The following is a 71,910-nucleotide window of genomic DNA, read 5'->3' as shown; positions in this document are numbered from 1 at the left end:
AACTCCTATTATCCATGGCTACAAGTGATTGTGGCTGGGGATGATGGGAGTTGTAGTCCAGCAACACTGGGAGTATTGCAGGCTGGGAACCCCTAATGTAGCCCACTCTTGCCCAGATCCCTATTTCTGCTAGCTGACATTCAGATGAACTCTGTGCTTTTTCAAACATATTGTGCTCGTGTAAGAATACTGTGCTAGCCAGATGTGCCAAGTCAGGAGTTTGTGTTGCAGGCTAGGGTTGCACTATGCAAATCTGCACAGGTGCAACAAGATGGCATGCCTTGTGCTGTGAAACCTCTTTCAGGGAACATTCAAACATCCCCACAACTTCATGCAGTTTTGCAACTTTCTTTATAAGTGGATTTCGGCCTATCAGATAAGGTTGTAACTAGCTAGACCTATCAATTCAATTGATTGATTATGATAACAGTGAGCCGCCCAGGGATGGAGCCATCATTGGGTGAATAGGTTCAAAGAACTCGGGCTGCCACCAATCAGGGACCACGAGTGCAGCCCCAGACACGCCCTCAGCGTCTGATGTCAGATGCAGGAGGCGTTATTGCGATCCCAAATGGGGCTGTGCACTTATTTGGGTCCCAAACGACCCTACGCACTTTCAAGGCAAGGAGACCTGCTCCTGGTTGGGCCGATCGATCTCCCTCCCATTTAGGAGAACTGCGCAGCCCCGTTTAGGAGAGAGATCGGCCGGCGCTACATTGGCAGCATGGCCGGAATGGCTCTCCCTGCCTTTAAGGCAGGGAGAGTCGCTCCGGCCCACGCTGCCCAATAGCAATAGCAATAGCACTTACATTTATATACCGCTCTATAGACGGAGCTCTCTAAGCGGTTTACAATGATTTAGCATATTGCCCCCAACATTCTGGGTACTCAATGCAGCACCGTTTGGGAGGGGGACCACATCCTCCGCATCTGATGTCAGATGTGGGGGCGTGGCTAGCCTGGCCCCTGCACCTGACATCAGACATAGGGGGCGGGGCCAGGGGCCACAGCAGTTGCACACAGGCCACCGCCAGCCTCCCTATGCTACTGGCACAACCTAAATAAAAGAAAAGGAGCATGCAACTGTGTTCTTCTCATGCAAGCACAGTGTTCTTCTGGATACTGACCGCTGAGGACAACTGGAGGCCACAGACCTTGGACAAGGGCAGGTTGTCATGTGTTCTGAAGTGAAGCCAGCCCTTTGTATGATGTGACTGGCCAGCTGAGAAGCAGCATGCTTGCCACGTTGCAATGCATCATCTTTGGAGGTAACATGGGGTGAGCTAAATTGGACCCTTATGAGAAGCTGCTCTGACCTCTTGCTTTCCACACCATACTCCAGTCATGGTATGCAAGCATGTTTAGCCTACTTTCCATAAATAAAAGTAACTTATTTACTTAAGGGAAGTAAACTTATGAGATCACCCAGCTGTGTGTGCATGTATGCATGTGTGAGTGTGTTTCCCTATCAACTTTACAGTGCCTGGACTGATTTAATCCAAATTTGATAAAATGGTAGGAACACATAGGGACACCTCAATGGCATAGCTTTTGAACTCATCCATCCCAATTCAAGATGGCGGATGCATAAATGTTTGAGGTGTAAGTGAGTTAACTTGTGAACCACCTAACCATTTTAAACCAAATTTGGAACACCTGTAGGGACACATATGGACACCTCAACAGCATAGGTTGTGATGATGTCATCCACCCCAGTGGATGGTACCTCACATGGTAGACATGTAAATGTTTGAGGCACAAGTGGGATCCAATTTTGAACAAATTTAGTACAGTTCTAGCGACACATAGGGACACCTCAATCGTGTAGTTTGTGATGATGTGACCCACCCCAATTCAAGATGGCAGATGCATGAATGTTTGAGGTGGAAGTGGGCTAACTTGTGAAGATGGTAATGCAGATTAGTTCTTATCATAACTTCTTTTTGCTCCTCCATTCTTGTACTTCTTTTGTGCCTAGTTGCTGTGGAAAAATTGCCCAGGATAGCACATCTTCACCTCTTCAGTAAAAGGAAATTAGTCAAAATAAATATATACGATAAAGACTTACATGCTTATGGATGGCAATCACTTACGGATTTTTCTTTTCTTCCTGTTGATCTAGCTGTGCAAGGTGACCTAAAACCAACACGAGACATTTATCCAGTGTCATTGAAGACTCAGAGATGTCAGGGAGCAGATTTTATGTATTTATTTCACATATTTGTATACCCCCCACTACCAAAGTCTCTAGGCAGTTTACAACAATAAATTGCCTTAGGGGCTGACCACCAGGCCCTTTGGTCCAGTCTTTAAGGAAAGGAAGAACCAATAGGATTGTACTGCACTTTAAGAGCTTAAGGAACTTCCATGATGAGGTTATTAAGAGTGTTATTGTATACTGTCTGAATAAACCTACATGGATGGAGTAAAAAGCTCAAACACATTTCATACCAATCAGGTGACATGCTGTTGCAGCCCGGGTTGCTGATGCCCTGCTGAGCTTTCCTGGGCGATCCTGGACCTAAAAGAGAAACACACACATCATGGTTAGGAGTTAGAGGTTAATCTACTTTGAACTTATGGAATTTTGCAATGCACTGCTTATGACAGAATTGGGCCACCTTGGCTCTCTCACTGTTGTTGAACTTCAACCCCCATCATTTTGAGCCACAATACATGGTGGCTGGTGATTATGGAAGTTGTGGTTTAACCATAGTTGGAGAGCCAAGATTGCCTAACCCTCACTACCCTGGTATATGGGATAAAAAGCTGTCTTGTGAAATAAACCAGAATCTCATACATGAACAAATTCATTCTGTTCAGAGCAGCACCAAGTGTAAATGAATTGGCTGGGATGAACTATCATTAACTGCCATCACCAAAATCTATTGTTTATAATTAGGCATTCTTGGTAGACTGTGGAAAAAACCTGCTGAAGCCCAAGATGCTTAGTCTACTACTTCAGTTCTGTGGATTCTAAGTGGTTCTGCTGACATATTTGCAATGGATAATCAAATAGCCATCCCATTTCTCATGTGAAGGTAGGAAATTGCAGATTATTCAAAGGCAAAAATATATGTAAAGTGTGCTATCAAGTCAGTGTTGACTCCTGGCGACCACAGAGCCCTTGGTAGAATACAAGAGGGGTTTACCATTGTCTCCTTTCGTGCAGTATGATATGATGCCTTTCAGCATCTTCCTATATAATTGCTGCCCAATATAGGAGTTTCCCATAGTATTAGAAACATACCAGGGGGAATTTGAACCGGCAACCTCTGGCTTGCTAGTCAAGTCATTTCCCCACTGTGCCATTAGCTGGCTTGTATCCTACTAATAATCAACATGAGAGTCCCTTCAAAAATAACTATTTTCTGCAATATAGAATAACAGGTAAGTTATAAATGGAAACATGCAAGTGAAGAAAAATCAATCACCTTTGCTAATTCTGAACATTTCTATGCATTCTCTAACGTAAGAATGTCTGGTCAAGGTGGCAGCTTTGATTGCTTGGTCTCTCAAAGCCTCATTTCTATGGTTACTCCCATGAGGGAGAATTGAGTCCAGAACTAGGAATGGTTTCAATTGCTGCCTAAAATGAAATGCAGTTGGAACAGGCAAATCCTGTCTGAGAAGGTGTCTCATAAGCTGGGTGCCACCACAGAAAAAGCTCTCTTTCTATTTCCAACTGTCTCACCTCTAAAGCAGAGTCACCTGGAGAAGGGTCTGTGCAGACAGTTCAGAATGGCTCTAGACCAAGTCTTTGGTGCTACACTCAGGGGACTTATTTGCCAACACTCAGGGGACTCAGTTATTGCCAACAAATAACTGGTTGAGAACATCTGATGACCGTAAGGGGCAAATTCAGTGTTCTTCATTCCTATACCAGAGTGATACAGAAGCATTTACTGTATGTACTAAGCCTGATGGTCACTCTGTGAAGCATCTGTTATCATTACTTTAGGAACATAGGAAGCTGCCAAATACCGAGTAAGACCATTGGTCCTTCTTGCTCAGTGTTGTCTACACTGGCATCTGCTTCTCCAAGGTTGCAGGCAGGAATCTCTCTCAGCCCTATCTTGGAGAAGCCAGGGAGGGAACTTGGAACCTTCTGCTCTTCCCAGAGTGGCTCCATCCCCTGAGGGTGTTCACATATCTAGTGTCCCATTCATATGCAACCAGAGTGGACCCTGCTTAGCTAAGGAGACAAGTCATGCTTGCTACCACAAGACCAGCTCTCCTCATTGCAAAGGAGATAAATGAATCCTAATATTTAGAAATATCTGGAGCAGAGCGGACAAGTAGAGCAATCCTCTTGGATACTAGGAGAATGGGAAGCATCACACTAATATAAAACAGGACAATGTGTTACTTGCCTTTGTTTATGACCTCATCTCCCCTTCACTATTTCAGATACCTACTGTGTTATTTAGAATCTCTCAAGTTACGCACCAGTAACCTGGATACTTCCTTGAGAAAGCTGGTTGTATGTTCAGCTGTATGTTCCTCCTTGAGCAAGAAATCCAAAATCAGATTGCGTATAGGCTTGTACTGAATAAATCGTGCACATCTCCAAAGTGTAGCCTTGGTTGTCTGAAAGAGATTGGGAAGGGAAGTCACTAGAAAGGACACCTGTCTGAGCCAAGCTCTTGAGAAAAGAAAATTCATTTTGATCTGTAGAACTAAGGAAATCTCAAACTGTTCTGCAGCCTTCTGACAGAACAGACTATTCCGTGCATTTGGGGAAGTGGAATAATAGGACTGTGGTGAAATGTGTGGCACTTTGCATGAATATTGTACCCTCTATGAAAAGTACCCTTCTTCTTGTAATATTGGTGGGAGAGATTAAAAGGCAAAGGTCTTTTTACAATGCAGGAGCATTGTCCCCATATGTTCCCTTCTCAAACACAAGTCCCCACATGCCCCCCTCTCTTAATCACCCCCCTTAATCACTCCACCTTACCTGGCAATAGGAGCTCTTTTTACAGCACAAACTGGCTGCTATTTTGGTGTTAAAACTGAAAACAGCAGTCAGTTCAGACTATAAACAAGAACTGAGCACATTGGTGCAAAAGAAAAGAAAAAGTACACTTTATGGGGGCTTTCAGTGAATAGTTTGGGCACCCCAAATCCATCCTTTTATGCCAAAATTATTTACTCCACATGTTAGTCGTTAGTTTAATACTGGGCCAAACACTTCAGCCCTCCAGCTATTGTTGGAATACAACTCCCATCATCCCTAACTATTGGCCAGAGTGGCTGGGAATTATGAGAGTTGTCACCCAACAACAGCCAGCTGGCCAAAGCTGTGCATGGCTTGCATCAGCTCATCGTGAATTACCCCTCCTGCCAAACTCTCTTCTTACCTTTACTACATCAGGATCAGGATCATGCAAATGAATTAGAAGTGGTGCCAGATGCTTTTCAACAAACCGAGAGAAGGTGGCTTTTCTCCAATAAAAGAATCGGCTTAGCTGACCAAAGATTTCGAGGGCACTCTGTCGTGTGCAGGAATTCTCCTGATTTTTTTTTTAAAAAAACAACAACATAAAGGTTGACAACAAGAAGCCATTTATTTTTTTCCCCTCTCCCAAACATCTTGTCTCCTGCTCTGAAGTTAATGGGTTGCTTGCTATGAATTTGTGATCAGAGCAAACTGGCTCCTCCTTTGAGTATAATGGGTTCATTCCTGTGAATCTGTAGTCTTGCTTTCCAGAAAAGCAATACATCTCCTCTGACTTAGGAGTTTGCCCTCTTTACTTTGGAGCATGTCAACAGGTTTTGTTTTGTTTTCTAACTGTGTGATTTACTGGTTACTTATCGTCCTTACTTCCAGGTTATTAATATATATCTACCAGCAACATTGCTAGCTATGGTTCTCATGGTTAAATAACATCCCTTCCACCTACAGTATATTAACTAACTGAGCCTAACTAGGAAGGAATTTGCACGCTTTTACCAAATTATGCCTCTTTTTGTAATGCTGAGTCTTTTGACTCAAAATTGGGAAGACAAAATTCGGTGGCCCACAACTGAGGCAGGCAATTTCATGGCAAGTACAATTCTTTGGAAGTTTCAGGGAGGTGTTATTGCTGGCTGCTATGGTGGATCTTTTCCTTCTTTCTTCAACTAAAACAATTTCTTTGCTCCACCTAGAGCTCCACCTAGTAGCCAGCAGGTGGTGGCTGCCATTACCTCCTCCCCCAACCAAAAAGGGAGCATCATTCAAGACATCTTTGGAGGAAATGGCAGCTACAGAAAATTGGGAGAGAATAAAAGCATGTGTTTATATAATATTATGAATATTATCTCATACAGATTTATAGCCAGTGGCTGACATCCTGACTTATGATGCACAGATGCAATGGAAGAAGCACTAATAGAGCGCCAGTGCTTCTAAAGAGGTCCAGACTAATACTGCAACAGTGCTAGTCTGTGTGTGGGAGAATTGCAATCAGCTCCCTTTCCCCTGAAAGCCCTTTATGTCACCCAAATGTATTTATTTATTATTTATTTATTATTTATTTATCAAATTTGTACACCGCCCCAAACTGTCATCTCTGGGTGGTTAACAATAGCATAAAACAAGTTAAAAACATATACAAAACACTTAAAACAATTTAGCAATTTAAAAATAAACCAGAGATTAAAACCTGAAAAAATTAAGAAGCTGAGAAAGCTTGGGTGAAAAGATGGGTTTTCAGGTGTTTTTTTAAAATTGCCAGAGATGGGGAGGATCGTATCTCATCAGGGAACGCTTTCCACAATCTTGGGGCAGCAACCAAGAAGGCCCGCCTCTGTGCAGCCACCAAATGAGTTGGCAGTAACTAGAGACGGACCTCCTCAGATGACCTCAATGGGCGGTGGGGCTCGTAGTGAAGAAGACGCTCTCTTAAATACCCAGGGCCTAATGTATGTCCCTGAGGGCTATGCAATTCTCAGTGACATATATATTTTTGAGTGGCACAAAGCACTTTTGTAGGGAATGTGAGGTTGTTGAAATTTGCCACCACAAATGTGCATGTTCACATGTTGAATGGATATAGCATCACACAACTGCGACTGTGCAATTTTAAGTAGTAGTAGAACGGCCCTGTTTTCATTAAGCTGTACTTTTTTTGAGACATTTGCTACTTACATCATCAAAAAAGGTTTGGATCACCAGAGCCAACTGGATGGAGGTGGTGGTTTGGATGGATGAGACGTACGATAGGATTGTTGATATCCCGGATATTGCCTCTCGCCTAATGTCGGAATAGCAGGGATCTGACAAAGAGCGCATGAAGACTCTCAAGATGTACTCCTTGTATTTTTTTACCTGTGGAGAAGAAAGGGAACCCATTTTGTTATGTTGCCCCTCAACATCAATAAGCCAGCATAGCGTAGTGGTTAGTGTTAGACTAGGACCAGGAAGACCCAAGTTTGTATCCCCATTCAACAATGAAACTCACTGGGTGACTCTGGGCCAGTGATGTATCTCTCAGTCTAACCTTCCTCATAGGGTTGTTGTGAGGATAAAGATAACTATGTATACCACTCTAAGCTCCGTGGAGGAAGAGCAGGATATAAAAGTTCTTTTAAAAATTAAAAATAAAATGCTCTGATCAGGACAAACAGAGCAGTCATAAAACTTTCCCCCAAAGGGTGAGGGCAGCCTCCCCCTCCCAACCCCTGCATCTTGATAGCATATTGATACTGGTTCATGTCTTCCATAGTGCTATGAGAGCAAAAGAAGGGCTCTGCCATCACAGACCAGCAAGAGCCTAGTTGCATGGAAGGCTTATTCAATCTCCCTCCCTCCCTCCCTCCCTCCCTCTCCCCGCCTCCAAAAGCACATATTATATCCCACTTTTTCTCCAAGGAGCCCAGAGTGGTGTACTACATACTTAAGTTTCGCTTTCACAACAACCCTGTGAAGTAGGTTAGGCTGAGAGAGAAGTGACTGGCCCAGCGTCACCCAGCTGGTATCATGGCTGAATGGGGATTTGAACTTGGGTCTCCCCGGTCCTAGCCCAGCACTCTAACCACTACACCATGCTGGCTCCTCTATTTCACTCTGAGGAATGTCCAGCCCTCACGGACACATTCCTGGCAGTGAAAAGGGCTTCTGTAGGGAGGGGGGAGAAGCAAAAAATAGTCTCCTTCTCCCCCTCTGCCAGTGCTGGGCTGTGGAGCAAAGCTTCAATGCAGCTAGGCTCCTGCTGCTCTATTAGGACAGACCCTTCTTCCCCCACCCCTTGAAGCACTGAATGTGGGTAACCATATTTAACAACATATCCCCCCCCCCCAAATAACAACATATCTAGATAATTCCTGGGTGAAACAATTTTTTCTAGGACCCAACGTCGGTAAGTAGTATTCTTTTTTCTGAAAATTTGGAACAGTTTCATTAAATATACTTGGGGGCTTTTAGTTCATGGTCTGATGTTTTCCAGTTTATCAACACCAGACCAGGCTTACCTGCTTGGGCACAGTATGGATTGCATTGCTGAGTCCTCTTATTCCATACATCTTTATGGTGGGATTTATATCATAAATAAACAGCCTCATCGCATTGTACACGTCCTCCATCATCAACTTCTCACTTTTTGATAAACGGGGGCTTCCCACAAACTAAAGAGAATAATGTGAAAGAATTACTTGCAATTCAAAGAGGCACTTGTCTTCAGAAAAGGAGCATGATTAATTCATATAGTATGAGGATGAAGGTGAATACGGACTACCAGCTTCCCATGTGGTAAACGTGGGGAAGTTTGCTCATTCTTGTACATGTGTCCTAAAGTGAACAATGTAATTCATTTTGGACTAATCCATGGGAGTTGTGCCTCCCTCCACCCCATTTACTGGCTTGTCCTGTTATTATGTAGTGAAGTGAAGTTTTAACTATCCCTCCGCACACGGCTTCTATGTTTTCTAACTATTTCCATGTTCTAAGTGTATTGACACAGTCCAAACCTATTTATGAGTGGAGCAAAAATTCAATGTTATTTTGGCAAGATTGTAAAATGTTCATTATTTCTAAATTGCAATGGGAGTTGTTGCCTTACATAACTCATAACTCCCTCCTTGCCTTACATAACTCAGGAACATCACTACCTAACAGTAGCTGGAATGTGCATTGCAGAGGATCCCGACTGCTAAGGAGGTGGGAAGCTCTTTCAGTGGTATGTGCTCTTTTAGGCGACTCCTTAAATTCCAACAACATTCAACAGCATTCCAACAACATCAGTCTCATCTTTAGTGTTAAAATCACCTGACATTGTGTTCTTTAGCCTTTACTCATGAGGACTTAGGCTGAGCACTGTCCTCACTCCATAAAAAATTACTGCTGATCTGAAAGTGCTCCCTCAATTTTCTATTACAAATTGTCAGGCAGAAAAAAGGGGGGGTCAGCAGGAGCATTCTTCTTGAAGGCTCATGGGCTTGCTGCTGATGGTGGTGTCAGTGCAAGTATCTGCCCTTTAATTTATTTCCATGACTATAATTACCATCATGCCTATGCAGGCAGCAGCAGCATTGGAGGCTTTCTTAACTAATAGCTGCTGTCATCTGCCATTCCCCCCCCCTCCAAAGTGTGTCAGGGAATTATCTAATGTCACAATGTTGCATCATTCCTGGTATACTGACACTCTGGCTCAAGTGTCCTGAGCATGCCATAGGTCCTAGAAGTTCATACAAGTCTTGGAATCTCACAGGGCCATCTTTCTGCACATCTGGAGTTCCACAAGTATATAGATATCACAGCCTTAATATTGAGTGGTCATATTTCACCTCCAGACGTGTTGGTTCTCAAGCACAAGAGTTCACTGCTGGAGAGAATTATGATAACTTTTGGAATTATATTCATTTACACTGAATAATGTCTTCTGCATAATTTCCATGGTTTCCAATTTCCTGAATCTTCCTTGAGAAGACTCAAAATCCTCTGATGTGTTCCTGCTCAATTTATATCCACACATTAGAGCCAATTCCTGAATATCTACAACAGTTTATTGGACAATGTCATCGGATGTTCATATCTTACAACTATATCATCTGCATACCATGTGATTTTTATTTCCTTATTACTTGCTTTCATCCAGTCAGTTCCTCTGATACATCTAATGCACACTGTTAAATGTTAGATATAGAACAATATCATTGTTCTGTATAGTTAACTGCATTGTTGCTATAGAACAATGTAATTAGTTGTGAGAATTGCCATTCATTATTATGCTTGCTTTATTGTGATATAGAAACACAATATCACTATCCAAATCAGAGATGTCATGAGCATCCAACCAGAGGAATTCAATAATATTGAATGCTTGTGACCAAAATCCAGATTAGCACAAGTCTGCGCACAATCTGCTTGAAGCAAGCTAGGAAGTCCTGTGCACAAAAATGTCTTAATTATTCATGTCACTAGTGCTCCAATTTCAAATTGATCTCTTACTTTCACTAAATATTACCACCCAGCATTGTCAAATGCTGTCTCAGCATCTAAGAAATATGCCAAATATTGTTGTGCTATTTCTCAGATACTAACAATATTTAACACTCTTCTTGTATTATTCAACCCTTAATCAGTTCAGACTGATCTGATTTCAGATATCTACAACTCAGCCTCCTGGATTTTATAGTCCTGAGTTTGGCCTATAGGAATCAGCTGTATTAGGATTTCTAACTTATTTGAATATTAACAATAGTTTGCTTCTGACAAGGTTTCAACCAATTCCAGGTCCCATATTCACCAGATTAGTTCCAATCATTCCCTGAGCTGTCCTATATTCATACTGTCCCCTGATATAAGCTTCCTATATTTCATATACAAATCCTAGATTTGCAATCGCCATTCAGTTATCATGAAAAAGAATTATTTTATTTTATTTATCTGATTTCTATACCGCCCTTCCAAAAATGGTTCAGAGCGGTTTACATTAAAACAAAACAATTAAAATCAATTAACAGTTAAAACAGAGACTATAAAACACCATAAAACAATAAGGAATTAACAATTAAAACAATCAACCATTTAAAAACCCTGGAAAACCAGGTTATAGCAGATTAAAAACATTTACAACAATTTAAAAACCCTGGAAGACTAGGCCAAACAGGCTCTTCTGAAGGCCAATAATGAATTCAGATTATGGATTTCTGCAGAGAGTGTGTTCCACAGCCCAGGAGCAGCTACAGAAAAGGCCCGCCTCTGAGTTGCTACCAGACATACCGGTGGTAACTGGAGATGAACCTACTCAGATGACCTTAATGTGCGGTGGGGATCCCAATTATCAGCTGATTTGGGAGCTTCTCTTTTATGCTATCATCTTGTAGAAGAAATAAATATAATTTCCACACAGAAAGTGTCTCTGCTGTATATTTCCATCCACACTTCACATATACCAAAACATGATCTGAAGTTATCAGAATTTCTACTCTCTTCTGTCTTCAGCAGAATTAAAGATGATGATGATGATGATGATGATGATGATGATGATGATGATGATTTTTTTCTTTACTTTATAACCTGCTTTTCCTCCAAGGAGCTAAGAATGGTGTACATGATTATGTTTATCCTTACAACAACCCTGTGAGGTAGGTTAGGCGGAAAGATACATGACTGGCCCAGAGTCACCCAGTGAGTTTCATGGTTGAATGGGGATTCAAACTCAGGTCTTCCCTATCCTAGTCCAACATTCTAACCAGGCCAAGATCTCTGCAGCTGAACTTTTCATAGTTAGCACAACCTACCTCTGCAAAAAATGCAACACAGTCTGTCCAGCAAGATTCGTTCTCAAAATAGAGATAAGGAAGGAAGTCTTGAACTACAGTCCTGGGGAATTCACCTGGGAAACAATTCCTCATGGCTCTGAAAGGGATACATTTGAAATTGCAAAATAAGTTTCGCTTCCATCTCCCTGATGGAGCCTCTTCTTCATAAGCATCTTTATATACAAGGGGGGGAAATGGATCCACGATCCTGGAGCTTACCTTCCAAGAGCAGCAAAGCCTTTGTGTTCTTCATGGGCATTTGCCATCAGCTCCCAACCATGGTCATCATTCATTGCTGCCAGCAGGTGGTATTCATTGTCTCCAAGTTTCAGGATGTTTTTGAGAGCTTGTACAGCTATGCTGCAAAGAAATCCATTACTGTTTGATAACAGGCCTGGTATCACAGCTTGGTGCATTAAGGTTCACTTTAAAGAACTCTAGAAGCAACAAAATCCTCTGAAAAAACTCCATCGCAAGAATTCTTTTCTTTTCCTTGGGTTTAGTTTATGTTTGGTCTCAGAAACAAACCTCAGTGATGGATGCTCCATGACTCTTTGCTACTGATGCTGGGTTAGAACTTACTAAATGTGAAAAGTGAAGGGATACAGATATTACAGTTAATTAGTTTATTCAAAATGATTTCAGCTCCCTAAAATGATGTGGGTTAATTTTATCTCTGCCATGTGAACCTAACCATATATGTTTTAATTAATATTCATGTATAATAAAGTAATCCAGCATAATATTTTAAAATAATTTGATATATGTGTAATCTTATAAATTGTAGCAATCATTTGAGACTATTTGAAATCTTGTGACTGCTTGTATTCTGTTTTTATTTTAACATGCTTAGTGCCAAAAGAACTGAATCTTTGAGAAGCCTCTTCTTTTACACCTCCTTTCCATGACAGGACATCCCGTGATTTATAAATTATTACTAACCTTGCAGTTCTTTAGTGGTAATTTATGTTCACCTTGCGGATACCCAGGGACTTCTTTAAACCAAATGACAAGTTTTCTATATTGTTGTTGTTATTGTGTTGTTATTATTATTGGCTGACATCCAGAGCAGCAGAGTGCTTGCAAGAGGATGTTAGCATAGTGAAGGGCTTTGCCCCCTCTGCAGATGTTGACCTACAACTCCCATAATCCCTGACTATTGGCCACTGTGGCTGGGGATTATGGGAGTTGTAGGACAAAAACAGCTGGTACAGCCCTGGTCTAGTGCAAAACTGTTCTGCTAGCTGTTGCGAACCCAGACCCAAATAATGACAGGACACATGTAGTTGGAGGAAACTAGGGCTACTTTATTAAATAATTACAAACCTGCAATGAGGAATTCAACTAAAGTGCAGGTATCCCCTATGTGGGTCAATTTCATAGGAGGTATGCCCACAAGAGGGTGAAGGACTTGGATTTTATTTAGCTTGGAACCGGTCCGAACCTCATCTCTACCACGAGGTTACCCCCGATGAGGGGATGCATGCCATCTCAACCCAGGTCGTGAGGCACTGAGCGGCGTTCGCTGGCATGCATCTAAGTGAGAGTGGATCCAGCCCAAGAGTTGCAAGATCACCAAGCCTTCCTCCATATTCCCACTCACCATAATGGCCCTCCAGGCCAACACCATTACAAATTAACCTACCCCGACCCGCACTCAACTGCAAAGTCACCAAATAACCTTAACAATAACCTTAACCTTGTTAAGGCCAACCTTAACAAGTTGACTGACACACTTCTGTGTGTCACTTCTGTGTCAGTGAGAAGTAAGCGAAAAAAGGCCCCAACCATAACCAATCAGCTGAGACACAAAAAATTCCTACTTGGCCCCAAAAGGCAACCAGAATATCCTCCACTGACTCAAGAGATGGGTGGGAGGGTACCTGCCCGCAGAGCAACTGAGAAAGGACAGACAGAGCTGGCTGCTAATGCAGGCACTCCTGAGCTCTGATTGGTCCGCCTGCAACATGTGATGGGGACAAAAATGGCGGCCCACATGCCTGCCTCTTGGGCCAAGCCCATAACTCCACTCTCCCCCCATTCACCCGGTATCACCACTGCTGCAGCAAAGGGGGCAGGGAGTGCCATTGCACTACCACAAACATGCACACAACTGTACAAGAGTTGTGCAATCATGACACTCTTTTTAAAAAAGGGAACTATTGTGCTACATCACAATAGAAAAATTCTGCAAACCCTTAATTTTTAGTGCACTAAGCTAGCTTTTGGCACAAGCACAGTGGCTCCCAACCTCCAGAAGTTGCTGAATGACAACTCCTAACAGACCCACCCACCATAAATTGTAGCTGGGGATGATGGGAGCTGCAGTTCAGCAACATCTGGAGGAGTCCAGGTTGGGAACCACTGCGCTAGTGCAAATTGGCTAATTCCACAAGCACATTGTTGCTCTGGATATCTAAATTATTGTCTAATATTTAAAAAAAAAAAACCCAAAACCCATACCCTAACAGATAAATAGCATTGGGTACCTGTTTTGAACTCAAGAGATAAGAAGCAATGATACATCATATTGTTTAAGCTCAGAAGAGTCCAGTACATCATATATATGGGAAATGCAGATCAGGAATGGTTTAATCAGAGGAAGAAACCTCGAGACTAGAAACTGTTTTGGTATTTAAAGTTGTGCCAGGAGTGTCGACTCCTGGCAACCATAGAGTCTTGGGTAGAATACAGGAGGGGTTTACCATTGCCATCTCCTGCACCATGTGAGATGATGCCTTTCAGAATCTTCCTCTATCGCTGCTGCCCGATATTGGTGTTTCCCATAGTTTGGGAAACATACCAGTGGGGATTTGAACCAGCAACCTCTTGCTCCCTAGGCAAGTTACTTCCCCACTGCACGATTAGGTGGCTAATGAAGCATATTTCCATAGTAGGCAGTTGCATTTGGATCACACATCCAAATAATACGTCTGGAGCCAGAAAATGAATGTCCTCCCTGACAACACTGAAATCAGAAAGGAGGACACTTGAAGGTGTCCCCCTAATTACCAGCGTGGGCTGGGATTTCTACTCTTTCTTGTCCATAGGCTTTTGAGTGCTGCCCCCAGGAACTGAGAGGCAGATGGAGTGTCTGCACTCTTCATCTCTGTGCTCCACCCACCTTTTTGTGCTGGTCCCAGCAACTGAGAGGAAACAGTAATAAAAAAGGGTTTCTTTCTTCCCTTCCAGTTGTTCCTCTTGCTTCACAGCAGCAACAAATTCCCATATCACTGGAATCATCTATGGGAAGAGAGTAGAGAACAAGTATCTGAATCACTTGACTATGCAACCACAAGGCGTAAGCACCAGTATATACGGTGGGTGGCTATGTAACCTACAACATCAGGAAGGTTTCCCTCTTTCTTAGGAATGTTGCTGAGAAGGGCACACAACACTTTTGGAAAGACCATCTGGTCAGCAATGAGTGACTTCCATATCATGCTGATCTCCCTGGAATGAAACACAAAAAAGCACAAGTGTGAGATTTTCTTGAACTCTGGGCCACTTTTGATATTGCCAGTTTGCTTCACAAAAATGTTTTCATAACCTCATAAGAGCATCTCCTCATAAGAGCTTTTAGGAGGACCCTCAAGACGTGCTTATTTCCCCAGACTTTTAACTGAAATTTAAATTTTAATGCAAAGTTTCTCTCTCACACTCACACTCTCTCACTTATATTGTGCTCCATATAAAATCTCTGGGTGGTTTACAAATTAGAATACAATTAAAATGTTAACTTACATAAAACAAAGTAAAATAACCGTCAATAAAACTGGTTCATCAATGAATGTTCATTCAAATATGGTTCATCAATGAATTTTCTTGTCAGCAAAGTCCAAATTGTCATCATTTTGCTACGTTCTCAGGCAGCTCTGCTGCACAATCCAAAGTGTTAGAGTAGCTGTAGCACTAAAGGCTGCAAGTGGAGGGATGCCATAAAAAAAATCCCCTACATAAATATAACTCCCCTTCAAGAAACTGGCATGTTGAGAGAAAGATTCTAGGGGTGTGCAATTTGGATTTTTGGTGTTTTGATTCGGATCTGAATTGAAACACCCCCTTTTTGTTTTTGGGTCCGAATCTGACCCATCCAAATCACCCCAGATTTGATTCGGATCTGAATTAATCCAAATCTAAATCAATTTTGATCAGAAAATGGGTCCCTGGGCCAAAAGAGTGAGGTGGGGTGATAGTGCCTACTGGGTGGAGGCTACCACTCAAATTTCAGAGGAATTGGACAAAGGGCTGATTTTTGGTGAATTGTTGACGTTTTAGTGTCTTTGGGGCAGATTTGGGGCATAAAGTGATATCTGGGGCAGAAGAGTGGGGTGGGGTGGTAGTGCCTAATAGGTGGAGGCTACCACCCAAACTGCAGAAGGATTGGGCAACGGGCTGATTTTTAAGTGATTTTAGAAGTTTTCGTTTCTTTAAGGTTTTTTCCATAAGAAACAATGGAGGTTTCAGCAGCCCCATAACTTCACCTGGGAGGGTGCTGGCATGGTCCAGGGAGAGTGGCAGTGTAGTGCACAGTGGGTGCCAGCCACCCCTATGGGTTTCTAACCCATGGGGTACAGGGTTCTGTTGTTTCTGAGGTGTTCTGTGTGTGAATTCTCTGGAAGCAAACAAGAGTGGATTCATGGTTTGTATTGAAAATCTCATTTGCTACCAGAGAATCTACACTCAAAACACATCAAAAACAACAGAACCCTGGCTTGGGTGCCCAGCTGTGAGCCCCCCCCCCAATGCACACGAGGCCCCTCAAAACCTCCTTTGGGGGGCCCACCCTGCCAAATCTCTGCTGGTTTTTTTTTTTTTTAAATTATTACCACGGCCAAGGGGTGGCTGCGGCGGGGCGGGGAGTGGAGCAGTCCTCCTCCTCCAGTTCCAACTCTTCACTGAACCGAACTATGCTCCTTTGTAATGCCAGGTCAGTTCAAAATAAGATCGAAATCATCCATGATTTGTTTGTGGATGAAGGAGCTCACCTGGCCTGTATAACTGAGATGGTTCTGTGTGGCTGGTGGTCCTGTGTTGGCCCAACTTCTTCCCCCAGATTACTCTGTTGTTAGGCAAGTTAGAAGGAGGGGGTGTGTGTGGCTGTGGTCCATAAGAATAACATATCCTTTATCAGGATCCCTGTGAGAGAATGGACTTATATTGAGTGTGTGTATCTTAAGGGTGGGGACTCAGGATAGACTGGAGATTCGGTTGATGTACTGTCCACCCCACTGTCTAACAGATTCCTTAACTGAGCTGACAGAGATGGTTGCGGAGTTGGAGTTGCCCAGGCTTTTGGTGGAGGGTGATTTCAACGTCCACTTTGGGACTACAGGTAGGTTGTCTGGTGCAGCTCAGGAGTTCATGGTGGCCATGGCAATTATGGGCCTATCCCAATTAGTCCTAGGACCTGCACATGTTGCTGGCCACACTCTGGATTTGGTCTTTTGCTCGGATTAGGGGTGTTCCATTGGTGGGGTCGCCTGTAGTTTCCCCATTGTCATGGATAGACCACTTCCTGGTTAAGGTTGATCTCACAGTCATGTCTGATCCTGCAGGGGTGGTGAACCTATTACAATGGTCTGCCTGAGAAGTCTGCTGGATCCAGTAGGATTTCAAAGGGCCTTGGAAGGTGGAAGTGGCTAGTCTTCTGGCTGCAACATTGAGCGCTGAACAAGAGTCTGTATTTCTTAAACAAATATTCTTGTACCCCTAGAAATATTTGCTTCTTTGGGGGCTGTCAGTCCACCCATCTCAGCTGGGACCTGATCACACAGGTAGGAATCAAGCAAAGTGATTCTGTATTTTCATGGCTTTCTCACTTAATTCTTTGTACTCAGATTGCACAGTAATCCAAAATCCAGGGATACACTGTCGAGAACGAAAAGTGAAGGGCTGCTCCAAGTTCTCCAAGGCATGGGGAGGTGGACATAGGAACAGAGGAAGCTGCCATGTACTGAGTCAGCCGTTGGTCTATCTAGCTCAGTATTGTCCTCACAGACTGGCAGCGGCTTCTCCAAGGCTGCAGGCAGGAATCTCTCTCAGCCCTATCTTGGAGATGCCAGGAAGGAAACTTGGAACCTAGATACTCTTCCCAGAATGGCTCCATCCCCTGAGGGGAATATCTTACAGTGCTCATACTTCTAGTCTTCCATTCATATGCAACCAGGGCAGACTTAGCTAAGGGGACAAGTCATGCTTGCTACCACAAGACCAGCTCTTCTGTCCAAGGGGACAGAAGCTGAAAACCACTTGGACCCTCTGTGGCTCACAAAGCCAAGGGCAGGCATAGTGGTGGCACTTCTTTAGCTGACAGGCCAGGGGGAAGTTTCCTCTCGGGAGGCACTGGCTACAGCTCATTAAGTGAGTGGCCATTGAAGTGCCATTGCTGTGCTGCCCTTGGCTTTGTGGGCAGTAGGAGTTTGGCTTATGTCTTAGAAGCGCATTTTCTCCAGCTATGAGGTGTCTAAAAAGACATCTTGGTGCTCGCCTTAAATCTCAGGAACATGCCTTGCCCAGACACAGCACGGAGCAGCAGAAGGAAGTAGCACTTGGGCACTTGGTTTGTGCCTCAGGAATGGCCACCGTCATGGCTGGGACCAATTGTCACTTAGTTGCTTCATTCCCAGAAGTGTCTTATACAGTGGCATTTCCAGCTGGCCATAAGGTAACTATGATTTAACATTATGTAGGAGTTGGTACCGTACCTTTCTTGTTTTCCTCTTCCATCCTTGGGCATTACTTTTCCTTTTTATTAGAAATATTACAGTGCAAGCCATTATCTTAATTTATACATATTCTGAATGCATTTGCAGAAAGGCACTATAAATGTTGTTAATAAATATGCAGAGGTAGCACAAATAAGTGATGAGTTGAAAGAGAAGGATCATTTCCAGATCATTTCCCGCACACAAATGCACATACAAAGACAATACTCTGCAGGTACACAGCATGCCCAAAATAAGCACCCCCCACCCCACTCCCCATGGCTGCAAGGCCCTACTTGCTTCCCTCCCTGGTATGCCTTAAAATCTGTTCTGTAGGCCTGTTCTGCTGACGCTTTAGAACATTTTTTTATTTTTGAATGTGTATCCGATTTGGCTACATAACTACTTCAATTGGGGCCAACTAAGTTCATGGGCTAATCTGAATAGCTGTCTTCAGCATTATCATCTAACCCAATCTGAATGGCTACATGACAGCTACACTGGAAGTAGAAGCCCGGGGGATGGGGGGGGGAGGGAGGGCGGTAGATCAGCAGCCAGTTGGGCTGTGAACAGCAGTGGAATGAAAAAGGTGACTGCCCCCCTCAAGCCTGTCTCAACTCCTCGCTTTTTTACACCAGTATTGGACCCCAGAGAACATTTGGCAATAGAATGTATGATATTTGTGACTGTCTAAGACAAGGAATTGTGCAGACATGTGCAACTGCAGTGGTTTCGAAAAGAATAGCCAACCTAAACGAACCTCCAAAAAACTTATGCCAACACTGAATTATGTCATCCTAGTAAATGTTAATAGCATTAATGTCCATCAGATCACAAGTCATTAGAAAAAAAGTTTTCTGCTTCTGAGAACGTGTGCCTTACCTTAGAACAAGCCATGGGAATGTCAGAAGTGTGGCAACCATTTTGTTTGGTCCCACAGCAGCCAGTGCACCAATGACACCCATCACTGTCTTCTTCACTGCCATCTTATCACTGCTGTCCAGGATGTCATACATGGAGCAGATGAGTATTTCTACCTAACGGGCCAAATCCCACAGCAAAGAGATGAATGTCATCCAGAAGCCAGTAAAATCTTTAGAAGGCAAGACATAAAAGCCATGTCTGTCTCTGCCCTATTTAGTAGAGTTTTCCATTTAGCCTTCCCTCTTTTCTCGCCCTGGCACTTTCCAGATTACACGCTACAACAGTTTCACTGCATATCTGCTAAGTCTGCTTTTGTACTGCCTGTGTTTCAACATCACAGTCCCTGCACTTGACAGCAAGGTGCTATTCACATTTTCGATACCTTCACTACACTTGCATTGCAGTGCTACAATGTTGCATGCACATGGCAAAATAAAACTGTATTTTCCCATTGTAGGAGGGTTTAGGAAGTTTGCACAAGCTAGAGAAGACTGCTCCCCCTGCTGGTGGCTTTGTGCAACAAACGACTTCCACCCTTTATTTATGTTCTCAATATGATCTTGCCAAGCTGAAGCATTTTACTGCTGGAAAGCGCCCGATCTGAAAAGGGGGGAAGGCTAAATTGAATACTCTAAGTGACCCCTTAAGGTTTGACTACTTTGAATAACTTAAAGGCTGACACAGGGGACTGAACATCCAAAAAGTGCATCTCAGTGATGTGTAACGCAGTACTTGACTCAAGCCACATCTTACCCTGCCATGAAGTTCAGCAGCTCTGTGTTCTAGCACCATGCCCAGTATATCTTGTACAGCCTCAGACCAGTTTACTTCCTGAAGCATCCCATTCAAAGTGGTGTGGAGAAATGGTGCCAGTTCTATGGAGGGCAGATGGTCTATAACAAGCTGTAGGAGGAAAGGCAAAATAATAAGAGTCAGTGTAGCCCAATTTATAGGATAGAAATCCACTTTTTGCATTTGGGGGGGCGGGGGGCAACTTTGAATTTGCAGTTAAACTTTGCAGAAATCCATGGCTTCTGGGATTCCCAAGCCTGCTGTTTGGGAAAGTTCCTGCCAAGGAAAATTTTCAGATAATTTTTCATTTGGTTTCTCCCCATTCATTGCCATTTGCTCCATTTCCCCCCCCCATTTGTTCTGGGGTACATTTGTTTTAGAATAAATGAATGTAAACTAATAGGAATGGGGCCCATTTGTATTTATTTTCATACATTCCTAAAATGAATGCACATGCCTATCACAATTTCTCTCTCCATCTAAGCCAAGTTCTACTAGAAACAGTAATTATTTCTCACCATGGCAGTTCTGGAAATGACGACAGCAGGGACACATTGCTCCTCGTCATCCAGGATTTGAATTAATTCAGTGGTGGTGATCTCTGTGCAGCAAACAAAATTAAGATTTAACTCCTTCTAAGAAACATTTCCTCATTCCATGTAGCTTCTCAAACAACATGGGCTCCCAGACTCTTTCAAACATTAAGTTTACTGTGTATGCATGACAACCAGTGGTGATGGTGTCAGCCAGGAAAGAGGAAAGTAAATAAAGAAGAAACAGGGCGGAAATAGGCAAAGAAGGACGAACAACTGTCTAGGTCTAGAAGACCAAATGCATTTTTCATCATGGATGAAAAGGCTGAGGATTCATGGGGCAATTTTAAAAGTAGCTATCTTTATTTGAAAAGCAGTTGTGCAAACATTTGGAGTAGTATACATAGAAGACACCACTAAAAAATAATAGTGTTGATCCAAAAGGATCACTCAATTTTTGCCAACATATTTAATTTTGCCCATGTATTTAAAGGTGGAAAAATTGGGGGAAGCATTAATTTTTTCAGGGAGGATGGGATGGAATTTTTCAGGGGGGGGGGGCTTGCCAATGGTGGCATAGGAGTCCTTTTTTACTTTCCTTCTTTTTTATATAACTTAATGCCATTCCTGTACAGACAAGGCTGGCAGTAGCAACACTAGAAGCACTGCAGATTTCCTGTGCACCACCCTGTGAAGATTGCCCTTTTTTTCTTTTTGTAGAATCAATATCACAATGTCTTAACACTGAACCATTAACAGTGCATTCTGGGTAAAAATAGTTTAAGAAGATATAAATTAGCTCCATGCCACTGCTGGTAAGCACCCTCCCAAAACTTTGTGAGGTTTTTGAACAGCTGTGTTTAAAATCAATGGGATTCATTCTATTCCTGAATGCTACCTTAAAAATTGGGGCCCAACAGATGTGATAGGAAAAAATATTCACATCAATAAAGCTGCACTTTGGAATGCACACCACCTTTTTGGAACTGCATAGAGGCAGCCACTCAGAGCAGACCCTTCTTTGTATAGCATTGGGCACTTAGGACTATAGGAAGCTGCCATATACTGAGTCAAACCATTGGTCTATCTAGCTCAGTATTGTCTACACAGACTAGCTGCAGTTTCTATAAGGTTGCAGTCAGGAATCTCTCTCAGCCCTATCTTAGAGAAGCCAGGGAGGGAATTTGAAACCTTCAGCTCTTCCCAGAGCAGCTCTATCCCCTGAGAGGAATATCTTACAGTGCTCATACTTCTAGTCTCTCATTCATATGCAACCAGGGTAAGCCCCATCCTGTCTCAGCAATGACTCAGAAAGCATGGAGTGAGCATGGGGAGATATACTCAGGGAGCACTGGGAGGTCTACTCCTTTCAAGCACTTTCCCCTTAGAGCTCTATAGGGAAAGGATTACACCCCCCAGCATTACCCACCCAAATCTCCCTGCCAGGCACGGCTCGTGAACTCTTCTCGGGGGGTGGGGGTGGCGGGCGACTTCTTTAAGGTCAACGGAGCTGGTGCTCTGTGCCGCCCAGCAGGAGAGCCCCCTCTAGTGGCCAGGTGAGTGGCGGAGGCAATTCTTCGCCACGGGGGCTGCTGGGTGGCACAGAGCACTGGCTCTGTTTACCTTAAAGAAGCCCCCTCGCCACCCGGAGAAGAGTTCATGAGCCACGGCTGCTCCCTTCACTCCCTGTATTTATGTTTTGTTATGTTATTTATTTAACACATTTTTATACCGCCCAAAATGCAAGTTCTCTGGGTAGTTTACAACAAAACAATAAAAACAAGCAATAAAAAGATTAAAGCATTTCAACAATTAAAATTTAAAAAGTTAAAACTATTAAAACAAAATTTAAAAAATATCTAATTAAAGACCTGGGTGAACAAATGTGCCTTGACTGCCTTTTAAAAAGTTGTAACAGATGGGGAGGCTCTTATTTCAGCAGAAAATGTGTTCCAGCCTCCGGGCAGAAATGGAGAAGGCCCTTGCCCATGTAGCCACCAGACGAGCCGGTGGCAACTGCAGACGAACATTTCCAGATGATCTCAATGGGTGGTGTGGTTCATAGCGAAGAAGATGTTCTCTTAAATACCCAGGGCCCAAGCTGTTTAGGGCTTTGTAGGTTATAACCAAGACCTTGTACTTTGCCCAGAAGCGTATTGCCAGCCAGTGTAGATCTTTTAAGATAGGAGTGATATGGTCTCTCCAAGATGACCCAGAGACCAACCTGGCTGCCGCATTCTGGACTAAATGGAGTTTCCGGACTGTATGCCTTTCCAGCTGTTGCTGGGGTATTATGCGGCTCTGCTTCCCATAATGGACTCCCCTTCTCTGCACGGGGAGCATGCAGTGTTGGAAATGGGTGTGCTGCAAGCAGGTGACTCTGTGAAGTTCTGAAGGGGTGGTGTTGGTGTGCATTATTTGGCTTCTGCCATGCTGAAGCAGAGCCCCACAGACCAGCAGTGAAAGCAAATGAAACAAGGCTCAGCTGGAGGGTGAGGCAGCCCAATGAAAAGTCTACAAGGAGTGTTTCACAATAACATGTATTCATTCCAAGGTCTCTCTGTTGCACGTGATTCTCAGTCTTCCTCTGTGTGATTTAAGGGTGGTTCAGGTTCCTCATTTCTCACCTTAGGTCATGGAGGCATGAAAACTTGCGTAGGAGGAGGGGATGTGGAGTTGGAGGCTCACATGCCATCTTACCTATCTTCTGTTGCAACTGCAGATTGAGCAGACAAGTGACTGCAACCTTGCCCCAATGGCGAAGGGCAGCTTGCTTCTCCACACAGCGGGGAAGCAACCGACCAGTCCATCTTCCCACATGTTCAACTGATTCCTGCTTCTGTTTCACAAAATAAGAAAATACTGCATGAAATGGCTGCAACTTTGAGCACCAGACAACAGTCTGTATTTCTTAAACAAAATTCTTGTACCCCTAGAAATATTGGCTTCTTTGGGGGCAGTCAGTCCACCCACCTCAGCCGGGACTTGACTTCTATAGATCTGGAGCACATGGGCTATTGCTCGGGTTGCCCTCTCCCGTTCATAGATTTGGGGAGATGTAAGCCAGTTCTTCAAGGCCTAGAGAAACAAGAGAGGGCTATTTTTATCAATCATTTTAATTGACTCTTTAAAATATACATGCATAAAAATCAACATAATGGACATTAACCAAAAAAAATTAACATTTCATCTTCTAAACATTTAAAAGATGACGTATGCATTTTTCCAAAAGTTTGCTGAAAAAGCTATAGGCTGTTCAAAAAACTTTAGTTGTTGTTGTTCTGACCCATTTATGGGGATGTTGTGGAAACTACTTACATCTTTCAAACCACATAGAACTTTTTTTTTTTTTAAAGCAAGGAGGCGCAGAGGAGGGATGGTGTCTGAAATTCCCTGGATGGGTGTCTGTAGACAAATGAGTGTGAATAGATGGAAGCTCAGTCTAACAAGACAGAGTTTATGATAGTGGTGGACTCAGTGGACCATTTGGTCAGGGAAATGTATGATGGTGCCATGTCTCCCTTATGGAAGAGGTTTGTCATTTGGAGACACTCCTGGGAGTAGCTTTCCTGCTGGATTTTGCTGCTGGTGTCACTTAAAACAACAACAACAATGCAGCATATACATTCTAGAAATAAATGAATAAAATCTCCTGTACTTTCAACCAGAAGCTCCTGGCATGTCCAGCCAGAAACTTCTTGTGGTCTCCCTAGGCTCCCTCTTCCACTTCTGATTATACCTCCAGTATGACATTCAGCATTTCTGGATCCATGTGCCACTCCATCAGGGTCCTGATGACCTCACAAACAGCCTGAAAGGTCCTGTGGTAACGAATCTGAACCAAAGAGAGGCCAATGTTGTGTAAATGGCAGTAGAGACAGGAACATGGCAGTATGTACAAGTACAATGTAGTAAGTTGTGTACCTCCAGTATTTCACAGAAAATAAAGGGGAACAGTTGTACATTTCTAACACCCCTATTATGTTATATACACTGTACGTTTCGCTATGGAGTCAAATATTTTTCCAGCAAACATTTCCAGCAAGAAAAGGGGGCTTTTAGAAGTCTGAAACATGAAAGATGGCAACTAGCAACTGACACTAAGACATTTGGGGAAAGCATTTTAAAGACATCCACAAAAGATAAAATGGAGCTAAATCAGGGAAAAAGAATTACTGGGCACAATTACTAAGCAACGGTGACTGTCCTTTGTAAATGGTACCATTGAAGTATGCATTCATGATTATTGTTACTATGATATGATCCAGTCCTTAAGCATTGTACTGGGAATGAGATACCTTCCTTGGGACCTGGGGGAAGTTTCTTACATATGTCATTCATATACCCCAGTATTCAGCATTTTAATGAATTAAGTTATGTGAATGCTCTGTGTTGCCCAACATATCGTCATGATTTGCTTCCCCAAACTAGGTAAAAGGAGTGTCCAAAAGGAAAACCAGTTTCTGCAGTTCGGTTCAAATGCGGATCAAATTTGGTAGGGAGAGGACCTTATCATCGGCTTTTAGGTGCATCTCGCCTCCGCCCCTCCTCCCTCACCCCTCCACCCTTTAGAATACTTTTGAGAAGCTTCACATTTGCTTTGAAAGGGGAATCCTCACTGGATTCCCCTTTACAAGCCCACTGAACCACCAAACCTTTCCACCACAAACTGGGCTTTGTTCGGTCCAATCACAGACTGGCTGGCCTTCTTGAAGGCCGGTTCAGTTTGCAATCGAACTGGTGGAACTGGTTGGGTTCATGGCAAACCACTTCAGCCCAAACCGGTTCATACACACCCTTACCAGGTAACCGGGGGGGGCATAATTTGATAGCCACTGCTAACCTGTGCAATGAAAGTGTCTTCAGAACTTTCTCTTTTGTTCAAGGTATCCCAAGGAGGAAATTTCATGATGCTGGAGATGCATAAATCAATTACTTTGATATTTTCTTCATCGTCTACTGCATGATAATTACTGGTGGGGAAAGTGGAGAAGATAAATCCATCAGCTTCATGCTAGAGATGTGCATGAATCATTTCAAGCAGCTGCAGGGGATGGGGGCAGAGAGTGGTAGCTTTATGAATGAGGCATGTAGGTTCTTGCCTGCTCCTCTGCCTCCCTGCCACTGTTCCAGTCACTGCACTGTCCTTCCAGAAAGGCCACACGTGGCTGTATCATGGCAGCAGCACGCACATGGCCACCACGTGTGATCTTTTGGCAAGGATAGCGCTGTGACTGCAACAGCGGTGGGGCAGTAGAGGAACAGGTAAAGACCTGCATGCCTCATTCTTAAAGCTACAGCTCACCTCACACTGAAATGTTTCGGATGCAGACAGCTGAATTGTTTTGGTGACTCACTAATGAGACGCTGAAATGATTCAGGCACATCTGTACTTCATGCAAACACCTTGGAAGATAAGTTGCTGGATAATAATGCTCTTAACATATAACTCTAGCCTAGATTAAGTTTTGTTAGATTAAGTTATAGCTCATCGGTAGAGATTCTCATGCAGATGGTCCCAGGTTCAGTCTCCAGGAAGGGTTGGGAAAGACTCCTCTCTGAAATCTTAGGGAGCTGCTTCCAGTCAGTATAAACAGGACTGAGCTAGATGGACTAAGATTCTGACTCACTAGAAGACAGCTTCTCTATGTTCTTATGTTTCTAAAAAATGTGAGATAGCTACACCACCAAATAATGGGAGATTGTAGCATTGACTTATTACTCCTATCACTGCAGTGCCCTGTCTCGCATCAAATGAAGGGTGAGAGGAATAATTAAACATATTGCTAGCTAGGCACTAATCTGCATACCATGAGTGTCAACTGCAACTAAGTTTACTATCCTATGTGCACTTACCTGAGAGGAATCCTGATTTAGTAGTGTGCATGGAACAGTCCAGGGCCATAGAAAAGGCCTCCGGACCGGTCTGGAATTCCGGCGATTCAGTGTGTGGGGGGAGTGTGTCTTTAAGGTGGGGCGGTAGTACTCCCCCCCACCCCGCCGTCGCTCTTCTCCCTCTGGTGCTGGACTTTCCAAAAATGTTCTTGGGGCAGCAGAGTTCCTCCCTGCCCCCCCTGCCCCCGTCATTGTCTGCAAAGGGTTAAAGTAGAAAAAGCTGGCGGCATGCATGTGCCCTTTGTGGCGCGTGCTTGTCTTCGCTGCTGGCGCACGCGCGCCACATATGTCACTATGTGGCGAGCCAGCAGCAGAAACAAGCATGCCCGCCACCAGCTTTTTCTAGTTTAACCCTTTGCAGACAACGACGGGGGCAGGGGCAGCTGGGAGGAACTCTGCCGCCTCAAGAACGTTTTTGGAAAGTCCAGTGCTGGAGGGGAAAGAGTGGTGGGGGGTGGGTAAGTACTACCGCCCCCCCCTTAAAGACACACTCCCCCCAGTGCCGGACCATGCCTCCGTGGTTCTGTGCACATCCCTAGCCTGATTGGACAGAGGGAGAGTGACTGTACTTCTTTCTGAATACATAGCTGCAGGATTGATGCAAAGACTGACCAAGAAAGAGCCAGGTGCCCCTAGACTGTGGGTCATCCCAACAGATGAGGACCCTCATTCATGACAGGCTAAAGAAAATCCTGAGGAAAATTTTTCCCAACGAGGAAAAATGAGTTTGTCCAAATAAGGGAAGTGTTAGCTCTCACCTGCAATACCCACCATCATTCCATCTGGATATCTGGAGTGCTGTTCTGCCTTTTTCCCCAACATTGAGGGCAAAGGAGAATCTGGGGCCAGTTCTTGGCAGTGTCTCTGTGACTGGCCTGGCAGCCTTTTGTGAGTTCACATCCATTACCAGGTCTACCAGAGGACCATCAGCCACAAGTGACTGCTGCCTATTCATGAGCCTATGAGGGAAGTTGAGAGAACTGTCAGGCAATGCTCCATTCTGCTCTTTCTCACTCTTGGGTGACATTCTCACCAATGTTGTTTAACATCTACATGAAACTGCTGGGAGAGATCATCAGGAGATTTGGTGCAGGGAGCTATCAGTATTCTGATGACACCCAAATCTATTTCTCTATGTCAACTTCATCGGGAGAAGGCATAACCTCCCTAAATGCCTGCCTGGACTCAATGATGGGCTGGATGAGAGGTAACATAGTGAGACTGAATCCAGATAAGACGGAGGTACTTATTGTGTGGGATTGGAACCCGGGAGATGAACTGCCCAGAGAACTTGTGTTTTGGGAAGTATAAAAATATGTTAGATAAATAAATACATACATACATATATACATACATACATACCTCAATAATGTTTTCTTGGCTTTGTGTGACCAACAGTGTAATCCTAGGTATACTTACTCAAAAGAAGGTCAAATTGTATTCAATGAGATCTACTCTCAGGTAAATGAGATATAATTAGGGTGTAAATTACTTTCAGATTATGTGAAAGATGTTTTGGGACATATTCTTCAAAGACCTTATCAGTTGCCCCTATGAAAATGTAATCAGACTCTAAATTCATTGTGCCAATAAATCACCCTCTGTGCATCTTCAGTGACCCTCCTATATGTCCTTGCTTTTGGAATCCTCCCACAATTCCTTCTTTCAAAGGTACAGGGACAAGGAAAAGATGCATACCCCAAGAGCGTGATGGCTTTGGTTGCTTTTGGGGAATTTTTCACTTCACAGCAGCATTTTGGTGTCCCCAGTAAAATATCCTGTGGGATGTAAAACACAGTCACTTAGGAAAAGCAAAGGTGTGAGACTGGAAGTGTTGGAAGTTAGTATTGTGGAAGTGTTGGAAGTTAGTATTGTGGATGCTGCTTTAGATTACAGTATGGAAGTGGAAATAAAAGAGCACAATCTTCAGGTTTAAGACGCAAAAAAGGAAGTATTTATTCACCTACTCAATCATAGTTAACCTATGGAATCCACTGCTACAAGATCTGATGACAGCCACTGGTTTAAGATAGTTTAGAAGCTCTTTCTGTATAAATTGCTTTGAAAACTGTGGTTGAAAAGCAGTATATAAATATGTGAGGAGGAGCAGGAAGAAAAGGTTAATTCATGGAGGACAGGCCTATTAATGACTATCAGTTGCGGTAGTTGAAAGGAACCACCATGTTATGTTGATTGTCTAATATAGGCCAAAATACCAGAGGCTAGAAACAAACCACAGTGGTGATGTTCTGCTTGTAAGCTTCTTAGAAGCATTTGGTTGTCCTCTGTGGGAAACTGGACTAGAAGGACATTTGGATTAATCCAGCAGGGCTCTTTTTTTTTTTTTTACCTTATTCTAATGCTCTCACAATCGAAGAGTTAAAACTTGTAAAATTCTTTGAAATGAATTTTCCAAAGTGTGTACACTGTGTGTACGTGTGTGTGTGTGTGTGTTGTGTGTGTATATATATATATATATATACACACACACACACACACCTTATTCAAGCTCTAGAATATCTGGTTTTCTTTTCTTTAAAAAATACACACACCTTTTAAAAAAAATAGCCAGGGAAAATCCGTTCAGAGTTAGTGTGGGAGGTTGTTTGTCTGAAAATGCCCCCACATCAAATTATAAGCTACTTGAAAAATGTACAGGTGGTATATGGCTTCTTTAGCCTTCTCCCAGGTCTGTAATTTTTTTTTTTTTTTTTTTTGCATGAAGTAAATATTAAGGTCCTCTTGCATGAGAAAGATATGCATACAAAAAAATTTTTTGTTTTGAAGACCTGTTAATTTTGGTACTCCTCTTTGATTAAGTGTGGGTGCATTTGGGCTCAGAGCTTTTCATTTATCACCTATTTGGAAAGACCCATCCCCCATTCATTTTATTTTTTTTAAAAAAAACTGCAAATAAAACTACACCATTTTTTCCACAGTGGTCCCCATTTTTATATCCACATTGCCCTACACTACCCACACTGATGCTGCTTCATCCAAGGCTATTATGATTATTCAATATGGTACCCATCAGGAGGTAGCTACGCATTGGAGCTTCTGCTGCCACTGACATAGATGATAGTGGGGGAAAAGTTTCTCATCAGAATTTTATTTTTATTTAAAAAATATATAATAAATAAATGAGTGGCAAATAAGTTTCCAAAAACTAACCCTATCCGTGCCATTGTGGGTGCCATTTTGATAGAATGTGGAATCCACACCAAATAGATCCATTCAGTGTAGGTACCATTCATTTACTTCTCTGTTGTTGTTGTTTTAGGAAGACACCCAAGACACACCTGTTTTCTCAGGCTTTAAACTGAAATTAATTTTAAACTGACTGTTTTTATCCCATGAGATTGTTTTAACTTTTTATTCTGTGAAATTGTTGTAATTAGTTTTCCTATGTTTTACATTTTTGGTGTTTTAAATTGTGTACACCATCTAGAATTGCACATGTCAGGCGGTATGATAGATAGATAGATAGATAGATAGATAGATAGATAGATAGATAGATAGATAGGATATCAGACTTTTACAAAGTATAAATGGCAAACTGTACCATAGTTATAGGCACAATTGAAGGGGGACAGAAGAGCCAAAGAGTAAATTACAAGTATGGAGCCTGATATGAAGATGTACTCAAGAACCTTCTGGAAGCAGAGGTGATATTGGCTGACCAGCATATTCATACAAAGCACCCCAAACAGCAATCGATTCTAAAGAAATTCTGAATGATTCAGTTCGTTTTACCTTTAGATAGATCCTCAATAGTGGCTCACCCTCAAGGGCATTTTGTAGATCCATTTCCATGATGTCCTGGCACATTAATATCACACTGCTAATAAATGCTGACTTCACCAATGGGTCCTAGAATTTCAAAGGGAAAGACGTGCAGGTCATTCACTAGGATGTTTGTAGTAATTCCTGCTATTTCCTTTTGACTTGCCAATGTTACAATTTCAATGTTATAATTATAATAAAAAATTATATAATACACGTGAAGCTTATCCTACATACTTCAGACATATGTAGTAGTGATATACAGAGGAGAAAGGCTTAAACAGCATTAAGCCAATGAAAACATCTTGAAAAATGTCTCACATATTTAAAAACTATTCCTGCTTTGAATGGCTAGTCATATGGAGTGTTCAGGGCCTACCATAAACTAACCTGACAGTTGGCAGCATTCAGGTCAAATTAGTCAAGACCAAGTCCAATTGAAATTAATTGGACTTCAGTGGCTAACAATGGCTAACTTGTCTCATTGATTTCAATGGTGCTTAATCATAACTAACTTAATCTAGAACCTGTCCATTGTCTAAGAGATTTAATATTAGCTAATGAAAGTCTGCAGATATTACATCTCGCACAGCATTTTTATTTATAGTTGCATTGAGTTTTTAAAACATAACATTCAACAAATCAGAATGTGTGGAGCCCTTTTAACATGAGTGAGCAGGGCTCAGTTGCAAAGGCAGCTAAGGACTGAGCCTCCCTTTCCCCTCAGATCACATGAGAGTGCTGACTGGAGCATTAGAGCCCTAAGGGGCGGCTTTTTCCCTCAGCAGCAGAGGGAGGACCCAAGCAACATGCAGGGGACACAAGCCATTGGTTTCTCTGCAAGAAGCCTTGAGAAAACTGCCCAAAGAGCAGAGCTTTCTAAGGTGCTGGGTCCAGGGCAATCGCCCTGATTTGGGATGACTGCCCCCAAATTGTCCAGTTGCACCCAATTATACAGTTCCAATTGATAGTTCAGATCCCACTGCCTCCATTTACACAAGTCACACAAATTATATCTAGTGATCCTACTGAATCTAAATATCATTTATTTTTCATATAAATAATATGTTTAAGTCATAACAGTGAAATCTTATAAATCTTTACAGAAAACTAAGCCGCCCCCCCCAATTCAGTGTAGGCGTGTACACAGACCATTTCCCGTGGTTCGGTCCCAATTCGGACCGAATTCAGACCAAACCACGGGTCTGGTCTGAGGTGATCTCCCAAGGGAGACAATTGCTTGGGGAAGGAGGGCATTGATTTTCAGCATGGTTCGCTTGACTGAATCCAAGAGTCTTATCTGTGGGAGGGAATCTGTCCTTGGTTCCTTGTCTTATATGGGTATTCGCTCATTAAGAAAGATAAAGTGCATTCCAAACTCAGTACTTTGACACTTGGTATATTTTTCTTTGTTGTCATTTATCTGTTTTAAGTAATGTTTTAATGTTTCTGTTTTTTTGTAAACTATCCAGAGATGTAAGTTCTGGATGGTATAAAATATGTCAAATAAAAATAAAATAAATAAATACTCTGGCACCTTCCGTGCATGTCCAAGGAACAGTAGCTATCAAAGTGGCATTTCCTAGTCCCCTACAATCCCACTAATGACCTGAAGGCACTCTAAAAAAGCCTGCCCAGAGTGACTCATTTCCTCGAATCAGAGGAATGCACTCCGGCATTCCTCATTACTAGAACCAGTGATACAGCCAAGATTCAATCTCGGGGAGCTCTGGGATGCAATGGGGATCAAGCAGGCATAGCAACAATGCACACATGAGAAGACCGGGACAGTTGCCCATGAGCTCCTGGCACATCCCAACAAGGCATCCTTCCATGCGTGTTTCATTAGTCAGGATGTCAGCCACTATTTCTTACCAGATGTGATACCCAACCCAACAATTAATCAGCCTGAGATCACTGATTAAGGCAATATAGTAATATGACAACCTAACTAACTAGATAAATAAACAAATTTCAATATTGTGTTGCGCTAATGCTCCATGTTGAAATACAAAATGTAGGGACTTTGGAAGCTTCTGCTCAAAGGCAGTATAGAAATGTTTTACATAATATAAATAAAATAAATAACTCTATCTAGGAATGTTCCAGGGGATAAATTGATCCCTGAAACTATTCTACGGCATTCAAGAGGGGTGAGCAAGGTCAAAGGTGTAAAAAGACAATAAGGCTCTCCTCACCAGCAGCCTAACTCAGGCTAGGGAAGCCCAGCCTGGGTTAGGCTGCTCATGTGCAGCTTCAGGTTCTGCATGGATCCCAGCACTACTCGCCTGCTGAACACTTTAAAGCCCAGCCTTTAGCTGAGGTTAAGGGCAGAAGCGTGCCCTTAACCCTGGCACCAGGATTCTGTGTGTGCTTGCAGCCCAAGTGCACACAGAGACAGGTGCCAAGAGCACCCATCTCACAGGGGTATTCCCCAATGTACCACACCATTGTGTGGTGCATTGAGGGATATCCAGAGTCCAGGAAAATGAGCCCTGGCCTAAAATGATCCCCTCTGCACAGAATAGTGTGGATCGTCTGGGTGTGCGGTAGAAGACTTGGCAGAGGATCATCTGGGGGAAAGGTGGGTGACACTCTGCCTCCTCCACCCACCCACCCATGCGATCATGTGAATGGCCTCAGTGTTTCATGGAGAACCTAAAAAAATTTTTAACTTCAGGAAATTAAATTCTAGTTATTTAATATTGTACTGGGGCTGGGAGTCCAGAATTGCTGCATTTCACTAATCATAGTGTTAAAACAATGGAATATATTAAGTAGTTCATTCCAATATGGAAAAGGATGCAGTAGAGAGAAAACATATCACTTACCCTTATGCAATGTGAATAGTTCTGGACAATGACTTGAAATATATCTGGCTTAATTATGGGACGGATCAACTTTGCAGGGGCCAGAAGAGCCACAAAATAAGAGCTCAGGAGAAGGACGCTCCTCATTTGTTCCTTAGTAATTAACAACTAGGATTTTGAAAAAACAGTAATGAGAAAAGTCTGTTTTCCCAAGTGTAAGAAGATGTATCACTTCCTAGCACAAAAGGTTATTCAGAAGATGAATTGCTCTGTTCACAATAGACTCTAATGTCCTGAAAAATACGGTTGATGGGAGTTCTTTCTTTCCTTTATTAGGAGTAGGGATGTGCACAAAACCAGCTTGGTCTGTTTGGCTCCAATTCAAACCAGCTTTGAACCAGGGTGGGTAGGTTTGGTCTTGGTTTTGCTTGAACCCTCCCCCACGGTTGAGTTTGAATTCGAACGCAATTCGAACTGGTTCTAAACATTTCTACATAGAAATCAATTCGAACCGGCTCTAAACCTTTCTAGATAGGGTATAATGGGGAAACGAACCAGCCGATTCTTACCTACGCAGAGCACCTAGGGGCACAGAACTGGAGTGGGTGGTAGGCACTGAACCCCAAAGCAATTGGACACTCCTGTGATTTTTAATGATTTTTTGAAGATTCCTTTTCGATTTTTGCAGTTCTCCTAGGAAGTAATGGGGATTTGAGGCAGCCCCATTCCTCCTTTTGGTGGGGTGCCTGGGCAACCCAAAGTTGGTTTGGGAGCATAGCAGGTTGTAGCACAAGTCCCCCCAGGGAACCCCAAGCCAGAGGGGTTTATGTTTCTCTCCCAAGGACTTTTTTAGTTTCTGGCTTCTTAACAATAGTCTATCAGACTGTTGGAGAGATCTCGATAGGGATTCATTGAGAGAACTCATACAGCCACCAAGAATCCAATTGGTGTTTGTACTTGCTGTGTATGAGTTCTCTCAATGAATCCCTATGAAGATCTCCCATACACACATATATATGCAGACCAGAGAAGCTACTCTGATAGAGATAAACTTGTTAAAAGGACAGTAACTGAAAAAAATCCTGGGGGGGGGACCATGAACCCCACCGGCTTGGGACTGCTTGGGGTGGAGTTGTGGTACAACCCCACCATGCTCCCCGATCCACTTTGGGGTGCCTTGGCACCACTCAAAGGGGGGAATGGGACTGCCTCAAATCCCCATTATTCCCTATGGGAGAAATGCAAAAATTGGAAAAATCTTCATAAATTCATTAAAAATCGTAGGAGTGTCTGATAGCTTTGGGGTTTGGTGGGTGGTTGGCACCCCTAGGTGCCTACCAGACAACCCAGATTTGTGCCCCTAGGTGCTCTACATAGGGAGTAATGGGCTGGTTCATGTCTCCATTATACCCTATGTAGAACCTTTAAGAACTGGTTCAAACTGGGTTTGAATTTGAACCAAACTTGGGGGGGGGGGGGCAGTGAGCAAAACCAAAACCAAATCTATCCACCCTGGTTCAAAGCTGGTTCAAATTTGAACCAAACAGGCCAAGCTGGTTTTGTGCACATCCCTACTGGCCAGGATGAGAGAGGGGCTGGTGGAGAGTGTCAGGGGCACCCAGAGAGGAGCAAACACAAGGAACAAGCAGCCTGGGACAGAGGAGGCACAGAGTGACACTCAATCCCCTCCCTGTCCCTGCTCTGAGGCCAGTCCCGATAAGACTAGCCAGGCTAGATAAAGGAGACAGGGACATGTAGCCGGACATGGGGATTTAATCAGTTATAAAAGGTAGAAGGTAACAGGGGGAGCAGGGTCATTCCATCTGCCTTGCTGGGACTCACCATCTAGTCCCTCTGCCTCCTGTGGACATTCCAGCACAGACGGAGTGCAGCCTGCTTGTCGGCTGCCAAGTTCCAGCTGGCTGGTTGCCAGCCTCCCAGATTGCTGAAGATTGCTGAAGGTCCATCACTTTCTGCCTGTCCTGGGAGCTGCTTGTGTGAGGAGTGGCTTCTGGGGCTTGCAAGCTTAAAAGCAAGGAGGCTCACCTCGAAGCAAGTGGGAAGGTAAAAAGGGGAGCAGGGCCATTCCATCTGTCTTGCTGTGACTCACCATCTAGCCCCTCTGCCTTCTGTGGACATTCCAGTACAGACAGAATGCAGCCTGCTTGTCGGCTGCCAAGTTCCAGCTGGCTGGTTGCCAGCCTCCCAGATTGCTGAAGATTGCTGAAGTTCCATCACATGCTGCTTGTCCTGGGAGCTGCTTGTGTGAGGAGAGGCTTCTGGGGCTTGCAAGCTTAAAAGCAAGGAGGCTTGCCATAGGCACAGCCATTGGCGTGGCCGTCAGGCCGCCCATAGGCGGCCGCCAAAGCCGGCCGCGAAAGGGGGCCGGGCCTTTGGGAGTGGGGCTGAGGGCTGGGGGGGGGGTGGGTTTGGCCAGGCTTCATGCAGACATGTGTTTAGGCTCTCTTGAGTGGGATGGTGCTGGGGGTGTGCCTAGCAGTTCGGAGGCAGCTATTACTGTAGTGGTGGGGAATAGAAGAATTGGTGCTGGCAGAGCAGCTGGCCATTACAGGGGAAGGGAAATCAGTAATTTAGTAACTGTTTCCACTTCCAACTGTTCTGTCAACTCTTTGGCCTCAGGGAGCAACTCCAACGACCCACAGAATCTGGCCTTGCTCCTCTGAAATAGGGGTGTGGAATTTGGATTTTCTGTGTTTCGATTTGTAACCAAATCAAAACAGCCCTGATTCAATTTGGATCCAAATCTGACCAATCGGATTCACCCCAAATAGGGTGATTCGGATTCTGATCTGATTCGGATCCGATTCAGATCCGATTCGGATCCGAATCACGGTTGATCCAAATGGAATTGATTCGGGTTTTGGATCTGTCCTATTAATTTCCCCAGATTCCCAGCTTTCTTTTTTTAAAAAAAAGCTAAGCTCTAGCCCTTATAGAAGTGGAGTTATGGAGCAAAATGTGTGGTCACTATTTTTTAAGTGTTCAGATTCTTTGATGTATAATAACTTTCACTCAATGAATCCTTATGAGGATTCATTACACACCTTCATTTCTTCTATTCATTTTGACTGTCTTTTAGACAGTGCCAATTGTCAACTGCCATGTGCCAACTACACCCCACTCCCACCCACAAGGCAGTGAGGTACTACACAGTTTAAGTTAAGTGCCTAATGGGTAGAGGCTACCACGCAAATTGCAGAAGAATTGGACAAAGGGCTGTTTTTTGGTGAATTGTTGTTTAGTGCACATCAGGAGGTTTGGTGCAGGGTGTTATCAGTATGATGACACCCAAATCTACTTCTCCTTTTCATCTTCAGGAAATGGCACTCATTCTCTAAATGCCTGCCTACAGGCAGTAATGTGCTGGATGAGGGATAACAAATTGAAGCTGAATCCAAGCAAGACGGAGGTGCTCATTGTGGGGGCTCAGAATCTGAGGGGTGAGTTAGATCTTCCTGTGCTGGATGGGGTTACACTCCCCCAGAAGGAGCAGGTGCGCAGCTTGGGAGTACTCCTGGACCCAGGCCTCATCCTGGTATCTCAGGTGGAGGCCATGGCCAGGAGTGCTTTCTATCAGCTTCGGCTGATTCGACAGCTGCGCCCATTCCTTTAAGAGGATGACCTCAGAACAGTGGTGCATCAGCTGGTAACCTCCCGGCTTGACTATTGCAATGCGCTCTATGTGGGGCTGCCTTTGTACGTAGTCCGGAAACTTCAGAATGCAGCAGCCAGATTGGTCTCTGGGGCAACCCAGAGAGACCATATGATGCCTGTTTTGAAACAGTTACACTGGCTGCCGATATGTTTCCAGGCAAAATACAAAGTGCTGGTTATTACCTTTAAAGCCCTGAATGGCTTCGGTTCGAGATATCTTAGAGAGTGCCTTCTTTTACATGATCCCCACCGCACGTTAAGGTCATCCAGGGAGGTCCGTCTCCATTTACCACCAGTTCGTTTGGTAGCGACTCAGAGACGGGCCTTCTCTGTAGCTGCTCTTGGGCTGTGGAATGCACTCCCAGCAGAAATTCGTAATCTTAATTCTTTACTGACCTTCAAGAGAGCCCTTAACACCCATCTGTTTGGCCTGGCCTTACAGGGTTTTTAATTAGTTTTAATTGTTTTAATGTTAACCTGGTTTTCAGGGTTTTAATTGTTTTGATCATTTAATTGTTTTTAAGATTTTTTAAATTGGTGTTTATATTTGTATTTCTGTTGTAATTATTTTTCATGATTTCTGTTTTTTAATTGTAAACCGCCCTGAGCCAGCTTGGAAGGGCAGTATAAAAATCAAATAAATAAATAAATAACTCCCCGGGGGGGCACCATGGTGGCCCAGAGCAGGTTGTGGTGGGTGGTAGTGCCCAATGGGTGCAAGCAAGCTACCACCCAGATTTCAAAGAAATTGGGGAAAGGGGTGTTTTGTTTTTTAAAAAATTGTGGTTGGCAATCTCTTTGTGGCAGATTCAGGGCAAAAAAATTGGGTTTCAGGGGCAGAAGAGTGGATCAGGTGGTAATGCCCCAATGGGTGCCTGCTACCACCCAAATTTCAAATAAATTGGTGAAAGGGGTGATATTTGATTTTTTCCTGAAGTTTGCATGCCTTTAAGCTTTCCCCCCATAGGGAACAATGGGGAATTTCAGTAGCCCCATAACCACTTGTGGGGTACCAGGGTGGCCCAGGGTGGGTTGTGGTGTAGTACACATAGGGTGCCAACCACCCCAGAATGACAAGCCCATGCGGCACTGGGTTTTGTTGTTTTCAATGAATGAGGTGTTCTGAGAGTAGATTCTCTGGTAGAGAATGACTCTCAATCCCCATTATTCCCTATGAGAAAAAGCTAAAAGACATGCCAGATTTTTTAAACAATTACCCATTTGCCCAATTTATTTGAAATTTGTATGGTAGCTTCCACCCATAGGGCAGTACTACCCAACCCACTTTGGTCACCAAATGGAGGTCTGAATATCCAAATTTTTGGGGTCCAAATCAGGATTTGTTCTGTCTACAAATCACCCGAATCAGCCAGATTTGGTTACACATCATTTTGTACCCCCCACCCCAGCCTCCAACACCAGCTTGGGGATCCCTCCCACCTCTGCTTGCCACAGGGTGCTCAGTTGAGGGAGGGGAATCTAAAAAACCATATTAAAAAAACCCTAGTTTTAAAAAACATACCCACCCAGAACAATACAATACAATGGGGGGGCAAACTAAGGGGGAACCTGTGAAAACAAGAGACAACCTGTGAAGAAAAACCCCCACAAAAAATATACCTCCCCACACCCAAACAAGAAAGGAGGCCCTATTTAAGGAAAACTAAAGGGGGCACCAACAAGAAACCACTTACCCCTTCGTCATCCAGCCCCGCACTGGTCAGGGGAACAAAAAAGCTTTCCTGGCTAGTGGCAGGGGTGGGGGAGGTAAGAATGAGCAGCTTTTCAGCTGCCCAATACAAGTTAGTATTGCCATACAAACAAACAAATTAAAATAATCACTTAGGTAACTTAAAATAAAAAAGCTGGTGCGGGAAAATGAGCTGTGGGGAATAGGTGAGACAAAAGGAAGGGAGGGAAAGAGGACACAGGACACAGGGGAGGTGCTGCTCGAGTACTCTGGTCTGCAGCTGGTGGTGTGCTAAGCAAAACAAGAAAAGGTTTTTTTTAAAAAAGAAAAGCACCTGCTCCAGAGAAAACAAGACACCCCCCCCCAAACCTAAAATAAAATAGAGCAACTGGCAACTGCTGAGCTGAGGACTCTTCAACTCAGCCCAGAAGTAAAAGCAGCCGCCAGCCAGTACAGAAGCAAACAAGGAGGAGGGGAGGGGGGACTGGGGGTTAGGGAAATGGGGCACAGAGGGCTCAGGCCAAAGGGCCTGCCCCCCCCGCCCCAGTCCAGAGCAGGAGAGAGAGAGAGAGTCACTCACTCACTCTAAGGGGGGGGCAGCAGCAGAGGCACACTCACACACACACTCACACCAGGGGAAAAAAGATTTAAAGCAGAGGGGAATGGTGGGGAGACAGAAAAACAGGCAGACAGAGGGGGGCTGAAGAGAAAAAACACAGCACAAGCCTGCAGGCAGACTCTCAACAACAAGCAGCAGCCAGCAGCACTCAGCAAGCCAAGGACTGCAGCAAGAGTGATTTTGCAAGGCCAAAGGCTTGCCTTTATTTATTTATTTGTTTGGTTGTTTATTATTAAAACTTTTATACCGCCCTTCCAAAAGACTCAGGGCGGTTTACATTAAAACAACATTAGAATCAATTAATTAAAACAAAAATTATAAAACAGCATACAACAATAATTAGCAATTAAAAACATAAAACAACAATTAAATAATCAGAACAATTTAAAAACAAGTTGTAAAAAGCTGATAAAGCTTAGTTGAAGAGATGTGTTTTCAGAAGTTTTTTAAAAGTTCAACGGGCAGAGGGGCTCATAACAAAGAAGACGCTCTCTTAAATAGCCAGGGCCTAAGCCGTTTAGGGCTTTATAAGTTATAACTAGCACTTTGTATTTTGCCCAGAAACCTATTGGCAGCCAGTGTAGCTCCATCAACAGAGGAGTAATGTGGTCTCTCCGAGGAGTAATGTGGTCTCTCTTTAAATAGAACTTGAAATTCCCTCCTTTTGGAGCCTCCACCTTTGCCCTCCCCACTGGCCAATAGGGTGTCAGTTCTCAAGGAGAGGCACCATGGCAGAGCCTACCAGAGAGCCAGACTCATCTGGCCAATCGGGGAAGCGTGAACTTGGCAAATAAAATCAAGTAACACAAGTGGCACAAAATGGAGAATAGCACCTAAATTGGAGTTTTGAGCCTTAGAACCAGTTCGAACCAAATCAGGCTTGAGTGGTCAAACCCAGACAAGCGTTGCCAATGCAATGCCAAGTTTGGTTCGAATTTGAACCGGTTCAAACTCAAACCTGTTTGCACATCCCTAATTAGGAGATGTTTTGCTTATCCTCCTCTGTGCCTGCCCCTCTTCTTTGGAACACTCTTTTCCCCCCCCCAGATTCGATGAGCCCCCTCCCTGGCTGCTTTTAAGGCCCTTCTTAAGACCCACTTGTTTCGCCACATGTTTGCCCTTTAATAATAATAATAATAATAATAATAATAATAATAATTTTATTGATTATTTTAATTAATTGTTATTGGTATTGTTGTGGAGGAAGTGGTATATAAGAAAATTTAAATAAATAAATAAATATTTATTAGCAATGGAAAACAAAACATCTACCTTTGTACTTTCCATTAGATAATAATCGGTTTTTAGGTTATCAACAAAACACTGGTATTCTTCCAAAAGGGGGAAAATTTCCAGATGGTGCATAGAACAAATGCCAAGACCACAGGCAAGCCCCTGCAAAGACAGATGGAAAGCCAAAAGGTAAAGAGGCCAGCAGAGGAAGTTCTTTATAACATGTTTTGCTGTTGTCATTCTGGATAGAAAATACATTTGGAAACCTGTTGTCATGTAGGACAAGAAGTTCTGACAGGCAGAAGGGAGTAGCAACATGATGTGCAATGAACTCCCTAAAGACAACAGCAATACCTTCACTTCATCTTCAGGTGACTGAGAGGAGCATTGATCAAAAGTGTCATTTATAGAAGCATAAAGTCTTAATGGGGAAGGAGCAAGAACAGCAGTATTGTCCTTACTTCTCTTTCTTCACTCTCATCAAAATTGATCTCCTGTACCATTCTCCACAGGCTGGACTGAATCAGTGTCCCCAATGAAGCTTTCATTGCTGCTCCCCAGCATTTGTAGATGAAGTTCTGTAGAAAGATACAAGTGCTGAGAATCACAGAGCATTCCCCCCATAAAGAGGCAGCCGTTTCTGAGATAACTTTATAGAGTGAGTAAATGCCCTTCTTGGCTACCTGCTTCACTGCTCAGGAGCCTGCCTGAGCAGTGAACTTGATTCACCGCTTAGGCAGTGAAAATATTGCCATTATATTGTATACGTATTTGGATGGCTAGGATTTAATATATTCTTATGGATCAGGCCTGCTCAAAAGGACTCACAATCTAAAAAGAAACATAAGGTAGAAACCAGCAACAGCCATTGCTGTAGAGTTGCCATGCCCCCCAAATTCCAGGTTTTACCCAGTTTTTAAGCATCTCACCCAGATTGCTTAGCCCACCCAGATTAGCCCAGATTTCAGCTTTCATTTTAAAAAATAATTTAAAAAGCTAAGCTCAAGCCCTTGTAAAAGCAGAGTTATGGAGCAAAATGTGCAGTCACTATACTGCTCAAAAATTATTTCCAAGCCAATTTACATAATATGCAAATTAGGCACCCAGATTTGGAAAGCCAGAATATGGCAACTCTACATTGGAGGGATGAAGTGCAGGGGTTGGATAAGGGACAGTTGCTCCCCTGCTGCTAAATAAAGCGAATCACCACTCTGGTGCCTCTTTGCTCAATTAGCAATGGCCCTAATTGTTTCCCATTTACTATTTGTTTCCAAGTTAGAATGTTCTTTCCTTTGTTAGAATGTCCCTCTTTGGCTTACATTCTAACTAACAAAGGGCTGCTGATCCATGGGATGCAGCCCTCAGGGACATATTTAGGGTGACACACAGTTCTTCGAAGGGAAGGGGAGTCATAGAAATTTGCTCCCAGGACACGAGTGCCAGAGCTAAGTTTGTCAGCAGTGGCACATCTCACAGAACACTAATGTTTGGTTAGTTAGGATGCTAGCCATTGTGTCTGGGGGCTCTCTGGTGTCTTGAAGATAACAACTAACAAGAAGAACAATCAGGCAGCAAGTAAATGAACCAAAATAAAAACTATCCAGAAATTTCATATTTGAGAAGAAAGTGTATGGAGAAAGCTTAGCAAACAGGAAACATTTAGCTAAACACCTGACAGAAGAAGCTGCTTTGTATCTAGTAGTCAGACCATTAGTTTATAGGAAAATAGGAAGAACATAGGAAGCTGCCTTATAGAAAGGCAGGCCATTGGTCAATCTAGCTCAGTATTGTCTACACCAGGGATTCTCAACGCTGGGTCCCCAGATGTTATTGGACTTCCACTCCCATAATCCCCAGTCAAAGGCCACTGGGGCTGGGGATTATGGGAGTTGAAGTCCAATAACATCCGGGGACCCAACGTTGAAGATCCCTGGTCTACACAGACTGGCAGCGGCTTCTCCAAGGTTACAGGAAGGAATCTACCTTATCTGTACCTTACCTTGGAGATATGAGAGAGAACTTGGAACCTGGCCAATCCCCTAAGGGAAATATTTTATAGCACTAGTTTCCCATTCAAATGCAAACCAGAGCAGACTCTGCTTAGCAAAGGAGACAATTCATGCTTGCTACCACAAGACCAGTTCTCCTCCAGCATCTAACTCAGTCTATATTAATGGGCAGCTGCTCTCCAGGGTTCCAAAGAGAGGATCTTTCCTAGCTCTATCTGGAGATGTTAGGGATTGAACCTGGGTCACCTTCATGCAAATAATATGTTCTACCACTCAACTACAGCCACAGTCTTAACATTTTTAGTCTGAAGCTCTACTAGAACTGTATTCTGGGAACAGACCTTCTCACGGGGAGAGCAGTATGAAAGTTGGAGAATCAGAGTTTGCACAAAATAATTAATCCAATGTTCATTGCTGATCTGGGAAAGAGTGTCCTCAAGAAACTATAACACAAGACAAAGGGAGAAATGATAATTAAAGATAAAATGAGACACTTGAGGATTCAACATGCATCAGATACTGATATGGGGTGCAGCAATCTGCACTTTTTAGGGCATTGCTGAATTCAGTGGGGTTTTTTTGGTAAATCTCGGGGTGGGAGTGAAAATGGAGAGTCCAGAAAAGGGATTTTTTTCAGGAGGAATGGACAATTTCTTTTCATAGGGTCAGATAAGGCAGGAGGCCTAGCAACAGTACAATTCTTTTTTAAGTTTAAAAATTACTTTGCTGTGGCTATGGGTAGCAGAGGTCCTCTTGAAAGCCACACCTGGTAGTTGCTATTTCTTCTTAAAATCTTCCAGAGGCATCATGCTGGAGCATTCTGGGAAATAATGGTACTAATGGGAACAAGTTTGGTGGGGGGGGGGGGAAAGAAACCCCATTCATACATATTGACTGCATTTGCATTTAACACGGAACCAGAGTTGAATGGGGCAGAGGTTTCAGGATTATTACATATGAGTGTATGTCCGCCCCTTGGAATTCTAGTTCTGCATGGAGAGCGACACGAGGTTCTGCTCTCCAAACTGTAATCTGTATCCTTGGGTTTGAGTTTTGCCACTCCAATCTGAAGTTTAGTGCAGCCTGCAATGTGTCTGAATACATAAACGCAGGCTGTGTTCCCTCAAACTGGAGTTGAGGGAGGAAGCTCATCCCCCTCTCCAGTTGTTATTGGCAGTATAGGCCGTCCTTCATGAAAGAAGGAAGCCCACACAGCCAGTTTCCCCTCCTCTCTGTGGTTCTGCGTTATGTGCGAATGCAGCCACTCATTCAAAAGTAAAACATTTTAGAACAAAGAAAAATGGAATCAAATGGGCCTGATTCAACTAATAAGTTTCCACTCATTCTGAAATGAATGCACACACCCATCATTTAGCACAGTTGACCCTTTCTACAGGCTGACAAATTTTAATCAACCAGTAAGAATGACAATGCTCACCAGAAGCAACTTGCTCTCCCATTCCTTCTGCTTGAAAGTGTCAGGTCCTCCTAAAAAGAAATATGTGCTAGCTTTTTACTGAGTGATTGATTGATAGCTGTTTCTTATCACAAAGCTTCCAGGTATGCAATTAATCAAGAACATTGATCCTTTTCATTGGTTAGGTTTTGTGGTTGTGATGGTTGTTGATTGTTGATTCAAAAGGTTTGGGCTATATCAAAGCCAAGAGCTTGCCAGGTGGCCATTCAGCTGCTAAGGTCAATATCTGGGGCATCAGATTCATTCACATTAAGAAAAATCAATATAAATACAACACTGGGGTTATATATTGAATGTTACAATTTTAGCTTATGTGATTACAAGAACCTAGACAATCTGGAGTGTGTATAATCCTTGTCTCTAAGGCCATGCCTAAACTGCAGTTTTGCACACGAGGGTTAAATTAGGTCCTGTTTAAACTGGTCTATGTGAAACCTACATTGGCCAGAATATACATTGCAAAGAAATATAGTTCTCTGTCACTTGCAATGCAACACTGACAACATTCCCAGATGGCACAACAAGCCCAAATGAGACTCCAAGCTGCATTTTAGAGTCTCGCAGTCTCATAATTTCCCGTTTCCCTTTTAGTAAGATGAGAGCTGTCATACTTTTCAGGTACTGCAGCAATGGAGTAATGTATCTGAGCCACAGATCCACAATATCTTCATGAATCAGGGAATCCACTAGACTCAGAAGTTCCAGGGCAGCAACACGAACTCCTGATATACGTTGAGTGCCAGCTAAAACCTGAAGGAAGAAGGCATGATGGTAATTCTTTTGGTGCAGGATTGATAAGGTTGACAACACAAGGGAATGTAAAGGAAAGGGGAAAGTCCAGTGGCAACCAGTGGGCATCAGGGCTGGGGGGTGGGGGCAGGGAAGAGTTTAGTCACTGAGGCAGCCCCCTCCATCTCTGCTTCCTCTATGGCTGCATCCCCAACAAAGGTTTCCCTGACCAACCAACAGAACAAAAAACAAAAACAAAAAACAAAAACAAAAATGCTTGCCTAGTCCACCAAACAACAACCACCCCGCCTGGAAAAAATGCAACCCCCTCCCACCAAACCAAGAAATACAAATGCTCAAGGGGAAAGTCGACTCTTTTGCTTTATTGACCAGATTAGCTGCTACTTAAGCGATTCCACCTTCTGATTACTTGGGGGGAAGCTCAGTCTATTGCCCCAAAGAGGAAGAAAAAAAGGAGGGAAAATACCTGCACCATGGCAACCAGCATGTGCATTTCCCCCATATTTTTCTTCTTTTGGTGGCAATGGTTTGAGCCACCCCCAAGGAATCAAAAGCTGGAATAGAGAGCTGATCTGGTGGTAGCAAGCATGACTTGTCCCCTTAAACTAAGCAGGATCTGCCCTGGTTGCATATGAAAGGGAGACTAGAAGTGTGAGTGCTGTAAGATATTCTCCTTAGGGGATGGAAGAGCATCTAGGCTCCAAGTTGCTTCCCTGGCATCTCCAAGATAGGGCTGAGAGAGATTTCTGCCTGCAACCTTGGAGAAGCTGCTGCCAGTCTGTGTAGACAATACTGAGCGAGATGGACCTATGGTCTGAGTCAGTATATGGCAGCTTCCTATGTTCCTATGTAATAGGTTGAGCAGCAGCTATTCCAGCCAATAAGGCATCAGAGGAAGCTGTCTACAACAATGGGGAGGAGGGGTGCTGCAAGCTCCTCATTTCAGGCAAAATGCTCCCCCCACCCGTGGTAGTTCCTTCTCTTGGAGCTCTCTCTCCATAATTTTAAGTTTCCCCTACAGCATGTTTGTTGGTGGGTGGGTGGGTGAGAGGGTAGTGCAGCCCAGCCCACCTTTAATTATTGGACTTCCCTGGAAAAGTCTTAATCTAATACTGAATTTGGACAAAATAACTTTAATCCCATGTTTGACCTCATTAGTGCAGAAGTTGTGTTACAAGTCTGTGGTGTAGTACTAATATACTCTGGAAAAGGGGAGCAGTCAGTATTCTGCCCTATATCTATGAAGAATATTGAGCGAAGGAGATCCTGTGAGTTTTTATTTACTCACCAAAAGTTTGGTTAGGAGTCCTTGCCGGTAATCATGTGACTCCACTACTGTTTGGGTGAATGTGGCAGCTGGTAGGCCTGTGAAGAAAAACACTACACATAGAATGGACTTAAATAAATAATGTATATCCATTTTGCCTAGCACTACATGATACCACTACACTGAATCTGATTGGCTCAAGTTAATTCCATCTCCTTCCATCCAGTCAGATAAGTATTTATTTACATAAATTGTTTGTGACTAAATTCCCAAGGAGATGGAATGTGTATAGTTTTCAGCAAAGACTACAATGCCTGGTTATAAATGCTAACTGGGCAAAGAGGCACCTTTTACCGTGGTAATTCTCTTTATTTAGCAGGGGGAGAGTAACTGGCCCTATCCACCTCCAGCGCAGTACCTCCAGTAACTGTTGCTGGTGTCTATCATGTGTTGTTGTTTTTTTAATGTGAGCCCTTTGGGGACAGGGAGCCATCTTATTTATTTACTAGTAGACATGAAGCCCGTTGGTTAACGGGCGCTAGTGGAGCTCTGCGCTCCAGACGTTCGCCGCCATTCCCTCTCCCGCCACCCCCCGGCGCCCGCGGCTCCGGCCGGGCCCGCCACCCACCGCGGCTCCGGCCTGGCCCACCGCTGCCCGGGCCCACCGCCGCATTGTTTTGTCAGCCGCCTCATTCGGCGGCCATCCTGGGCGGCCAGAAGCGGCCGCCCCGAAGAAGCCGGGTAAGCGGCAGCACGGCCAGGCCTCGGCCATGGCTCTGCCGCCTCCTCGGCCGCGCTGCCTCCTCTGGCCGCCGGGTGCTGGCGGTCCTGCCAAGATGGCCGCCGGGTGCTGGCGGTCCTGCCTCCCTGGCTCCTTCTGGCCATGCGCTTCGCGCATGCCCAGAAGAGGCCAGGGAGGCATGGACACACGCTTGGTGTCCGTCCACGGACGGACACCAAGCCTTTTATTAGATAGGATTATCTCTCTGTGTAAACCGCCCTGAGCCATTTTTGGAAGGGTGGTATAGAAATCGAATTATTAATAAGAAGAATAAGAATAAGAATAAGAATAAGAAGAAGAAGAAGAAGAAGAAGAAGAAGAAGAAGAAGAAGAAGAAGAAGAAGAAGAAGAAGAACCTCAACTCCATAGGGGCCACAGAAATCACCATCAGCCAATTACAAAAAGCAGCTCTACTGGGAACAGCCTATATTCTGCGACGATATCTATAACAATTGACAATAAAATTCAGCCATCCCAGGTCCTTGGGAAGGACTCGATGTCTGGATAAAACAAACCAGTCAATAACACCTGTCTGACTGTGTAAACAAGAAATAATAATAATTTTTAAAATGTTACTAACCAGCAGCCATAACCTATCTTGGATATTTGTAGAATATCTTACCATTAGCACGAACCAAATCTTTCATGATATTTATCGTGTGGAAGACAAGTACTCTATCCTTCCACATCTCATCAATTTTTTTCACTAGAAAGTTGAAAGTCTTCCTGGGGAACACACTGCCTTGGGTAGAAGAGTAATATCACATTATCAAAATAATACACATTGCTGAGAGTATTGTGCTACTTATGGAAAGATGCCAAAGAAGCTTCTTTATGAATCGAAATAGAATTCTCACCAAGAGCAATCAGACATTTGAGGGCCTTTTTCCGTCTACTTGATTCTCCAGAGAAAGTAGAGCACTGATAAGAGAAAACAACAATACTGAAAAGGTTAGAACAGGAGATTCTAAAAAAAGGGCTGATTCATAACTTCTCTTTGTGATGTGGTTGCTGCTTCCCAGGAGCTAGGTAGACGCCATGCCTGCTTTAGTAATGTTTGAATAATGGAATCACATTGAACAAATTGATCACATTTGTCTAACTTCACCCTGGGGAGCAATGGTGTTGACACAAAAACCTCCCATGTGATCATCCCACCTCAAATTATCACAGTATTTAAGAACTGATGGAATGATGAAGGATCCACCCAGCAGGGATCAGGGGCTACCCTGCACTGATACCATATGAATCATGCATAGATCAGCAGCCCAGGATATAAGGCTACATTCAGATATTAGTATTGTGCCCCCATTCCCCAATCCTTTAAAAGACTCACCTTGGATGACTCACCTTGGATAAAAGACTCACCATAATAGTGGGGACAGCCCTCACATGTTGCTTTTCTAAAGGTCCTATCACAACTGTCATAGGAACATAGAAAATTGCCTTATATGGAGTCAGACCACTGATCCATTCTAGCTCAGTATGGTCTATACTGAGCAGCAATGGCTCTCCAAGTTTTGAGACAGAAGTCTTTCCCAGACCTACCTGGAGGGACTGAAGCTGGGACCTTTGGTATGTAAAGCAGATGCTCTACTACTGAGCTATGGCCCCATCCCCCAAGGGGAATATCTTACAGCAGATAGTGCTCACATGTAGTCACCCATCCAAATTCAAAGTAAGATAAACCCTGCTTAGCAAAGTGGTGTTCATGCTTGCTACTGCAAAACTGATTCTCTACCCCGGAGACTAAGGAGCCAGCACCTTATTTATTTATTTATTTATAAGTATAAATTATACTTATAAGGTTTAGCAAATTTGTAGTCTGCAAAGAATAATTGAATGTCATCTATCACACATCTGGATAAGATGAATAGCCCCTGGCAGGAATTTCAAGATTAAAGGGAGAGAAAGGGAGAAATTAATTGTTCTGCCCCGCAGCAATTGCTAGCAAAGTCAACAAAAGGATTGGCACAACCACAAAGCATTATGTAATATTTTTTTACTATGTCTGGACTCCTTATAATATCAGAAATGGGCATTGTGGATTCTGCAAGTTACTCAGAGCCTCCCTTACCATGACGTGCAGCTCATCTAGAAAGGCATGAAGTTGTGGGCTCAGCAAGTCCTGGTACTGCCTCACGTGAGACATCAGTGTGTTGTCTGGTCCCTTCATAAAGAGGAAGGTAGAATGTCAGTTAGAGAGAGGCAGGGAAAAAGGGGATCCTTTCTGAGGAGGCGAGAAATATGTGACACTAAGAGCCAAAGTAGATATGAGGTATACATTCCATGAGTGGAACGCCTGGTGTTGTTAAGGGAAGTGCACAAATTGAATTTTCAGATTTGATTCAAATTCAAATTGAAACTGGCTGATTCAAATTCAAATCAAATTGGTCTGAAACAAGCTGATTTAATTCAAATTCAAACTGAATTGCCCTTTTAGCGAGCGGTTTGATTTTAATCTTAATTTTTAAAATCAGCCAGGTTTGAGTTGAATCAATTTGAATTTGCACATCCCTACTGTTGTTGTTTTTTATTTACTTATTTATTTAATGTATTTTTATACTGCCCAAATCTTACGTCTCTGAGCGGTTTACAACAAAAAATGAAAACAGTTTTCTTTTTCAAAAAGTAGCCATAGGGCCATAGCAGAGGAAGGGAGGCTAACTGAGGGCTGACAGAGGTTGCCATTGTTGGGCACTTGTTGAGGCCCATACCCAAGCTGGGAGCCCTATGCCAACCCATGCTGTTCTTCCTCTCCGCTGTAGCTTCTTGTTCATCTCCATTCTGAGAGCAACCTCTTCTACTCACATTGACTTCTGCCTCTGGGTGGCCATATAGATTGGATTCAGAGGGAGAGGGCAAGCAAGAAAGGAGGCAGAGAGAGGAGGAGGAGTCTCGCTCAGGGAAGCAGGCTACCAAAACTGTCTTGCCCAAAGGTCTCCCTAACCCTGAGCTGGCACTGTGCAAATCATTTACCCTGTACCACAGCTCTGATCCAAATTAGCCCAATTCAGACATAATGCTGTGCGAATGTACAGATGTCTGTACACTTGTACATGTGTTTGTGTGAGTGTCTGTACCTGCATTCATATTAAAAGTGAACTTGGATACAGGCCCCTCAAATGCATGTTACAGATAGGAAATGTACTTCTGTACCTGCGTTCAGCATAACGTGTGAATGACTGTACCTGTGTACAGATACGTACCTGTGTATTCTGTGCAGTTGTACAAGTGTCGAGCATAACATGTGAATTGGTTTATTGGCTCACCTGAAACTGTGATTAGCTATGGAGGAGGAAACTTGCAGGCACAAACAATAAGTTGCCCCTTGCATGGTAAAAGAATGGGGAGAAATTTAAACTGGGAAGTCAGTGCAGAGGTAAAGGGACTAACCATCTCCCTGCCCTGCCCTAGCCTGAGGCCTCAATCCAAATCCTCCACAGCTGCTTTTTTAACAGGACAAAAAAAAGGTCAGGTGTATGAGCTGCAGACCACCCATTTAATAGGTCCACTTTCATGACCAAATGCTGGAGGAGCATCCAGGCAGGCTTCAAGTGCCATGCACAATTCCAAGAAATGGCCATGTGTCAGCAAAAATCAAGGTAGGAGAACAGGAAAGTGATCATGTGCTAGCCACAATCTTGGTGGAATGGTAGTGCCAACCAACATTGTCTACCCAGCATTGTATTGAGGGAGGACAAAAGGCATGTCCCACACTATCCTACCCAGTTCAAGACTAGCACATGATCATTTTCCATCCCTCCAACTTTGATATTTGCCAACACACAACCATTTCTTGGGAGTTTGCTTGGGGCTTGGAGCCTGGCCGGACATTCTTCCTACCCAGCTTCTAGTCATGAGAACAGGCCTAATGTCTGCTTTGTCCCTCCGCTTTCATTCAAGATCACTTAGGTGCTAATCCTATACACAGTCATTTTGAAGTAAATACTATTGCATATTAATTGTCTCTTTTTATTTAATCAATATCTTGAGCATTTGGACTGGCAATACTGAAAAAGTGGTGAGCACATGAATTTTTGGTACTATTTCAGTGCAGAATTATTATTGTTGTTATTGTTATTATTATTGATATGTATGTACCACGTTTCAACAAAGAAGTTCTCAAAGTGGTATGTGTGCAGGTTTTCTAAAAGATTATCTATATTTGTGATTGCCAGTGTTTAAATATGAAAATATTCTAAAATACTAAATAAAGAATGGAAAGGCATGATCTCATGTTGCATGCTAATTTTTATTGTAAACCACCCAAAGACACGAGTTTTGGGTGGAATATAAATATGTTTATATATATTTAAGGAATGAAGGAATAAATGAGTTAAATAAATGAAAATAAATCCTTAAGGGGGTATGTTATAATGTTTGAACTGTATGGCACTTATAGAGGTGATGGGAAAGCATTGGCAGATGAAAAAATACTGGAGGAATCTTGAAAAAGATTTGTGCTTGAGAGAAAGGGAATGAGAGAGGGTGCTTATGGGAAGGGGAGTTGTAGACAATGAGGTGACTGATTTCTGTGAGGAGGGTGCAGCATTTCAGGTACTTCTTGAGTATGTAGGGCTTTGATACCACATCATCACTGGCCATGCATATCAGTTTCTCAGTGGTCTGCTCCTCTTGTGGTCCATCTGTGGTATTGTCAAGAGGTCCTTCATCATTAATGGAGAGTTCTTTTTCAACCAAATTGGTGCCTATAGAGGAAAGCAAAGTCCAATGAACCAAGTTTGTCTGATGGGACCCTCTGTTAAAGATATCAAACATATTCATGGGGCCAGGTAATGGCACTGCAAGCATTCTGTATAATGATGTGCAAGACAGAAGAGAAGGTGGTTCTGAAAAGATCCATGATGGCTCTCCATTGGTTAGAGCCATCAGACCCACCAGAATGAAGGAGCTAGCTTTCAGGCCTCATTCTATAGCTTTTGACAGTCCATGGATCATTGGTCACCCCTGCTGCATCTAAGCGAAATAAGGTGAATAATGCTGCCTCTGAGATTGCAAGAAGCTTACTTAAGAAAGGTGATGCCACTTTCCTAGTAAGATAAGAATTAGGAGCATTGGGAACATGAAAAAGGAAGCATTTCCCCCCACTTCTATCAACCAACAAATGTGCCTAATCCTCTTCCATGGATCAAAAAGTGCTGTGGCAGGGCAGCTGAAGACATTTTGTTGAATGAGGCAAAGGACAACACATTGCCCCTTCCTCTGCGGTGGGTGCTCAGCATTCTCAGGCCATCCTGCTGAGACAGTGGCAGAGACATGCAAGCACTCTCAGACTATGGTACTATACCAGGCAGTGGTGCCAGGGTGGTGGTGGTGGTTACTATTTCAAGCTGGGGAATGCATAGAAGAGGCCCACTCCAGTGGAGGGAGAAATGAACAGCATGCTCCAGTGGGGCAAAGAATGGCGGTGGCAATGGACAGTGGGGTAGCACCCATGCTGGCAGGGGCCTGGCATTTGCCACCCTCCCCACACCCTTCCTACTATGCATGATGAAGGTTGACCATGTCATCCTGCCTCATGTATGGACTATCTCTGATAGTGGGCAAGAGGGTGCATAAAATCCTTTGAGAAATTTTACTTTTGTTGAAACTTTTGGCTTCCCTCAAAACTCCTCTTAGCTATTTTAAGAGCTAACCTTCTATGCTTACCTCCAGATGATGGCTGTGATGTTCCTACATATGCAGTGTTATCCATGATGGCAGCTAAATCAATAATCAACGGGGAAGGAAGGTCAAAAAAGCCAAATTATCATTTCCTCTTTGAACTCTCCTTTTATTAGAATAGCCAAAATCATTTTTTGTTCCAGAACTGGAATAAGGAGGAAGATGGAAGATGAAGGAATCCAAATGCTGCTGTTATAAAATGAGCATAAGAGAAAGAAAATAGTCACTAGAAAACACTCTTCTCTCGTGTGCATTTAAAAATATAAACCTTTGAGATCAGAACCTTTTAAAGACTCTTGGAGGTCTGAGGGCTGAATATTCATGGCAATCCTTCCCCTTCATTTTTTCATCAGTTGGAAGATACTGTTTGCCGGTGTTGATGTAGACCTTTTTATGTGTGAGGCCTGGGACAGTTGTCCCCATTGCCCCCCTCCAAACGACCTATTTGGAGTCATAGTGTATTGAAAGGGAACAGGAAGACATGCTTTTTACAGCAATACTACATCTGCCCTCTCAATTTTACTGTTCCTTTTTATTGATCAGATGCAGGGAAGAGTTTCCACAGGGGAGCACCCCTCTTGCCTCCAGCCACTTGTGACATTACATGTTTATTGAGGAGTGTGAAGACAAGAGACCCTACTTAGTTGCCCAGCAATTACGGGGGGGATCTCTCCTGTGGCTTGGATGCTACATTATGTTCTTGTCAGAGGAACTCTGCAGACTCAAATATTTCTTCTAGCGTTTGGCAAGAAAAAGAAGCCTAAAAGTATAGAGATAAAACTGATGATCATCTAGAACAATTCCTGATTTAAGGAAGAATATCCCATGCATGACAATTTTACAGATTAAACCATCTCATCCAGGTTATAGTCTACCAGTGAGAAGAAACAAACAGGATACATCCTGCCAGAAATACCAGTAGGAAAGGAAATTTTTTGGGAAAACAGATGGGTTGGGCGAGTGAGCAGAGCCAAACCAAACAGTCTGAGGGACACATTAAAAAACCTTCAGTTCACAAACCAGTTTTATTGAATGACTATTATTTCCTGCCCTGAGATATAGTAATTCAAGATTATATGTTAGAGCAGCAGTAGGCTCACTGCCAAATGACATTTCCTAGGGCAAGATGAAAAAAAAGGACATTGTAGAACTGGGAAAGGTGCAAAAGAGGGCAACAAAGATAATTAGGGGCCTAGAGCACCTTTCTTATGAGGCAAGGCTACAACACCTGGGGCTATTTAGTTTTTTTAAAAGACGACTGCAGGGAGACATGATAGAGGTCTATAAAATCATACATGGTGTGGAGAAAGTGGAGAGAGAGAAAAATTATTCTCCCTTTCTCATAACACTAGAACCAGGGGTCATCCCATGAAATCGATTGCCAGGAAATTTAGGATCAACAAACAGAAGTACTTTTTCACACAACGCATAATCGGCTTGTAGAATTCTCTGCCACAAGATGTGGTGACAGCCAACAACCTGGATGGCTTGAAGAGGGGTTTGGATAACTTCATGGAAGAGAGGTCTATCAATGGCTACTAATCAGAGGGCTATAGGCCACCTCCAGCCTCAAAGGCAGGATGCCTCTGAGTACCAGTTGCAGGGGAGTAACAGCAGGAGAGAGGGCATGCCCTCAACTCCTGCCTGTAGGCTCCCAGCGGCATCCTGTGGGCCACTGTGTGAAACAGGATGCTGGACTAGATGGGCCTTGGGCCTGATCCAGCAAGGCTGTTCTTAGGGTCATGTTCTTAAGGGCTTCATACCACTCCTATAACAAATATATGCACTCTCAGTATGTGGATTAGTATTAGTAACACTGTGATTACTACTGTATTTACCCAAATCGAAGATGGCTCTGAATTTAAGATGATCCCCTTAAAAAGTAGAGGTTAAACACAGGTTATACCTAAATTTACTTGTAAGGAACACAACTCTGCATTTAAGATGACCTCTTTGATTTCAATAATCAAACAAGTTCTTCTAGTAAGAAATAAGTCTACTTCCTTTTACTATCCCTACAACTGCACTATATTTGGTCCAAATTGGTTAGGTAGTCATAAGTTAGCCCACATGCACCTCAAACATTCATGCATCTGCATCTTGAATTGGGATGGATGACATCACAAACCATAAGTTTGAAATGTCTCTATGTGTTCCTATGACTCTACCAAATTTTGTCCAAATCAGTCCCTGCTTGCATCTCAAATGTTCACATGTCTGCCATCTGGAATCATGGTGGATGACATCAGTACAAACTATGTCCTTGAGCCGTCCTTGTGTGTCCCTACACCTGTAGCAAATTTAGTTCAAATCGATTAGACAGTTCACAAGTTAGCTAAGTTGCGCCTCAAATGTTCACATGTCTGCCATCTTGGATCAGGGTGGATGCATACTACACCACTGAAGCATTCCTATGCGTCGTTCACTACAACTGTACCAAATTTGGTTCAGATCGGTTAGATGGTCCAAAAGTTAGCCCACTTGCGCCTCAAACACTTACACATCCACCAACTTGAGCTGGGGTGGATGATGTCATCACAAACTACGTCACTGAGGTGTGCCTATGTGTCCCTACATCTGTACTCAATTTGGTTCATATTGGTCCAGGCATTGTGAAGGTGATAGTAGGGGACACAGAAACACAGACACAGACACATACATGGAATGCTGGGTAATCTCAAAAGCCTACTGGAAAGTAGCCCAAAAACTTGGACGGGAATTAGTCTTGGATATGGGTAAATTCAGTATTACTACACATCTCTGTGCTAGCTTTGCATTTTTCAAATGATGCTAGCATAGTTATTTTCTTTGTGATAGCACTGATGCATGTGTTGTGCACCTTGCAGGCCCAGCCCAAGCCCTGCCAGTGCCTAAGGTAGCTTGGGGAGCCCCATCCCATTCCCAATCTCCTCTCCCACTGCCCCTCCCGAGAGCTGATTGCCCATGAAATGTGAAGCAAACCACAGAGGACTTTTCATCTCTCTTGCCCTTTCTACAAAGATCCTTCTCCTCCTCTCTCCAACACGGCCCCATCCCCTCTACCCATTCTTCTTTCCCCACACTCCCTTCATCACTTTAATTTATGGTGCCCCCAGGATGTGTTATGGGTTATAGGGGTGTGCATGGAACTGGGAAGCCCGGTTTGATTTGTATCAAACTGTTCTCAAACTGATCCAGGCCCAGTTTGGTTCCGTGCACATCAAGCAGGGCCCCAGTTTGGCTTGAGGCCAAACAGATTTGGGCCCAGCTCGAAGGAGTGGGGGTTGGAAATAACCTTTTTAAAAAATCTTAGCGCCCAGTTTGGTGGCCTCCAGGGCGTGCTGCCGTGGCTGCGGGGAGGGTCTCCAACATTACCCCCCCGCCAACTTCCCCCTAGTCTTTTTAGGGCTGGTTTGGCCTGTTTATGGGCATTTTCTGCCTTCTTCTTGCTCACAGTGGCCATTTTGAAGGCTGCTGCATGTGCACACTGGCCATTTGTATACCTAGGCCATTTTCTAAAAAAATTCAACCCCCCCAAGCTGGCCCGGGGAGTTCGGCTCAAGGTTGAGCCGAACTGAACTGGGCCCAGTTTGGCTTGAGGGTGAGCCATCGAACAGGCCCAGTCCACAGACCTCGAGCTGGTTTGCACATCCCTAATGGGTTATACTTTTCATTTCTGACCCGATGAGCTTGCTTTAATGGGATCTCCATCCATAAGCAATAATAAAGACATATCTTTTCCACAATGCAAATATTTGAGAGAGTTATGGCTTTATACCTCTTGATATGCCTCTGCTGCTTTATTTTCCCCACCCCACTCTAATCCCATTAATCTTTTCCCACTGCTATCATTGTTGGAAATATCAAGCCAGAGGGTCGCTAATGAAAAATATGTCACTTCATTCCAGGGATCTAATGTCTCCTCGCCCACTTCATAGAGAGTTAGTTCAACCTCTACTCCCTGCTTAGACAATATTTATCATTGTTTTGTGTGTGCCACAGTATGTGAGAATACAATCATGCCTCTGTTAGTGGTGTTTTTGCACACAGAGAGAAAAAAAGGAGCATATTGTTAATGAATAGTCAGAGAATACCTCGAAGCAGGTCTAGTGGGATCAGGGCTGAGTGGGGTATTAAAGAAGGACATTTGGGAGGGGGAGAAGACAGGTCAAGAGATATGAGAGTCATATACCTATCAAATATTTGCACTGAGAAGGGGTATAGCATTTTTACTACTCTCAAACCCACTTTAGTTTCTTTAAAAAAAAAATCTTTATTTAAAATCCAATAAGCTATGTTTATGCCAACACATAAAATGGATCTAGAGTTCCCCATACAGAGGTTTCCCTACATTGCATCTGAATGTGTGCAACTCCAGTTCCTCTCATCCAATGACCCAAGGTTTCACTCGGCAGACTCCAATATGAACCCTCAGTTTGTAGTGAATTTCACTACTCATAACTGGAGTTCCATTATGCTGCCGTTACGTCCAAATGCAGCACTGAAGGCTAAATTTGGTTGGACTGGAGTTGAGGGAGGAAGCTCCTCCCGCTCTGTGTGCATGTTTGGCTGTGTGGGTTGTCCTTCAAGCAAGAAGGAAGCCCACACAGCCAGTTCCCCCTCCTCTCTGCAATCTCCTTGACTGCAGAGAGGGTGCTCTTGGTTTCGTCCAATGTGGACAGGAGAGTTGAAGCGTGGGGAGCGGAACCCGCAGTTACGTGTGAATGCAGCCATATCACTAATAGTCAATACAAAAGAGAAAGCACTTATTCAACAGTTACAATGTGGTATTAATAAATGTTTATAAAATAATCATACTAGTTTTACAAAAAACCATCTTACTATAAAAGCCATATTGTGTTTCACCTACTAGAAGCCCAAAAGTGGACTCCACTGAGTACAAAAAAATCAATCTTTTTTGCCTCCTTCCCCACCCCCCATCTTCTAAACTCTGTTAATTTCAACATTTAACCTGGCTGTCTCTCTAGCCTTTTTTCTATTATTTGGTGACAGAGAGAGATTTGGAGTCCTTCTAATGTCCTGTAATTATTCTAGCAGAAAGAAGGCCCAGTATAAGGGTCTTCACTTTGGGAGGAATATTTTAAAAAATATTCTAACATGACCATACCATGTCAAACAATTTGGGAGGCATCATGGCGTACAATTCTGATAACAAGTGTAAATAGGGAATAGGTAATAAAGTACATATGAAGCACATTTTTCGAGATTACCAAAACAGATGAGCTAAGCCCTTTCCCTCCAACATTTTAAGTCCAGATCTCTGCTCCTGAGTCCTGAGTACAATGAAGCAGGGGCCTGTACTTCTGGCTTTCTTAGGGAATTCAGTGAGTCTTGTACTTCGCTTTGTAACCTTGCATCTTATACAACCATTCTAACTTTTCTGTTCATTAAAAGACTATTTGATGCTACCATTCACTGGGCCCAATTTCCCCATTTGAAAATATAACTCACCTTGACTATGCAAGAATGTGGAAATGAAAAAAAGATGAATTGATAGTCTAATATCAAAGTGTTGGTTCTCAGTATTTACACTTACACTTAAACCTACACTAAAGGTGGGGGGGATGAACAAATTTCACTAGCAAAGCTATAGTCTTCACATCTCAGTATTCACACACAAGAGTGACAGTGAGTGATGCAGCTGGGCAGAAAACCTTGGCCAGTCTGTTGTGATGTCATGAGACCAGGATGGACTTTGAGACAAGATGTTGGTTACCCAGGACACTTTTTGTCCCCTGATAGTAAAGGCTTCCTAAAAAGGATCAGGCCAGAGGTTTATCATACTTAGTAAACAGAGGTTCCAGGTAGACAAAAGCTTACATTTTAAATGGTTTAAATGTCTTAAAATGTCTTAGAGCAGGAGTTCTCAAATTTGGGTCCCAAAATGCTTCTGGATTATAACTCACATCATCCCCAACCACAATTGCCGGAAGTAATTATGGCTGGGGGTGATGGGAGTTGTAGTCCAACAACACCTAGGAACCCATGTCTGAGAAGCTCTGTGTTAAGAGAGATGGTAAAGCTTAGTGGTTAAGGCATTGAGTGACAAAACAATAAAGGTTCCTGGCTTAAACCTCATGTCCTCCATGAACATACTAGGTGGCCATAGACAACCACTTTATCTCACCATTCGCCTCCCTCCTCCATATCTGCAATAGGGCTACAATAATATTGACCTACCTTCCAAGGCTATTGTAAAGTTTATAAGGTAAGTATGTCAACCTCATCTCTGTGACTCTGCTTGACTAGAAATGCAGCTGTAAAACAATGTTGAACTCTCAGTCATTTTTCCTGTTTACAATGGGTGTTTTCTGCTACGAATATGAATCACAGTGGGGCCATTCAGGCATAGAGTGAAACCTTGGGTAGACAAACCTGTGGTTAATCCGTGAAGTCAGGAATCATCCTGCAGATGATCGTTCAACTACAGTTTCACAATCCCTGGCTCCTGAGCAGAGACCCTTCCCTCTTCCCGGTCCTCTGAGGAACCAGCAAGCTCTGTACCGCACATCTCCAGACTGCAGGCAAGGCATCAGGACATCAGTAAAGTGGCAACCATTGGCCACAATCTTTGAGGATGCATGCCCAATGTAATTATGCCTTTTCAGCATTGATTGCTCACCCTCAGCAGGGAAAAGACATTTTAACCCTTTCCTCACACCACTTGCACCACTGCCCTTGCAAGAGCTCTGTAGCTATACAGTCTCGCATAAACACAATTACTGATAATGGGAGATAGTGAGAGGCACTTGTTTTTTGTAACTCTGGCAAGGGATCATGATGACTTCCCCAGGAGGGAATATGTATATGAGGGCAGGCAGTGGATCCTCATGTTTGGTCCACTGTAACAAAGGATGCTCTTGGACTCCTTAACTCAGTTCAGCGAGCCCCAACACATTCCTGCCCCCATGTCAGCTTGCTGGCTGGAGATTAGCCATCTCTTTAGAGGGCCAGTCAACTGGGGAAAACCAGAGGTACCATGTACTTTGGATCTCCATTGTACTGCACTCTCATGAGGTAGGCCTTTTAACTATAGGGGCCCCCACTTCTGTGGGGATCCCGATATCTCTGGTTAATAATAGAATTCATACTTGGTACCTTCCCCTCTCCACTCAGTCCTTCCAGACTTCCAGATAGTCCAGTCCATTTAATGTGTCCAAGCAGTTTTGGCTGGGCAGAGTTAGGAAAGACCAGGGATAGATTCTACGTCCACAGCAAAACCGGCCAGGCTGGGACCAGTGTTGTGGAGTATGTACATAGGCCACCGCAGGGCATCCCAGGGCTGGGCACCCATGGATTAGAGTGATCCCTGGCAAGCCAGGTGACCGTGCAAGGCAAAAAAAGACATGGCTATGTGTTGCGGGGAGACAGGACTGTCAGAGGGAGTGCTTGGACTCTTGATTTGTGGCAGTTGCCAGGACCGGGAAAGGTGTTGCTGGGGTACCCTTCTCCAGGGCTTGCATCAAACTAGGAATTGGGCTGGCATGCCTTGGCCTGCATCCATGTCTCCATGTCCAGGCACTCTCATAAGAGAGTAGTCCTTGGGAGAAGGGCATAAGCATCTATTGCACATTTTATCATCACACAGGGCTCTCAAGCTCACTCCCTTTGTCCATTGGACAGTTCTACTCTTGAAGTATGGCTGAGACTGCATGCCTGCACCCATGGAGAAGGGGCTGGGCTCCTCTTCCCCTATAAACTGGCACAAAAAATATTATAGTTTTAAATAATTTTAATATGGGGTTTTAAATGTTTTTAATCTTTTAAATGATGTTAATTGTTAATTGATTTAATCTTTTAAATGATTTTAATTGTAAACTACCCAGAGATGCAAGTTTTGAGAGGTATAGAAATTATACATACATACATACATACATACATACATACATACATATATATATATATATATATATATAAATACACACACACACACACACACACACACACACCACCGAAAAAAATCAGGAGATTTTTCCATTGCTGGTATGCATGATACTGGGTACCTCCAAGCTGGTGGGGGGAAGGCTGAGTGCGTGCGCGCGCACACACACACACACACACGCACCCCTCTATACAGTTGGAGGGAGCAACACAGGAAACTTAAAAATAAAGACACTGTTCAAGCATGCCAGGCAATCAGTGCCCTGTTGCCCAAACATACAGCACATGCAACACCCTTGAAAGGGTGCTTTGCAGATCTGCCATGCTTGATCAGGTGTGTTTTTAATGAAAAGTTTCCTTGCATGCATGCCCCTTCTCCTTCCCCAGCTGGAAGCTTTCAAAATGTTTTGTATGGTAATTCTAAGTAAAGGTTCTGCATACCGGGAAACACACCAAGGTATGAATTGCAGGTTGCTCGAGGAATCCAATCCAATGGACAGAGACAGACACCAGATTTGCGGGGCTACACGTTGTCTCTTTAATTGATCAGACCATAGGAAGATTGCCATGCCCGGGGTTTCCGCAGGTTGATTCCCAATGTAGTATTGATGGGAACGCTGCTGTGCATGGAGTCAGCACATTGGTATTTCTTAAAAGCACTGTGTTATCACTCCTCCAACAGCCTGGCATGTGCGCCCTTTGTGGTGAAACAAATGAGCCATCTTATTTATTTATTATTTCTCTATGTAAACCACTTTGGAAACTTTTGTTGAAAAGTTATATAAATATCACACACACACACACACACACACACACACATATATCTTGTTGTTAAATTTCTGGTGGCTCATGGGTCATGTGAACAACCCCAATATGATCTCCTCCTCTTCTTTCCCTCAGGGCACTAAGGAGTTGATTAGACCCTGGGTAGGTCTACCCCAACATTTCTCTCAGGCAACCATTGAGAAGTCTCCCAACTCACAAGGAATTCTCTTGTGAGTTGACTCATGACTTTTGTTTACTGCACTAGCTTGCAGGACAGGTTCTGCAATCAGGAGGGGGGTCCTCTTCTAGCATCCTTCATAATCTTTATACTGACTCAACAGGAATGAGGTTTTATAGTGTACTCCAGTAAAGGTTGAATGGCAGCACCTTCCAGAGCTTGTACCAAGTTCAGGAAGAAAGAGGGTCATTTGATAACCTATCACTGGTTTGCCTGCCTCTTTTCTGCCTGGGCTATAGACTTAGAAAATGCTAAAAACTTAGAAGATGGTCACATAGACTATAGGAGACACTAGAATGACTAGTTTCTTCTATGGTCTATGGTCCCTTTCAGTTCTGTTTTTAAAGCCTTAGCTTGCTCACAGAGCACCAAAGGAGGAAGGTGAGAAGGACATTGATCCGGCAATTGAAGGGGCCCCAGGCAGGGAGACTTGTCCTGGCACTCTAGGTACTGAATGATGTGAGAGTTTAGCTTTCTTCCTCTGGATCGGGGAATCCTATATAATAAAAGGCTAAGTGAGTGGCCATGGCTTTGGAACGTTGGGGATCTGCGTCCCTGCCTCCCTTGGCTGTTCTGGGCCTGTGCAAAGCACAGGCCCAGAAGAGCCCAAGGGACACAGGACCTCAGACACCAGTGTCCCACAGTCACGGGCGGCCATTAGCCGGTGTGTGGCGGCGGGGGAAAGTGGCCGAGGCGGCGGCGGAGCCGCCGCCTCGGCCATGAACTGCGGCACGGCGAGAGGAGGCCGAGGCAACCAGAAGCGGCCGCCCTGAAAAAGGCGAGGGCAATGGCGGCGGGGGAAGACCGAGACGGGGGACAGGGAAGCTGGGCGAGGTGGCGGCGAAGCCGCCAACGAGGCCCCCACCCGCTCACAGCCGTCGCCGCCGCCTGCTCACCCGCCCTCCCAGCTGCCCAAAATGAAGCTGGGCGAGGTGGCGGCGAAGCCGCCAACGAGGCTCCCGCCCGCTCACAGCCGCCACCGCCGCCTGCTCACCCGCCCTCCCAGCTGCCCAAAATCACCTTCCCCGCTCCCCCCAAAAAAAGATTAAGGGCCAAAATGGCCCATGAGAAGGTTGCCGCCCCCGCCTATCGCCCTCCCAGCTGTTGAAGACCACCTTACCCGCTCCAGCCCGAGGGAAAAGAGAGGAGCTCACGAGCAGAGCTCCTCTCTGTGCTAAGTCACTGCTCAAACTGCCGCTATGGACGCAAAGGACGCCTATTGCGTCCATTGCGACAGTATATGCAGCAGCTTAACACAGAGAATAGCTCTGTTTCCGAGTTCCTCTCTTCTCCTTCGGGCTGGAGCGGGTAAGGTGGGCTCCGGCAGCTGGGTGCGTGGGAGGGCAATAGGCGGGGGCGGCCACCTTCTCATGGGCCATTTTGGCCGTTATTCATCCACCCCCCCCCCCCAAAAAAAGTAAAAGCAAAATAAGGAAGAACAAAAACAGAGAACAACAACAAAACAAAAAACAAAAAGAGAGAGGGGACAAGGGTGGGGGGAAGAGACAGAAAGAGAGAGAGAGACAGAAAAGACGGGATAGAAAGCTAGCGCCCGTTATCATAACGGGCTTAAAAATACTAGTGTAACATAATGTATTATCCTGTAGATTATAGCAAGGCAATGGCTGAGGATGATGGGAGTTGTAATCCAACAACAACTGGCAACCTAAGTTTGAAAATCCCTGCAATAAAGATGCTTCATACAGATCAGATGTTCTTCAGATGCTTCATAGAGCAGTAAAGGAACAGGACAATGTGGAGCATCTTTTCTGTTGCCAAGTACTCCATCCTCTCCATCTTGATTTAGGCCTCAAAGACCAAGGAAAAGTTTGGGTTTATGGAGGACAAGTTGTAAGCGAGGACAATTTATGACATTGCATGGCATCATTACTGATCACATGGCATGTCTGTTAAGGCAGCAGCCTTAGGTTCCAATTCCTTGGCTTTGTATAGCCTGAACCAAAATGAGATAGCTTTAAATCTGGTATGAAACCAGCACATATTTTTTAATCTATATAATAGAAGTTCTTTTCTGTAACTTTCTAATCCTTTGCTGAAGGAGGTGGGGTGGGAGAAGAGAGAGAAAAAAGCCCCAAGTTATCCTGGGATCCTTGGTTCCTTTCCTATACAAGTTTATTCAGAAGTAAGTGAAATCATTCCCCCCACCCCTCAATAATTTTTTGTGTGTTTTCCAGAGGGACAAGATGGGAAGGAAGAGAAAAGATGGGAAGGAAGAGAAAAGACGACCCATGTTCTTGCCTAGGATCACTGCTGGGTCTGATCCTATGTGATCCTATGTGATGCTTACAGATCTTATGCGATGAAGTAAGCATCAGTGAAATCAGTGGACTTATTCCTCAGTAACTTCTTCATGACGTTGTTGAGGAGCTTTTCTTCCCCTTTTGGTGAGGGTGCGAGAAAAGAAAAAGGGGGCAGAAGCAGAAAACAAAAGCCCCATCAAAAGAAAAAGAGAGGGGAAAGAACAGTTGTTGAACTAGACATGTGCCTGAGTGCTCATGGGCCTCTTTATCAGACACCATACTCTGAACCAAGAAGTCATTCTCTAGAACTTGCCCTCCCAACTCTGGCTTCAAATCCTTCAATGATCAATCTGTAAACTGTGTCCTTTGATGACGCAGTGATGGGGAGGGTTTTAGGGAGGACTAGGCCTCACTTAGAGCAACTGCCGGGAGGGTGAGCTGTTCCTAATAAGGGGGAAAGCCCCAGGAAATCAAACCCGATGGACCACCAGAGGACTGGGTGGGAACTACACTCCCAGCCATCAGCAGAAGAGGAGAAAGCTTTGTTCTGTTTGTTCTGTCCCAAGAGTGCCTGAGGAAGTAGGTGGCTGAAAAGTAGGCGTGTGAGGAACTGGTTCGAATCAAACATGGTTCGATTAGAGCTGGCTCAGTTTGTCCGGTTCTAGCTCGACCTGGACCAGCCCCCCTTTTTGCTTTGGCCCAGTTCAACTGGTTTGGGATGCTTGTAAAGGAGAATCCAATAAAGATTCCCCTTTACAAGCATCAGGGATCCCTAGGAATTTAAATGAGGTTAAAAATGTGGGGGAGGTGGGCAAGAGGTCACCTTACCTTAGGCTCTTTGGTGGTGGCGGGTTGGAGGTGGCTCCCCTAGGCCCCACCAGTGCTCACTATTTCAGCGTGGACTGGCCTGCACTGAAGGGGGGGTGCTGGCGGGGTCTAGGGGAGCCATCACCACCATGGTGTCGCTACTGTGGAGCCACTGCCATGGAGCTGCTGCTGCATGGAGCTGCTGTTGCAGCTACTGCAAATAAGGTGACTTCCTGCCTGCCCCCCGCTTTGAACTCATTTTCACTTCCTAGGGTTCCTTACCAGATTATCCTTTTCAAGCATCTTGAACTGGTTCGACCTGGTTGTAGCACATGAACCAAATCAACAGCCAGTTCGAATGAACCAGTCATGGACTGGTAGTTCAGTTCAAATTCAGTTTGAATTTGAACCAAAACGCCTGAAGTGGTTCCATGCACACCCCTACTGAAAAGCTGCTAGGGGAATCGGAAGGTCAAAGTATGGAGGGTGGCGACAGCAGAAAGTTCCCTGCCTGTGAGTAATAAGATAGGAACCAGTTCAATTAGATGCATGAGGGAAGTTATTTTCTTTTATTGTATTGTTTGAATCTGAGTTGCCTGGTTAATGGAAACCTCTCTCTTACAATCTGCTTTATGAAGAGACAATTGTTATTGCATACTCTTGCTTTTCTTTTAATATAATACTAAATCCTTGTTGGTGAAGTGTGCTACTCTTCATTTTGGGTCTGCCTTAGTCACATGCTTCTAGAGGAGAATGCTCAGCCCTTTCTAGGAAGAGTTTTGCCACTTTCTACCCCCAACCTCCAGGAATCTTATAGAGAATCTATACAGAGAGAGTGGTTTGTCTCACATCAAAATTAAGTGGATTGTGGCAGCCTACTGTGAATCCCTTACAGTCAAGGATATGCCCCAGTGAACTCCCCCCACCTCCTATGGCTCTGGTAGGAGCTATGCCAAATGATGACCCTATTGTTATGGGACCTGTGAACCATAGTGGACTTGGTTCAGCAGTTTATCTGAATGTGGGATTCACATAATTGTGAGTGGAACATGGAATGTTGAAGTAAGAGGGAGGGGCAGAATGCTCGGAGGGTTGGAATGTTTGGGGAAATGGCAGTTGGGATTTGGGGACCATTATTGTGTGATTGAGGCTTGGGATGAGGGTAGAGGGTGGATTAAATCCTTAGGTTGGGCAGGGATAGTTATCTGTTAAAAGCTGTGTTGTAAGATAAAAGAGAAATAACTCAATAAGTATAACTGGAACATCTAGGAATGCTTCTCAGAGTTTCCTTGTTCTGTTCATCATTAAAACCATAGCATCTGGTATATATGATTTTATGAGACCCGCTTGCATTAAAGGTTTGAACACCTACCCGAAAATATGGAGCAAGTATAGCTGCACTGTGACAGAACTCAAAGACCTTGTGAAATATCTGAGTCAGATATCAAGCAAAAGGCACTAGTTTAGCATAGCTTTGGATTTTTGGAGAAAATTAAAGGGAACAAAAAAAATTTTTAAAGGCACATTATCCATTTTTTTAGTGGATCTGTCCCAAATTTGGATGGGGAGTGGTGGTGGTTTTTGTCACCTAGTTAATATGTAAAAAATTTCAAGGGGATTGAGTGGATACTACATACTTTATTAGCAAATAGAATGTTCAGGCCTACTCTGCCTATATAATGAGATGGTATATTGAAGCTTTACTATAGCCTGCTTCAGACATTATGCTGTATGAGTGTATGGATGCCTGTACACTGATAATTGTGTGTGTTTGAATGACTGTACCTGTGTTAATTTTACAAGTAAATCTGGATAAAGGTTCTTCAAATGCATGGTACAGATAGGAAGTGTACTTCTGTACCTGCGTTCAGCATAACATGTGAATGACTGTGTCTGTGTATAGCTCTTTACCAGTGTACACTGTACCCATGTATAAGTGTTAAACATAATGTGTGAATGGGTCATATGTGAAATAACATGAGAGCTTTGAATTTCTGATTATGTCTAATTTTCCCAATCCAACCTTTCACAAGCCTATTAATTGGTTCTCTGAAGCAAAACACTGAGCAGGTAATTATTCTTCCCACAGTTTCTCCTCTTTTCCTTCATAGTGCTGACTCAGAGGCAGAAACCAACTGCTTCTTGAAGGTGCCATCTTAGCAGCTGGACCAACATTGTGACATCATCATCAGTATCTAAGATGCGCCAAAGGATAAGAGACAGAGGCCTCATTCACATGTAATGGCAAACCATGGGTAGAGAAACCCAAGGATGATTTTTGTAACTGTGAATTGCATCACAGACATTTGTCCAACCATGGCCTGGCAACCTTTGGTTTCAGGGTAGGAGACCCAATCCCTTTTCCTGGTCCTCCGAGTCTGCATCCCACCAAGCTCCAAAGCACTCAAATCGCCAAACTGTGGGCAAAGCATCAGAACATCTGCAGGGTGGCAACCATTGGCCATGATCTTCAAGGAGGTGTGGCAAGCATGATCATGCCTTTTCGGAATGGACCACCCACCCTCAGCAGGGAAAGGGGATATAGTCCAGGAACACTCCAGCACACTCCTGCCACCGTGTTGGCTTGCCAGCCAGGGATTAGCCCCCTCTCATGAGAGGGCCAATCCATTGGGGAGGACCAGAGGCTCAGTGAACTTCGGTCTTCCATCAGACTGTTCTCTCATAAGTTATGCCATCCAAATCAAGGGGTCTCCTCTTGTGTGGGCTCCCATTCTCTGTGGTAAACAATAGAACTTGTACACCATGACCTCCTTCTCTCCAGGCAACCCTTTCATGCTCCCAAGGAGTAGTGGCTGCTTCATATGTATGTGTGGTAAGGGTGGGTAGACAAGAGAAGCACTGGGACCAGGAACAGACTTTTAATCTCATTCAAATTTCCTGGGTTTCAACTGGCATTGCATATTATGCAGATTGGCCACTGAGGGGGATCATGGGAGAGGGGAGTCCTGATTATCAGTGACCCCAGGAAAGCAGGGTTGCTGTACTGGTTAAAACAAAAAATGGATGTGTGCCAATGGATGGCTGGATTAGCAAAGGGCCTGCTTGGACTGCTTCTTTATGGCAGTCACCAAGACAGCGAAAGGTGTTGCCGGGATACCCGTCCCTGCGGTTTGCTTGTGTCAAGCAACCAGGCTGTGCAACATCTGCTGTCCAGCTTGAATATGCATCTCCATGGCCTTTCACTCTCATGAGAGAGCACTCCTTGGTAGTGTTGGAAATTCTCTGTGGTGAGAGAATCCCTTTCTCATTATAGCAGAGTGCACAGAGGCACAACACAGCGGATTTAATTAGGCATGCATGTATGCTGAGAGTAAAGTAACTTGGAGCCAATTCATAGTTTCAAATCAATATGAAAGGCATTTATTAAGGAACTCCATTCTAGATAGGAAAGTGAGGAGTCAGGATCTCTAATCTATCTATCTAGCTGGATGAAGATGGATTCTGCATCCTCTCTGCACATATGGTGCAGGGAGAGAAGCTTGCCATGTTGCAAGGTAGAAGGGCAGGCAGGGAAGAGAGAGAAAGGAAGTTGATCCCTAAGAGTAGCAATCTACATATCAAAGGGATAGCATCAGAGCAGTGGAGAAGTGATGACCAATGTCTTGACCTTCTAGCCCTCTGACTTACTAGTCTGTCCTCCACTGTCTGAGACAAAGAGACAGCGCAAAGTCCTTTAACTTCCAACAGGTAGAAGGGTTATTATTGCACATAATTAACTATTCTGCCCCATCCCTGTGTACCCCTGGATGGTTCATCTCATGAATAGTGCATAGGTGTATCCATGGCCTTTCACTCCCACAAGAGAGCAGTCTGCTCTGAAGCAGGACCATCACCATCACACAGGAGGAATATCTCATGTGACTGGAGGCAATACTGCTCATGTTGGATGGTTCTCCTCATGAGTAACACCAGAGACTGCATGCTTTAACCCCAGGGGAATGGACTTGGCCCCCTTTCCCCAACTTTATTGTACAAAGAATAGAGCACAGCCTCTAGAATTCCTGGGTGGATCTCCCTTTTAAAGCCAACCTTGAGTATCACTGCTCTGCCATATGTTATCTTTGCAGTGATCTCGTCAGGTTGCCTGGTTTATGGTGCCATTGTGAATGCATGTGCTTCTGAACATTCTTCTTTATTGACTTATTTTTGGTGAACAAAACACATTGTGCCCATCTTGCCATCCTGTCCCCCTTCTGAGTGTCAGGGGGTGGAGGGAGAGACACAGTAGAAAGCAGGCATTCCCCTAATGTGACTTTCCACTTTGACAGGCTTAAAAAATTGGTATGGTACAAGTTGGCATCCCCATTACTGGGCAACTGCTTGAGGAGCCCAGTCACGGGGTGGAGCAAGCACTCAGAGAGGCAGGAAGTGGGTGCATTCCTGGATGGGTCTGGGTCACCCTCTTTATGATTTCAGTTCCAGAAACAGCATGAAACCAAGATTAGGGTGGTGTCTGCATTCAGATGTAACGCTGCTGCCTTCAAATCTCAGGTTGGAGCAGCAAAACTCTCTACAAACTGAAGATTCAAATTAGGGGTGTGGATGGAACCGGCTGGTCCAGTTCAGTTTGGGTCCGAACCAGAACCAAACTGGACCAGGCCCACCCCGTCCTGGAGGCGGCATTGCAGAGGGACAGGGGGTGGCAGGGAGGTATCCTGCCGCCCCAATTACTACAGAAAATACGGGCGCTGGAGGGGGCAAAATGGCGGGAGGGGTAAGTAAACCCTCCCCACCCTTAAGGGAATCCCCTCCACCTGGACCGGACCGGCCAGGTCCGAACCGGTCCGGACAGTCCAGAGGCCTTTACAATGGCCTCCGGACTGGTCCGGACCCATCCCTAGGTGCGGGGGTTCTGGGGTGGGGGGGTGGGCTGGTGTCAGACCAAAAAGGGGGTGTTTTGGTTCAATCCCAAACTGTCAAACCGAAGCAGTTCAACGTTGAACACGTTCAACATCAAACCTGTTTGCACATCGCTAATTTAAATTGGAGTTTGGAGAGGAAAACCTGCTTTTGCGGTTTCATGCATTCATATGTACATAAATTCTAACCTCTGCCCCATTCATCTTTGGTTTGGATTTACTTGCAGATGTGGCCAAAGCCTGTCATATGTTGGTCATTGCCCTCAAACATTCCTTAGCCCTGCAGCAATTGTAATCTTTTCAATGGCTGCTGCCATGGAATGTTTCTGCCCCACACTGGAGCTGCACAAGTCCTGATGGGAATATATACCAGCAAATAACGCTTATTATTTATTTAAACCTTTTCAATTTTGTTTATAAAATTCTCATATCATATAAAATTCTCATTCTCATATAGAATTATAAAATTCTATGTCATAGCATGATAACCAAAGATTTATGGCCATTTTTATTATTCCCTCTCTCAGTAATCTACCACCTGTCTAGTGATCGGCCCACCATATCACTATCTGCATATCTTTCAGCCAGCCACTATACTCTGTGTCCTTTCTTAGAAAAAGTTTGCTCCCTAGCTCAAAAGTTTTCTAGAAGTCCTTTTACCCAGACAAGACAAAGATGATTAGAAACCTCAGCTTAACACTTTTGACACCTCCTTATTAAGTCAGCATGTGTCTAACTGTAGTATGCGGAAATGGCTCTTTTTTCCTCATGTCATACTGTTCTCCTCAAGCGATGCTGTCACATTTCAGGTCACAACTTCCATTCCATTAAGGGCATGTCATCAGTGGGAGTTGTGCCTTGGCTGCCTTTTTGACACACAAAATCTGTAGCTCAGCAAAATTATGCACCTTTCATAGCTTTAGTAAATGTTTTCTTATATGTAATGTCTGAAATTTGATACGTTTGGCATTTCTGATTAGCCCTTTTTCCTAGCACATGTACAGACCAGTCCATTATACAATAGTTACCGGAAAGGCTGCAGTCCTAATTTTATATGCAAATAGTCCATTTTATTGCTTTTCAATTTTGGTAATGAGATATCTGATCTGGGAATCAACCTTTAGAATTACAAGCGGCCACATCTTATAATTAATTAATTTCAAGTTCTCTGTTCTTGGAGATGGGAGGTGAACAATATATACTAGAATATAAAGCATGGCACCTTTTAATATGTAAGACTGTTTTTGAGCAGCACAAGAAGATCAAATAGAATAAGCACAAGTACAGCTTCTCCAAATTAGGAGTGGTGGCCTCTAAACCTCATTCAGCCCCCAAAGCAATTCATCAGGCCCTGGTTGCCCTCCTAAATTTGATTATGTAAAAATTCAAGAATGTTTTCAAGCAGTAAAAAATAAGATTTTGTGTTTCATCTCTCCTTTGAATCTTGAATGCAGTGCTTAGCTGTGCCTGAGCACATTTCCATAACTGTGAAACTCTTCCTGCTAGATGCTTCCAGCTCCATCAAAGAGACTGATCATTTATGAGCAGGTCAATTTGGGTGGCATAATACACTGCTGGTATCTAGATCAGTGCCTGGACTTTATAGCAGGGTTGACTTGAATGCCCTTCTCCATTTTTGCTAAAGTTTTCATTGGGAATAAAATTAGGAAGGGGATTGGACACTTTCTTGGGGGCTCCCACCAAAGTATATTGAATGTCAAGCAGGGGGTACCTAAGTCAGTCGTGGGGTAGCACGAGTGTTTTCTTCTTGCTTAAACTAGAGCTTGTCTCCTACAGGCAGCAGCAGGCATGGTAGTCTTAAACGAGCTGCTCTCTCACTTAAGTAAACATCTCCCAACACCTGCTCAAACTCATGGGTCCCTCCACAAAAGTGTGAGTGGTTTCTAATCTCTACCAGTCTCCCCCATCACTGGAATTTTGGTTATATTTTGGTTATATTAGGAAGTTTGAAAACAGTGCCACAGCTCCTAGGAGAGGAGAGCTGGTCTTGTGGTAGCAAGCATGACTTGTCCCCATAGCTAAGCAGGGTCTGCCCTGGTTGCATATGAACGGGAGATTTGATGTGTGAGCACTGCAAGATATTCCCCTCAGGCGATGAAGCCGCTCTGGGAAGAGCAGAAGGTTTCAAGTTCCCTCCCTGGCTTCTCCAAGATAGGGCTGAAAGAGATTCCTGCCTGCAACCTTGGAGAAGCCACTGCCAGTCTGTGAAGACAATACTGAGCTAGATAGACCAATGGTCTGACTCAGTATATGGCCGTTTCCTATGTTCCCTATGTTCCTAGTTAACAACAATGACCCCAAGATTACAGAATCTGATTGAAAGGAAAAGGTAAAGTGTGCCGTCAAGTCGGTGTCGACTCCCCTAAAATATTGATCAGCTACAAACAGCATGAGATATAGATGAATTTGATGCTAATAGCAATGTCAGTTAATAACGACAATGAACATTAAACTGTAACAATTATTATTTTAATAAGAGTTATAGCAATGACTGCAATGTCAGTTAACAGTAACGACAATGAACATTAAACTGTAACAATGGTTATATTTAAAAGAGTGGTGGTAATAATAGCAACAATCAGTGTAAATAACAACAATGTGAATAATGGTCATATATGGCAATAGAATATGCTACTACTGCAGTGCAATCCGCATAATCTCTGGCCAAGAGAGGGA

General features: G+C 43.8%; 2 protein-coding genes and 1 long non-coding RNA gene across 3 annotated transcripts in view; all 3 read right to left on the bottom strand.

The window, feature by feature from the left end:
- MRO (maestro) overlaps positions 1 to 11,841 on the bottom strand; it is a 12,923-nt gene extending 1,082 nt beyond the window's left edge. Inside the window, exons 1-7 of the mRNA XM_053253412.1 lie at positions 11,728 to 11,841; positions 8,458 to 8,610; positions 7,136 to 7,315; positions 5,364 to 5,516; positions 4,450 to 4,590; positions 2,452 to 2,521; positions 2,069 to 2,136 (exon numbers count right to left, since the gene is read on the bottom strand). Coding sequence (XP_053109387.1) covers positions 2,090 to 2,136; positions 2,452 to 2,521; positions 4,450 to 4,590; positions 5,364 to 5,516; positions 7,136 to 7,315; positions 8,458 to 8,610; positions 11,728 to 11,841 — 858 coding nt within the window. The 3' untranslated portion in view covers positions 2,069 to 2,089. The remainder of the gene's footprint in view (positions 1 to 2,068; positions 2,137 to 2,451; positions 2,522 to 4,449; positions 4,591 to 5,363; positions 5,517 to 7,135; positions 7,316 to 8,457; positions 8,611 to 11,727) is intronic.
- A 3,191-nt stretch (positions 11,842 to 15,032) lies between these two features.
- Positions 15,033 to 27,626, bottom strand: LOC128326487 (maestro heat-like repeat-containing protein family member 2A). The gene is made up of 9 exons (XM_053253411.1): positions 27,358 to 27,626; positions 25,548 to 25,677; positions 24,444 to 24,539; positions 23,678 to 23,782; positions 23,405 to 23,543; positions 20,690 to 20,772; positions 20,133 to 20,282; positions 19,338 to 19,492; positions 15,033 to 15,201 (listed from the first exon to the last, which is right to left on the bottom strand). The coding sequence occupies exons 1-9, from the start codon at positions 27,624 to 27,626 to the stop codon at positions 15,033 to 15,035; spliced, it is 1,296 nt and encodes a 431-aa protein (XP_053109386.1).
- Positions 27,627 to 40,446: 12,820 nt separating this feature from the next.
- On the bottom strand, positions 40,447 to 42,848 carry LOC128326326 (uncharacterized). The gene is made up of 3 exons (XR_008307986.1): positions 42,760 to 42,848; positions 40,871 to 40,987; positions 40,447 to 40,571 (listed from the first exon to the last, which is right to left on the bottom strand). It is a non-coding gene; the product is annotated as an uncharacterized LOC128326326 (long non-coding RNA).
- Positions 42,849 to 71,910: the final 29,062 nt, after the last annotated feature.

Source organism: Hemicordylus capensis, chromosome 5 (assembly GCF_027244095.1).
Source record: "Hemicordylus capensis ecotype Gifberg chromosome 5, rHemCap1.1.pri, whole genome shotgun sequence".
Classification (NCBI taxonomy): domain Eukaryota; kingdom Metazoa; phylum Chordata; class Lepidosauria; order Squamata; family Cordylidae; genus Hemicordylus; species Hemicordylus capensis.
The sequence above is the reverse complement of the archived record's forward strand: the minus strand, read 5'-3'. Positions and strand labels throughout refer to the sequence as shown.

Excerpts from the sequence above, each read along its gene's own strand:
- LOC128326487 (XM_053253411.1), bottom strand. The coding sequence starts at position 27,626 with ATGTCACCCAAGAGTGAGAAAGAGCAGAATGGAGCATTGCCTGACAGT. Across the intron at positions 24,540-25,547 it reads AAGACACTTTCATTGCACAG|ATTCGTTACCACAGGACCTT; the intron begins GTTAGCAGTGGC and ends TCTTTGGTTCAG. Across the intron at positions 19,493-20,132 it reads CTGCTGAACTTCATGGCAGG|GTAGAAATACTCATCTGCTC; the intron begins GTAAGATGTGGC and ends TTGGCCCGTTAG.